This window comes from Pinus tabuliformis, chromosome 7, assembly GCF_031772625.1.
Source record: "Pinus tabuliformis cultivar Carrire ecotype Pingquan chromosome 7, CPIR1, whole genome shotgun sequence".
In the NCBI taxonomy this organism is placed as follows: domain Eukaryota; kingdom Viridiplantae; phylum Streptophyta; class Pinopsida; order Pinales; family Pinaceae; genus Pinus; species Pinus tabuliformis.
Genome location: NC_142293.1, coordinates 1996375009 through 1996447097, shown reverse-complemented (window position 1 = coordinate 1996447097; position 72089 = coordinate 1996375009). Strand labels below are relative to the sequence as shown.

General features: G+C 38.7%; 1 protein-coding gene across 1 annotated transcript in view; it reads left to right on the top strand.

The window, feature by feature from the left end:
* Positions 1–71253: 71253 nt before the first annotated feature.
* LOC149256474 (uncharacterized protein At4g15970-like) overlaps positions 71254–72089 on the top strand; it is a 3200-nt gene continuing 2364 nt past the window's right edge. Inside the window, exons 1-2 of the mRNA XM_089457435.1 lie at positions 71254–71798; positions 71891–72089. The exon at positions 71891–72089 is cut by the window's right edge and continues 209 nt beyond it. Coding sequence (XP_089313561.1) covers positions 71604–71798; positions 71891–72089 — 394 coding nt within the window. The 5' untranslated portion in view covers positions 71254–71603. The remainder of the gene's footprint in view (positions 71799–71890) is intronic.

The window sequence follows — 72089 nt, the reverse complement described above, 5'->3', positions numbered from 1 at the left end:
AATAAGGCTATTATGTCAACAAATCGCCCAAGCAGAACCTTTATGTGACTTAACAGCATCAATAAGTGATAAATCGACTGATGCTAGAACAGACTTGGAGCAGGCCGATGAGACCTTGACTAATTTTCTTGAGTGGCAAGACACTGATGAGGGACAGGCAGCTAATTTGCCAAAAATCCTAGATTCACATAAAGAGATATTATTTATGGAATGGCAGTCCCAGTTAATGAAAGCAAAGAGAGCTGTTTCCAGATGCAAATTAACCACAAGTAATTTGGTTGAATTGATTAATGATACTCTGTACTTATCTAACATGATCTCTCAATGTACCCCAGGTAAATTGCTATTGGCTAAAACATTGGAGCAGTCATGTTATCAAGAGCTGGAGAAAAATGGGAGATTAATCGCAGGTATTAACAGTTTGACATGGGACACCTATTGGTTGTTCCTAGTCAAACCATACAGCCAGAGAGCCACCCTCAAGTACCTTACAGATGCAATCGGGTGTATCATCCCTGATAGACAAGATGCCACCTATGCTGCCCAACTTAATTCTCGTCTCAACCGACCACCAAAAGTGGAACCAATGCTTGCAATATGCCAGCTCAGGTCTAAAGGCAAACAGCCTAAGTGATGAATCATGCTGCCAACTGTCAGATCGCCATGAGGAAAATATTCTGAATCAAGTTGTACCAATTAAGTATGATTTTAGTTTCATAGTTAGTTAGTTTTAATCAAGTATTTATAGACCCTTTCATGTGTTTAGAAAGGGTCGTAAGTTTTTGTATATGACTTAAACCTGAAGTTGCACTACTGTACTTCAGGCATATTATTTTATAAAGACTGGGCCAATTATTCCAATTTTGATAACGAAGCTTTTATGTGAATGTGCACTACTGCCTTTGTTTAAAAGTGTTTTTGCGTCATAATAAGGAATCCAAATAGTGATTGATATTGGGAGTGATTTGCAGCTCATATGGTACTACTATCTATGTCTGAGTTCATTCCTTTTATGTAAATTGTTGTTTGATCGCTCTTGCTATTATCAGATATATGCATGTGTTTTAACAGCATTCTTTACATTTTCCACTACTGGATGTTTACAACATGCTTTCCTTTTAATCATACATGTATCGGTAATATAAAAGGATAAGTGTAACAATGTGTTAATCACTTTGTTCAACAATTTGAACAAAGTAATCATTAAGTAAATGAATGTCTATGTTTATTGCTTAGAGTCGTCTATATGCCTATCGATGAACAAAGATCATCAAACGTTGCACTTTAAAGAATAGAAGCCTCCCGGGATAGAATAGTGCTGATAGATTAAGTGAAATCGGAAAACTGGTCCCATTATATCCAGTCGGAGCCACCATTCCATTGTATTAAGGTCTTATCCCCCAATGTTGATAAAATGATTTTCATCAACATTAAGGTATCTTCTTTGACTCCATTAGCCCTGTCATGCGGAAAGAGTCAATTTTGCGGACAAAATCGACCTCCCTAGAAGCAAAGGCTTTCTAGTGACAAACAAGACAAATAAACACTACCTTTCTCTAAACATGCATTTAGAATACAAGTAATCAGGTGATTATAACATACCTTTAGTCCAACGCTTTTTAGTAGTCCAGCCTCGCCGATCCGGATGAGCTAAACCTGCATTCACTAACAAGCCAAAAGATTAAATAGCACCTGATAAACTTATAAAATAACACATATCCATCATACAGACCAAGGAGTATATGAAACAAATCATGAATAACAATCTGTTGAGAAAAATGAGTTCATTTGTATTAAGTGGAAACAAAAGAAACCATTACAACCTGAGCCTTGGTGTTGTGCAGGTCCCTCCTAGGGTCCAGCGAGAGTTTTCCTTTACTTTGATCAGCTCACCCACTTCCAAATAAGGCTAGGAAAGGATGGGAATCTCTACTCTCAAGCTTTACATCCTAATTCCAGCAGCATCTACCCTTAGGAATGTTCAGCTTTCAGCCTCTAATGCCTGTATTTATAGTGCTCTAAAGGAAGTTAATCAGGTCCACCATCAATGGGATAAGCCCCTCTTTGGATGGGATAGCTCCCCTCTTGATGGGATAAGTTCCTCTTTCATAGGGATACATGAACCATCTGGAGGCGCTCCATACACATCAAACAAGCTTCTAGAATGCTCTAGAAATGACCACAAGTAACTTTTTTGGAGTGAAACTTGCGCCTTTTGACCTTTACAGGAGTACACACCTAGCCCTTTATAGACAGAGCGTACAAGTACGTAGGTATTGTGAACTTGAGGTGCGTACACGCAAGTAAGGCTAAGAGAAACTGCGTACCCAGAGATATATAGATTTTTAAAGACTTTCTCTTTTTCTTGGAGTTTGACATGGAGAGCAGAGGTATGAGACTTGCCAAGGAGGATAGTATGACAGTTGATGGAGCCATACTAACTGCAAATAGTCATGGTGACAAATTTTAGTGTAACAAGCCCAATGGCCTAAACTACTTAGTCCTACCCCTATGCTATTGAATTTCACCACCAAACACAATCAAAACTCCTAAACTTTCATATGTAGCCTAATATCCTTCAAAACAAAGCTAAAACTTAAAGGGAGAACCCTCTCTGGGTTCAGATTGGCTATATTCTGTACCTAAAAGTTGGTTTGTGGTTACCTCGGACCCCTTCCCTCTTCCCAACAACTTCAAGGAAAATCTGAGTGATAACATAGTGGCGACTCCACTCGAGACGAATAGTTTGTTTGTTACTATTGTTTACTTTATAAACTACAGACGGAGCCTAAAGTTAGCTGGGTAGCCTTTGAATTACTCTTGCTTTGCAATTGCATATTAAATGAATTCTGCTTCAGTCTATCTTCGGTCTAGTTTATGGATTGAACATCTGGTTTCAAACACTCGACCAGTTCCTCTTGTCAAATAAGTCTTTAAGAAAGTTCAAATCCCATATCTAAAACCTCTTAAAGAAATTGTTGAAGTTTTGTTGTTAATCCCATTTAGAGAATAACCAAAAATACACCTAGAAACCTGGCTTCCAAAAGGACTCATTACACCAGAGCTAATTCTGATCCAAATCCGCCACCTGTGTTTGAAAATCCTAATCTGATCCCCAGAATTTTTAGGAGATAGGAAAGCCAAGAAAGTTTTGCTAGTTCTCAGCCCATCTACATATCAAGATCCTTCCCTATAAAGTGGATCTACCTTGAGGACGAACCCTTTGATGAGCAATTTGTGACCTCTTTATTTGTAACATTTTCTGACTCTGAGTTGGTCCGCTTGGTTCAAGACCCAGTATTTATTGAATATTTACAACTTGAAGTTGTTACTTCACATCTTGATAGACATTTGCAGAACTCCATACAATCTGATCTTACCTCTGAAGGAACACCCAACCTTTCTGTGATCACTACTGCCTCTCCAAGTTCATCACCATTTCCTCAGACATCTCAACCTCAAACCACCCCTTCTACCCCTCCATCCACCACTCCAACATCCACTCCAACCCCAGTTGTTGTTTCATCACTACCTACTGCAATGGCAAACAGATATACTCCCTTGGTATTACCAGCCAATCTAGGGGCTATGCCCCAAGACTATCAAAGTAAAATCACTCTATTCGATGGTTCTGGTACTTACACTACACAAAAACATACCAAAAAAAAAACTGATTACTTTGAAATATATGAAATAGATGTAGATGATGTAAGAATGAGAATATTTGTTCAAAGTATGACTCCACAAGTTAGAACCTAGTTTAGAGCCCTTCCTGCAAATAGTATCAATGACCTAGAAGCTCTTTATAGCCAATTCTTGAACAGATGGGAAAAGAAGAAATATCATCTCCAAATCTTATCAGAATATGAAAACCTGAAGAGAGGAACACAAGAAACTGTGTAAGATTACTGCACTAGGTTCAATAATGTTTACAATGCTATCCCTCAAAACCTCAGACCTCCTCTAGATTTAGCATTAATCAAATTCCCTGATGGATTTGATTCTGACATGGCATACCAGCTTAGGGAAAGAGCTCCTCAAACTTTAGAAGATATGCAAAGTATAGCTGTCAGTGTTGAAGCCAACCTGATATCTAAACGAGCCAAGGCCAGAAGTGAAAGGAGGATACCATTGAAAGAAGAACCCTCAACCTTTGAACAGAAACTGGATGCTATTATTAAAGGGATGGATAGGCTAGGAGATAGAGTAGAAACAATTGAAAGGAAATCCCCTTGGGATGGTCAGTCAACCAATACTAGAAGAAATCCAAATTTCAGGAAAAATCAAAACCAGAACACTAGAAAGACTGGTCCTGACCAAAACATTAGGCCCCCATTCCAGGAAAATTATGTTGAAGCCTCAAATTCTGATGAACCAACAGAAGATACTCAAATAAAATTGATGGGACTTAATAATGAACAACAAGTTTTCTTGACCCAAGAGGATAAAGAAACTCACATTCTCAAACAATTCCAAACTCAATCAGGTGAATCATTTGACTTCAGGGAGGGATATGATACAACCATTTATGAAATCCACAAGCAATATACTCTGAGGAGCAGAAGAATTGATGTCCCTAAAACCAACAAACAGAAAACCACAAAACAACCCATCAAAGGTAAGACCAATACCACACCTGTACATATTCTTTCTAGATCATATCCTAATCCTACTAATCCAATTATTGAAGATGTGTCCGATAATCAACCTAGTAACAGACAACTCTCCACTTCTCTTCCTCCCAAAGGAAATGTGGAAGAACCTCCAGAAGTTGATTTGGAAACAACTTCAACTCATAACCTCACTCTTGAGAAGGAGAAAAACGCAGAAAATATAGAAGATAAAAAGAATCCAACTGTCCGAAATCCAAGAACTCAAACTGAAAAACCTTTTAATCTGGAGACTGAAGTAGGCAAATTAAAAATAGTTGTTCCATTGTCTGAGTTAGCTAAACATGATGTCTACCAAAGCCAAATCAATAAATCACTCAAAATCACTGGAAGTGAAAACTCAGTAAATGTTTTTGATGACCAACCTAAATTAATATTTAGCCCTGAAGTAAATGGAAAACCCATAGATGGGGGAATTCCTCCTTTCTATGTGAGTTTAAACATACATGACAAAATACTTCATAATGCCATGTTTGATTTTGGGGCATCTCACAACCTAATGCCCAAGTCTGTAATGGAAAAATTAGACCTAGACATCACCAGGCCATACAACGACCTCTTTTCTTTCGATTCGAGTCAGGTGAGATGTTTAGGATTAATAAAAGACTTGTGTGTTTCACTGGTTCAATATGCTACAAAAAAAATCTTAATGGACATAGTAGTAGCAGATATTCCACCAAAGTATGGCATGTTATTGTCCAAATCTTGGGGTGCAAAACTTCAAGGATCTCTTCAATTGGATATGTCATATGCTACTATTTCAGTTTTCAGCCAACCTAAGAAAATATACAAAGAAACTTTAACGAAATATGTAGTAAGTAGTCAGGAGAAACCCCAAAATTTCCCCATCTACTCAATACACTCTGATATGGATTCTTTCATTCTTTACAATGTTGAAATTGATCCCTCCAATGAATTAGAAGTTTTAGCAGCAGAACCAAAAGAAATTATAAGAAAAAAGTCTACTATTCAAATCCAGGAAATTTATGAGAAAAATGAAACATCAGATACCCAAGAGAGACCAAAAGAAAGTAAAAAACCAAATCTCATTGTTAAACAAATCCCTGATACTCATGATACCAATTGCGAACATGAAGTTCCTTGGCACTTAGAATTTGATGGTTCAGTCAAAAAATTAGGAGCAGGAGCAGGAGTTTAGGTGTACAATCTTGAAAATGACCATGCTAAAGGCCATGCCTACATATTAGACTTTAAGTGCACCAATAATATGGTAGAGTATGAAGCTCTCTTGCTAGGTCTTAAACTTGTCAAAAGATTAGGGGCAATTAGATTATCTGTCATAGGAGATTCTAATTTAATCATTCAACATATCAAAGGGAAGTATCTAACAAATGATCCCAAATTGAGATAATACAAAGGAAAAGTTATAGAGATTCTCAATACTTTTCTGGAAACTCAGCTTGCTAAAATCCCAAGAAAACACAACTTGCAAGCCCATAGTCTGGCAATGTTTGCCAACACCTACAAATTACCATTCGAACCTAATCATCAGTTCACAGCTGAGATTAGACACAGACCAGCCATACCTGACAATTTAAAGAATTGGCAAGTGTTTGATAGTGATGAGCAGATTAACAATTTCTTGACTTTAGATGAAGAATTTTCTAATAGTCACATAGATGTAGATACAGTTATTGAATTTGACCAAACAAATCAGGTAGAAACAGAAATTTCAGAAGAAGGTACAATTCAAATGCTTCATCCCACCAATTTCACCAACAAAGAAATGCAGGACCTTAAACAAACGGATATTGATGAGATTATTGAAGGAGAATCTGAAGTCATTAATTTAAAAGACAATCATTTGCCTAAATGATTAACTCCTCTAGAAGACCTCTTTGATTCTAATGACATTCCAAAGAAACCTAAGATGGAACCACTAAAATTAGATATTGAAGAATACAACTTGGGCACTGAAGAAAATCCAAAAATGATAAAGTTATCTAAATCTTTGCCCCCTAACCAAAAACTAAAATATGTTGAACTAATGAGAGAATTCCAATATGTCTGTGCCTGGAGCTATGAGGACTTGAAATCATATGACACCTCTATATTTCAGCATACTATACCTTTGAAAGAAAATCAAAAACCATTCAAACAAAAACTCAGAAGAATTAACCCTGTATTGCTACCATTAATTGAAAAAGAAATCAAACGTATGTATGAAGTAGGGATAATTACTCCTATTAGGTTTTCATAGTGGGTGTCTAATCTAGTACCTACTAGGAAGAAAACTGGGGAGATTAGATTATGTGTTGATTTAAGAAATGTAAATAAGGTTTCTTTGAAGGATAATTACCCTTTACCCAAGATGGATCATATTTTACAAAGGGTAGTAGGTGCTTCTAGGATTTCACTTTTAGATGGGTTCTCAGGGTATAACCAGATTCTGGTTCATCCTGACGACCAAGAAAAAACTACTTTTACAACACCATGGGGCACATTCATGTACATCAAAATGCCATTTGGACTTAAAAATGCAGGAGCAACCTTCCAAAGAGCAATGGACATAGCATTTGCAAAAGAAATTCATGATTTTCTTGTTATATATCTGGATGACTTAACTATTTTTTCTAAATCAAATCAGTAGCATTTGGACCATCTCAGACAAGTATTCCTAAAATGCAGAAAATATGGTATCTCTTTGAATCCAAAGAAGTCCTTGTTTGGTCTAGAGGAAGGTAAACTCTTGGGCCATATCATCTCCAAAGATGGTATTAGAATTGATCCTGCTAGAATAGAAGCTATTCTGCAAATACCTCACCCAAGAAATATCAAATAACTTCAAGCTTTCTTAGGAAAGATAAATTTTTTGAGAAGATTCATATCTAACTTAGCTGAACTAATTAGATTGCTTAATGATATGTTAAAAAAGGATTCAAGTATTAAATGGACAGTAGAAGCCAAACAAGCATTTGAAGAAATTAAAATGGCTTTAACTAGAACACCGGTCCTTACCAGCCCACAATTTGATAGAGACTTCATAATATTTTCATTTGTATTAGAACACACTATAGTAGCTATTTTACTACAAAAGGATTATCAAGGATGTGAGAAACCCATAGCCTTTTTTAGTAAAGCACTTAGAGATACATCATTAAAATACAAAATCATGGAGAAACAAGCTTTTGCACTTGTAAAATCCATTAAAGACTTCAGAGTCTATATATTGTACTCCCATGTGATAGCCTATGTACCAAATGTTGTTGTCAAAGACATCTTAACTCAGGATGGAATTGAGGGCAAAAGAGGTAAATGGATTGCTACCATATTAGAGTATGATATTGAAATAAAACCTACAAAGCTAATAAAAGGACAGGGATTGGCCAAACTCATGACAGAAACAAATTGTCAAGCCCTGGACATTAATGAACTGGATAACGAACAGGAGATGGCGACTCCACAAATCAGCTAGGCCTTCTTAGATTCACCTTGGTATGCTAATGTAATTTATGTACTATTAAACTTGTAGGCTCCTCAAGGGTTATCCAGAACAAAGAAAAGGTTTTTAAAGATGAAAGCTTCAAAGTTTTGTATTTTAGATAATGTTCTGTTTTGAAAAAATCATGAAGGAATTCTATTGAATTGTTTATTAAAAGAAGAAGCTAATAAGGCTCTCCAAGAATTTCATGCAGGAGACTGTGGTGGACACCTTTACTGGAAATCAACTACAGACAAGATCCTAGGGGCTGGATTTTATTGGCCAACTTTGTTCAGTAATGGAAAGAAATTTGTCACTGCTTGCCATAAATGTCAAATTTTTGAAGGCAAGAGAAAATTGTTACCTTTACCCCTGAGACCAATTTCCACTGGAAAAACCCTTCCAACAATGGGGCCTCGACTTCATTGGAGAAATCCATCCTCCCTCTTCTGGCCAACACAAATAGATTCTTACTGCCACATAGTATTTCACCAAATGGATAGAAGCCATTCCTTCCACACAAGACAATGACACAGTGATAATAGGATTCTTAGAAACCAACATATTGTCTAGATTTGGCTATCTTGATAAAATCATAACTGACAATGCTGCTGCCTTCAAATCCAAGAAGATGATAAGTTTCTGTAACAAGTACCATATTACCTTAGGAAATTCCATAGCCTATTACCTTCAAGGTAATGGACTAGCTGAGTCCTCCAATAAAAGGCTCATTAATATTATTAAAAAATTATTGGAGGAGAACAAGAAAAATTGGCACAAGAAACTGACAAATGCACTATGGGCAGACAGACTCACCACCAAAAAAACTATTGGAACTAGTCCTTATGAGTTAGTCTATGGCATGGAGGCTATATTCCCTTCATCGTTAGGAGTTCCTGTAATGAAATTACTTCAAGAAGCTCAAGTGGAACCTAATGATATTCAAAGGAGGATAAACCAGACCATCAATCTGCAACAGACCAGAGAGGAAGCGTATCAAAGATCCCAAGTGTTGCAAGATAAGCTTAAGAAGATATTTGATAAAAGAACCAAGGCAGATGATTTCTACCTTGGAGACAAAGTGTTAGGATGGGATTCCAAGAGAGAGGATAAGGGAAAACATGGGAAGTTTGACTTCCTATGGAAATGACCTTATATTATCTATGCTTTACAAGGAAACAGTACATATTATCTGAAAAACTTGGATGGCATAGAAACAGAAAAAGGACCAGTTAATGGTTGGATGTTGAAACATTACTTTGATCCTACTTATTAATGTATCCTAATTTTTAACATATACATACTATATCCTTTCTATTGTCACAGTTTTGATTGGATAGTAACTTGTTGGAGTTGAAGCACGAAGAGAAGGCCCTAATCTTCAGAAGTGTCATTGTCATACATACAATAAAGCAACAAGCAGAAGAAGATTCCATAGTTCAGTCAAAATCATTCGGAGGCCATCTGACCTGCTGTGCTTGACTTTCCACCAGGAAAAGCCATCCCCAAGTGGAGCCAGTGTTATGCTCCTATACCAATAGCTGTCATATTTCATGATTGACTTGATGAGATATGAATATGTTCATACCTTTCCTTGTTGCAAAGGTTTTCCATATTTTCAAAAATCAAAAAATTTAAAAAATGTAAAGAGGGTATAACTTAAAAGAAAAATCAAAGGGTGAAAAGAATAAGATGGTCAAAAAAAGTGAACGAAAATGAATCCCACCAAAAGAAAGACCAAGGAAAATGTGCAAGTCTAAATGCCACTAATTTTTACTCTTGTGCAATAAACAATTGTGTGCAGGTTGTAACTTATGCCACAATTGATGAACAGTCAAATAGCTTAAGCTTGGCTAATTCATATTTGAATTTTATGTTTTAGAGATAGAGAATAAAATCTGACCAAACTATTTAAACTTGGCAGATAAGTAGATAGGTAGAGTGAATAAAAGGAGCTCAACAGTTTAATCTGAGCCCTTGGATGTAATAAGGCTAGATTTAGATTTATTTCTACATGTAAAAGAAAAGAAAGTGTGATAAGGGTTTTCCAGTCTAAGTGCACCCAAATAAAGAAGAAAAAATGTTAGGTTAAAGTAGGTAGGGTAGGTAGATGATATTGCAGAATTACATGTGATGGATAATGACTCTAAATGTGTTAATTTTTACTTTCATCACGAGTGCAAGGCAGACATTACATTGGAAGCATTTCAAGCAAGGGAAGGTCAAATAATTAACTCCCCTTCTCATCTTTCCCTGAATTTTCACTAATCCCCCCAAGTACTAAGGCATTTGCTAAAATTGGAGGGGCTCAGAGCATTTCTCTAACTTCTGGAGGGACCGGACCCTCGGCCCAATAATTTAAAAGCCTAAGTACTTAAAACCATCCATAGATCATTCATTCACATTCATAAGTCTTTTCAAAAATACACAATTTCACATAAAAACCCCTTTTTCCATTTAAACCTAAGTTAAATGCACAATTCTAATGTTTTTACTTAACACTTTTTCATTACATTTTTCATATTAATTTCTAACTTATATTATATAAATCTCATATATATTCACCCTTTTCCCCGTATTATTTAAATATATTAAAAAACCCCAAAAGTCTATATATCCCACCCCTTTGGTTAATTATAATCATAAACACATGTTAACCAAGATTAACTAGTTAACAGCTTAATCTTCCCGCTGCATGAAAAGGGATTAATTAACCCTCACGGTTAATTAATAACCTCCCTGTCCATTCACAACAGCCCCAATACGATTAATTATTTCTTAATTTTGTTGGGCCCACCACTGTTAAACCCTGCCGCATCGCACCTCCCATCAGCCATCCGATCGCGCTCTCCACATCCGACGGTTATTAACAATATCACGCACCCATTCGTGATCGCGCGTTAGCGCACGATCACTAAGTGGTTTTCTCCCCGTACCTCCGCCACACGTCAAGCGATCTGTGGAATCACTAGCTCCCGGCTAAATACCTCCCGTCCCCAAAAGCGGTGTGATACAAAACCACTTACTGTTGTTCCATATATGGCAAAACATCATTTCATTCCTCACGCACGTCATCCACCCGAAAACCAAAAAACCCCCACCAACCTTGACTTTGTTAATAAAACAAATGAACGTCATTTTCATTGTTCTATACTGCAAACCTTTGCTCCCATGCAAAGAACATCGAGGTCAACTATCCAAGATTTCCAACCACCACCTTGCTAAGAAACTTGCAGCTGACGCAGCCCAGAACCTGTTAGCTATTGCCTGCACCTGTTTTTGCACTGTTCACTCCCCAAACACAGGTATTTATACAATTTCCATTGAAACCATGAAAGTTCATGTTTTACACTGCAATTCCACATAAAAGGTGAAAATTCATTACAAATTCAGTCTTTGTTTCACCATATAAGTTCTCAGACCTGTTAATTTGCCCATTTTTCACTAAAAACCCAAATTCCTTTCTGAATCCACAAGAACCAGAAATGGAAACCCCTGTGGCTTTGACTGTTGCACCCATGAATGCCCCTCATAAAGATTTAGACTATCTGCCTCTTGCGGATAAAGACTTTCAGATAAAAGACTTATCCACTGATAAAAACCACCTTAAAGTCTTTTTCCAAAGTAGAGATAACTATCTGAATGGCTCTGACATCCTAGGACTGTGGGAATCTAACCTTCCCATGTATTTTCTCCCCTCAGTCCATGTTTTCCCTAATATAATTCACCAATGCCAGGCCAATTATGACCCTAACCACAGAGCAGTTATGTCTCCAAGCCAAACAGTCCTCTTTCCAATAACTGCTCAATCCATCAATGAAATGTTGCAATTCCACTCCAGTCAAGCTCTCACTCCCATTTCCATGGGATATTTACTTGAGAAATCCACTCAATTATCTCAGTCAGAACTGAACCGCATCTATCAGACTTTCATGTCACCAAAGCATCAGCCTGATGGCCCACCTCCTTACATGAAAAATTTCTTCACAGTTATGGGACAACTCATAATTGACATGATATCATCAATAATGGGTTTCAATTCTAGTGAGTTTGTTGATGAGGTAACCCTAGTGTTGTTGTCAATTTTTACTCCTAGACAGCCCCCTACTGTTAAGTATGATTATGCCTCCTATATTGCTAATAAGATTCATGACCAGTTCTTAAGACTAAACAATGGAGTTTCCAAGTACACCACTTTCATATATCATCTTATGTTGTATTTTCAATCAGAGAACTTCCCTTTCCCTATCATGAAACTTGATACCAAAGGAAATCCAAGGTCTGTCATCTTTTAGAGTCCCATTTTCCATGCATCCTTAGAGTCCCCTTACTCATACAATGAGTTCATTGATCAATTTGTTCATCCAACAACCACCTTATTGACAGGTGTTTCCCCTCCTAGGATCAGTGGTGATATGAAGAAGATCCTTCAGCTCTCCAAGCAGTACAAAATAGGTGATTGGTACCTATACAAGAACCATACAGAAATCAAGATATATGGGTGTGAGCTCTGCCCTTTTAAGCTACCAAAGTATGTTCCAATGAGGCTCTTTGCATTGGAATATTTCAGGCAAATGATAAATTCAGACTTGGTCCATTTTTATAATGCCAAGAAGAAAGCTCAGCTTAGAATCAAGAATCAGTTAGGCCCTTTTGTCTATAACACTAGGGAGGCATGGAGAGAAGCAGAAATAATTTTAGAAGATCATCTTAAGTTACAAAAGAGTTTTGGGTGGATACCATATGACCCTAACAGCTTTATCTGTGATAGAAGAATGAAGAACAGATTGTCACCATACATTCACCATAGGATTCCAAAGATTGAACAATTTGCAAATATGGATGAATGGAGGGAAGGGACCCTATTAGAAAATGATAGTGAACAGGTCAATATTGAAAATGTTATGAGAGATCTTGAGAAAATACTTGACCTGGATTCTTTTGGGCAGGTACAAAGGTCAAGGATTGGTCCCTCTACAGCTGGAACCTTTCAGCGACATTCACAGGAAACCAACACACAAGCCACAGGAACATCCAAAGGCAAGGAACTAAAAGCTAGCATTCAAGCCACAGAGCAATCTACAATGTCTAAGCAGCCTGAAACTTCCAAGGAGCAGGCCCAAACGCATACTCCTCCCACTCAGGGCAATGTGGGAGAACTTCCAATCTTGCAAACTCCTCTAAATGAGGAAATAAATAAAAAGAGAGACAGGGAAACAGCTACCCCTACCAGTGGACCTTCATGACAGCCTGGTACCAAAAGGAAAAGGCTAAATTCCCTTTCAGAAGAAGAATTTGTTGAAGAGACTACTGATAGTTAGAGGAGAGAAGGAGTAGATGGCCAGCAAACTTTCCCAGTAGGTGGGACATCTACTAGCTCACAGAGAAAGGAGCTAGAGAGACAACAAAGTGTAGAGGTATCATCTTTCAGACCACCAGGAAATGACACTTCAAATATCAAAAAGTCATTTATAGAAATAAAAGCCAGAAATGATCCATTAAGGCTTCAGGTCTACAATCAATATTTGAAAATGGCTCCCACAAATCAAAACAGGTTGATGTCAGCCTATGACATCAAAGAAGGTAAAATGATAATGAGTTATTTCAAGCCTAAAGTCCAACAACCTCGATCAGCAGCAGACTATCTTAGAACCAATTTTGAAGTCATGGCAAAGGATATTCATCCTTTGGATCAAATTGAATTGCACAAACAAACTGGAGAGATGATTTATTCCACCTTGACTGGTAAGGCTATGATGGCCCAAAGGCTAAAAAATTCTTTGGATAACACAACTGCCCAACTACATTTGGAGAAAGCTTCCTCCAAGGCCAAAGATAATAGAATAAAGTCTTCAGAAGAAATAATTATTGGATTGGGTCATGATCCCAAAGATGTAAAGGCTACAGAAGCCTTAATCAAAAAGAAAGATGAAGATATTGCTACCTTAAGGAAGCAGCTAAAGCTACCTCCTTCAAGGCATCCATAGACTGCTAAGATCATAAAGCAAAAATCTGAAGAAGAGCTGATGGATTTTCTCTTAAAACTTAATGAACGATTGAATGAGACTGAGCAAGAACTAGAAAAAGCATTGAAGGACAAGTAGGGAGAGTCGACCTCTCAGCCTCCCAATGTGATACCAGTAGTCTCAACTGTAATCCCTTCAACCCTTGAAATAGCTATAGCACCAAACATTCCAGCAGCCACAGTAGAGGTGGTCATAGGTACAACAACAACAGGAACAGTAGGAACAACACAGGATAGTACTGCCAATTTGAGCACAGAGGAATTAGTAAAATCAATGGAGGACATGAAACTACAAGTTTCGGAACTAAAAAAGGTACAAGAATAGTATGCCAACTTAGAACAAAGGTATGATCTCTCAAAGATAAATATTGCAAAAAAGACAAGAGAGATTAAAGGGTTAGAAAACAAAGTGAAATCATTAGAAAAGGATCTCACATTTGAGAAACCTTTGACAGAAATTAGGAAAATTCTTTGGGCCAACATCACTCAGTCAATAAATGATGTTTGGCCATCAATCCAAATAATTTTTGAGCAAATTGATTTATTAAAGGCAGCTCAAGAAGAGATTCAAAAGGCAAGGGCAGAATTAGGAAATATGCCTAAGGAAGCCACCAGACTCATACAATTTTTGAATACGAAGAATAAGTACCAGCTTGAAGAACTAGGCATTCAAGACAGAACAGGAACAATTCTAGAAGTCAAAAGGGTTTTTACTAAAAGGACTCTGATGCAAAATTTAGAAAGAAGATGCCATGACATGTAGGAAGAAATCAATGCTTTTATGAAGAGATTTGATATTTTGCAGAGTAAGTGGTTGCCTAGTCCTTTAGTTATTAATGACAAATTGATGAGACATATAGACTATGTGGAGAAATTAAATCAATATGTAGGCAACCAGGCATGTCCATCAAAAAGTGCATCAGCATCAAAAGCATTGCCTACAGGCATAGTTCTCTATGATAGTCTAGAGAACTTATTCTATGTCAAGCATGAGATAAAGCACTTATTTCCAATTCAGCCTACCTTTTTCAGGTACACCAAAACAGATGAGACCCTGAGAAAACTTCAAAGAATCGGAATACCAGAAACACAATGGTGGGAAGAAATGTTAGAAATTTTGTAAATTATCCTTGGGTAAATTTTGGTTATTTACTACAGTAAGTAATGGTAAAAAGGACAAACAGAGATCAAACAGGTCGAAACGTATCAGAGCAGGTAAAGAGTATCAGTGAAAACAGGGCAGCCAGCACAAAGTTACCAAAAAGATAGCAGCATGCCAAATCATAGGGCCTGCCTCCAGCACACTCACAAGAATAGGAACAGCGCAACATCAGTTTTCCTTTTCTTCTATCTATGAGATCATCTGTCTCTATTTTTCTTGTAACTTATTCATAGTCACCCTAGAATATATCTCACTTTGTTGTGAGATATTTTTTGTAAAAATTTTGTATAAATACTCCCTCAATTGCAGTATTGAGGGTGGATTCTTAGACATTGCTGTAAAATTGATTATTTTGGAATAAAGTGTTGTTGGACAAAACTTTGTATGGCTAGCTGGATGAAGAATTGATGCAAAAGAATTTTCACAGGATTCTTGAGTCAAACACTGGATCAATAAGTCTTCTATATCTCATGTTTTAAAGTTTTCTTGTTTATTATATCAACTGTGTTTCATATCTGAATGATAAACGAAAAATAATAATTTAGAAAGTGCTTGAGTGCAATCTGTTTTCAATCGTTTTTGTTCTTAATGTTTTCCTCTAAACTGGCATAAACAGTGAATTCTTAATTGCTCATGTTTCCTAGTTTATTCACTTTGATTATTTAGTAAAGAATTCTTAACTTCTCTTTATTAGTAATCATCCAAGTTCCCTCTCTTAAAATATGATGAAGGATTCTTAATTGCCCTTCATCCCTTTTGAGTCCATTCCATCTTTTTTAAGTCTCTATTTGTTCCCTGTTTAACTATCTTGCCCTGTGAAACCATCCCTTGTTAAGAAACCAAATCCAGTTAAGCTATCTTCTTTGACTACATTAGCCCAATGGCCTAAACCACTCAGTCCTACCCCTATGCTATTGAATTTCACCACCAAACACAATCAAAACTCCTAAACTTTCATAACTAGCCTAATATCCTTCAAAACAAAGCTAAAACTTAAAGAGAGAGCCCTCTCTGGGTACAAATTGGCTAGATTCTATACCTAAAAGTTGGTTTGTGGTTACCTCAGACCCCTTTCCTCTTCCCAACAACTTCAAGGAAAATTTGAGTGATATCAGGTTGGAACCTACATATAGGAAGTTGGTGCTTCCATCTCTATTAGGTGTTTGAGAAGGATTTGGTGTTGGTACCTCCTGCAAGTTGGTTCTTGCAACAAATACATGAAGTTGGTGCTTTACATGGTGCTTCTGGTAAGTTGATCAGGTGTCTACAAAAGAAGGCAGTTGGTGCTTCCTGCTAGTGGGTGCTAAAAAATAACCAAAGGGAGTTGGTGCTTCCTACTAGTGGGTACTAAAAAATAACCAAAAGGAGTTGGTGCTTCCTATGAGTGGTGTCTCACAAACAAAATGATGTAATAGATTATGCACTCTTATTTTACATCTATAAAAAAACAAGCTTTGGTTCTTTTTCTCCCAGAATGGTTTCCATGTTAAACCTTTGTAACATGTATGTGCCGCTTATGATGTGTGTTCCTGTGTTGATTCATATGGTTTTTGTTACAATGTGTTAATGGTTGTTGATTTCCAAGTATAAATGTTAAATATAAGTTGGTAGAAAAGTTTGAATTAACCTTAATATTGATTCAAACCACCCCCCCCCCCCCCCACCCCTACCCCCCCCTCCCCCTCCCCTTCCCCTTTAATATTAACATTGTTTCCAACAGTTAATAGGGAGTTTTGAAGAATGTAACTAATGTTAGTCCTCATAATTATTTTTGAGTCATGATGTAATTTATTTTTCAAAAGAAAGAAGAAGAAAAAAATTATAATGAAAGGAAAATATAAGTGTGGGTTTCATTCTTTATTATTCTAGTTTAGACCAAAGCTTCCATTGTAGGCTTCTAGGGTTTATGTCATGAGTCTTAGTCCATGTCATTATGTAATATACTCTTCTTGGCCTTTATCTATCAAGAAAACAAATTATTTTGATGTATATTAATTCAATTAGGCCTCCTTTGTTGGAAATGGCCTCACTATTGAAGGGGGGGTGAATCAATAATGCAAGGTTTTATTAGTTTTTTTTAATTATTTTTACTAAAACAACCAAGAATTAATGACCCATCATCTAACATATGAAATAGACATACAATAAACATGTAAAATCACCATGAACAATATAAAAAAAATGCATATAAGAAGGCACAAGTGTTATGGTGGAAAACCCTCTCGAGGGAAAAACAACCACCCACTATTGTTATTGCTCAAATATTCTATTAAGTGTTGATTTTTTTTACATATAGTAGGTGGTACGCACTAGTTGGAAGACTGGACTCCTACAACAATTTGTTGACATCCATGAGCTGAGAAGTTCATACTCATATGACTCTGCACATAATCATCTACTAGAAGCCACCACAACCAACAAGCCTTGCCCAACATCCATAGGACTATCCAACTACTATTGGATTTAGAATCTCCTCCTCCAATCACTATATGCTCGTCTCCACAAGCATGAAGTCTCTATGCCTCCAACTCCTCCATGTGAACTACATTTCATGCATTTTGAAAACGGGCCCTCAATTCTACCCAACATGAGTAACCCAACAACTTCTCTCCGATATAAAATAAAATCTAATAAAAGCACCTAACTCAACATAGCTATAGATGTACAATATGCTATACAAGTCACTATACCTCAATCTCACACTCCAACCACACTCTCACTTGATCAATCCAACAACACAATACTCACACACAAGTATATGGAAAATTATCCTCAACAATCTCCAAATGAATACCACATAAAAATACCATGGTTATGCAAATTCCGAGGACACCTATATCATAGTAATATCAATACCATGGTAATATGAATACCAAGGACACCTATACCATCGTAACACTAATACCATGACCACCTATACCAAGGTAATACCAATACAACGTGTCAACCTACTCCACACACATACCAATACCAAGGTGATCCGGATTTAAACAGGAATGCAACAAATTACAGAGATAACCATATACACAAAGATGCAGCGGAAATAATTCTTCATTTCATTAATGGAAAATACTGAAATATGCTTACAACCAGAAATGGAAATAAACCAGCTAGGGCGATGGTAGCTTATCTCTGAGAAGAGATGTGGTGGCTACATGCCTCTGAACTGTTCCAAACTGTGTTACAATGAGGCTCGAAGGCCTATTTATTGTTGAGAAACAATGGAAAACCCTTCACATCCCAAAACCTAACCCTAGAAGATGAAACGCCAAATTGTGGGCCCCGTTTGGGTAAATTGGTACATCAATTTCCCGGGGTCGTAACTTTGGCATACGATCTCCGTTTGACGCGTACGATAGCTCATTAGAAAGATCTATCCGCGTACTACCACTTTGGGAGGCAACATCGGTCCATGGACCCATGTTGCCCCAGATTCCAAAAAAAAACGTCGTTTAGGGCCTCAAAACGGCTCCGGAAGTTCAGGACCCGAAAAACTGCTAAAAATAGTAAACTGTGCTGCAATTTAGGAAACTGAAAAGACTGAAAGAGACAGTTGTGGGGGTCCAAATGGGAAGGTGGGTGGCCACCAACATCTACCTGGATCATTCCTCCCCCCTTAGGAAGCAATGGTCCCCATTGCGTTGAGTTCCTCCCTGAGATGAGGAAGCTTCTGCTGAGCTGGTTCTCTGGTGAGCTGTTTTGCAATCTCTTATGTGTCCAGAAATGGTGGGAAGCATGGTTGACGACGGTCCACATTGAACACTCGGTGCAAGCGAAGGAATGGAGGAATGTTGTGCTTCAAAGCATTGTTTCCCTTAGCCTTGGTACTGATGTAAGGACCATGTCGGAGTGGTCTGAGTTTCTGATGGGTTCTGGTAAGGTGTTCTCTCTGCATATGCAACTAGACTTTGTCGCCCACTTGAAGCTTGTGTGGTACCCCTGTGCGTGAGAAGTTGTTCCTGTGTTCTGTCATGACCGTATTCCTTTGCTGCTGCTGCTGCGTAGAGGAACCCTTTGCAGGGGTCATGGATGTAGCAACAATCTTCCCCTTACTTTGGGAGTGGACCAGACAGATGAATTTCCTGGTCTGTGATATGAGCTTGCTGCCTTTCTTGGTAGTGATCAAAGATGTGGCGGTAGGTGGGGCTACCTATGGTATCCTGTATAATGAATTATTCAAAGAAATAATGACAGCACGAGGCCTGGACTCATACACAGCATGTCGCCTCCACAAGTATGGTTGGCCTAATAATACATCAAAAACATCCAGAGGTGTAACATCACACAATACCTCGTCTGTGAAGGGCTTGATGCTGTAGGGAAGGCGGCACTGCTGGTGAACTTTGAGATCTCGTCCTTCATGAAGCCACCCGATACTGTACGGCTGTGGGTGCGGTGTAGTCGGTAAGCCCAACCGCTTCACGACCTCTGCTGAAATGAGGTTCTTTTGGCTGCCACTGTCGACAATGAATTGTAGCGGCGAACCCTTCACCCACATCTATGAGTGGAAAAGACGCTCCCCTTCCTCTGGATTTTCGAGCTCATCTGTCTGGATCTTGGTGGTGGCAACAGTGGCGCTGGGATCCGCATCAATGATTTGCTTCCCTTTGCCATTCCCCTTGTCGGGTTTTGGCTCAGGGTCAGAACATGCATCTGATTCGGAAGCCTTCAACTCGGCCACAAGCGACTGCTTGGTCAGACACTCACTTGTGTTATGAGTGGGACTCTTGTGGAACTCACACCACTTTCCTGTGTCCTTCTTCGACTTCGTGGTGTTGTTCTTTTCTTGCGGCTTCGACGGGTTGTCTTGGGTCACTCCGCCTTGGCTTTGTCCTTTGGGCTTCGGATTTGCAGATCCAAAGTCTCGCTTCTTCTGTTTGAAATTTTGCTCGATTTTGACAGTGTATCGGTATGCTGTGCCAAGTGAGGAGATGTTCAAGAACACCATCTCTTCCTGGATGTACCTGTGCAGGCAGCCACAGTATTTGAGTACCAGATGCAGCTCAGAATCTTTGATACCCAACTGTGTGCGAAGGGTATGAAAAATGTTTGTGAACTCCGGCACATCTTGGTCTCGTCCCTGCCGCAGTGTGGTCCATTTGATGTATTTGTCCTCATAACTTCCGACAGGGTAGTACTGCTCCTTGATGGCATCCCGGAAGTCATTCCAAGTGGGTGCGGCTGAAAATAGTGAGCCTGTACTTTCATCCTTCTGCTCGCAGTAGGTTTCCCACCAGTCCTTGACGTGGGGGGCTGCTTTGAGAAGAGCGAAAACAATCTGTTCCCGACTCGAAAATTCATGAACAGAAAAATAACCCTCTAGCAGATTTAACCATTTATCTACGGCATCTGCGTCTATCTGACCCTCGAATATGGGGATTTCAAAATTAACTTGTACCTTAAAGGGTGTGGCGTTTCCAGAGTAGCTGCTGGAAGCCGATGCGTTGCTTCTGGGTAGCCGCTGAAGGATCTGGGCAAAGCTGTCCATCATCGCGTTCCGTTGTCGCTCGAGGGCTTCTTCGAGCAAGATTTTGATGGGATCTCCTGCCCCCTCGTCTTTCTTCTCATCTGCCATGGGAGGTCGTCGGGATTTGCGAGGCTGGTCTTGCAAAGGTTCAACCAGTTCAAGCCCTAACTCCTTATATCCCAACCTTGTTGGGGACATGCAAAGAAAAACAGAGACAAAGCAGACCGCTCTGATACCACTGATCCGGATTTAAACAGGAACGCAACAAATTACAGAGACAACCATATACACAAAGATGCAGCGGAAATAATTCTTCATTTCATTAATGGAAAATACTGAAATATGCTTACAGCCAGAAATGGAAATAAACCAGCTAGGGCGATGGTAGCTTATCTTTGAGAAGAGATGTGGTGGCTACATGCCTCTGAACTGTTCCAAACTGTGTTACAATGAGGCTCGAAGGCCTATTTATTGTTGAGAAACAATGGAAAACCCTTCACATCCCAAAACCTAACCCTAGAAGATGAAACGCCAAATTGTGGGCCTCGTTTGGGTAAATTGGTACATCAATTTCCCGGGGTCGTAACTTTGGCATACGATCTCCGTTTGACGCGTACGATAGCTCGTTAGAAAGATCTATCCGAGTACTACCACTTTGGGAGGCAACATCGGTCCATGGACCCATGTTGCCCCAGATTCCCAAAAAAACGTCGTTTAGGGCCTCAAAACGGCTCCGGAAGTTCAGGACCCGAAAAACTGCTAAAAATAGTAAACTGTGCTGCAATTTAGGAAACTGAAAAGACTGAAAGAGACAGTTGTGGGGGTCCAAAGAAGGTGGGTGGCCACCAACATCCACCTGGATCACAAGGTAATGATCTACTCATAATTAAACCTACAACCACACACACAAAACATGGAAAAATCAACTTCAACTTCACTCGTAAGATTGCATCAGTGTGGTTAAGAGCCTACAACTGCACGCATAAGACTGACTCCATGCAGTTTTCGCAAAGTATAGGGAAAAACAAAGCCTTCTCAACGATGGCAAAGTATAGGGAAAAACAAAGCCTTCTTAGCCCAGACCTCTGCCAACCTGCTCCACAACTCTCTCATCACCAAAAAAACTGTCAAAACACTAGTGGCATACCCTACAATGCATCTACCATAGGATCCACACACAAGCCAATGATACCAAAAACCAAGCATAGTCAATAATAGTTGCACCAATCAAGCATATACAAACAATTGCAACTCATGCTACCATAAGGAACTCATGCTACAATTAGTTTGCTAGGTTGACATCAATGCCAACTAACAACATTGCTTCCAACAATCACACCAAAAACTACATCATCAATACTAACAATCTCCTCCTTTGGAATTGATGGAAAAATTGATTTGTATAGACACTCCCCCTTTGAAATAAAGGGAAAAGGGGTAAATTCATCAATGGTAGAGATAAATGAATAATCAATAGCTCACCCTGGACAGTAGTCGAATTTGACCACAATACATCTCTAAGCAACAAATATTGTCTCTCCTCTATGAGTCCATATAACTCAATCTTTCCTAAAACAACAACAAGAAAGCAAATCTCATCACCAACATAAAGAGGCATCTCCCAAATCAACATCGGAAAACTCATAAATGTAGCTTAGCAACAACAACAACTCCATCTAACCAACCACACTATCAAGCATATGATGACAATCAACATTAGCAAAAATAACTAGCAACTCCATCCAAATCAACATCATTCTCATCTAAAGAAACAACAAAAAACATATAACCATCAGCGATAACATACAATGCAGCAATCATTATCATCCATATACATCAAGCAGTAACCATTATCATGCATATCTTTAGGCTTACTGTTATAGACATTTTTGGGCACTGCAACCCCAATCATAAATGTCCATAAACCAAGGGCTCCTAAGTCCCTAAAAGTGTTGTTCCAACCCCTAAAAGAACAAGGTCAACTGATTACAGCATCTCCCAGAAGTTCTCCATGAAAAACTACTCAGAACTAGTCAAAACTGGACCATCTCACCTGCTCCATGGTCAAAGTGCATTGCATCCCACCTAAATGCACACGGGAGGTGTGATGCATACTGAAAAGCCCTTCTATGGGGTGTGATGGGCGAGAGTGGACAAATGGCAGGGTCAATCTGTGAGGTGGAGGATCATGGAATCTTCCAGAAACTTCTCCTGTGACACTTGCCTCTCTGCATTCGCCCAGGGATGAGTAAGAGATCATCAATCTCCAAGTGGAATCAAGAACTATCAGAGAGAGGACACTAATCAAATCTCAAAATCTGACTCACCCCCCTTGCAAACATCTATATATGGATCCCTCATCCCAGAGATCTAGAGGCGGGAATTTTGTATCTTGTAAGGAAGTGCTACTGGTTTCTTGGTGTAACATCATAGTGTTGGGTGATCTAAGCTTTTCATGAGGTGAAGAAGGGCTTTCTTGCTGAGAGGATGACGCTGGGTCAGAACAATTGGTTGTAATCCTCTTTGCTATTCTTGATTATTAATAAAGCTATTCAAGTTTTCCTCCACATTCTTGTATAATTGATGATATATGCATTTGTGTGGTCAATATATATCTGGTTCTATATTGTTTATGATTGTAGATCTCTGTTCTTGGATAGTGTTATGCTGCTTTGATTCCACAGGTGCTCTTTGAAGCTGGGTAGACGAGGAAGCGAGTAGAAAAGACCTATCAGAAGGGAGAGGAATCAAACAAGGAACCAAGCGCAAGACAGAGGTTGGTCTCCTTTTTCCCCTCTTATCTACTTCTCATAAAGGAAAACAAAAGTGGTTTTGGTTTGTTTGTTTCTAAGGTAGCTACCAGCCTTAGTGGGACTAGCAGCTCTACATAGACACTAGATTTCCTGATAACAAAATGGTGACTCCACTGGGGAGCGAATAGATTGTTTGTTTGTCTATATTTGTTTGCTTTATAAACTTACAGACGGAGCCTGAAGTCAAGCCAGCTAGCCTTCGAACTGCATTTGCTATGCAAGTGCAAAGTAGATCAATGCTGCTTCAGTCTATCTCCAGGTTTTGTTTATAAACTGAACAATTGATTTACAAGCTCTCTAATTTCCCTTGTGGTGGCTCTAGTAACCTCCTTAGATCTACCCCTGTGATTTATTTACTGATTACCACTTGCTCGACCTAAATCCCTGAACTGTGTTGCAAACTGTGATCAAGAACTGGATCAAAAGTCTCGCACTGTACCATCGCACCCTCTCTTCAAGGATATCAGTATGCATCGCACTTCCCGTATGCTGTAGGTGGGATGCATACTGGAATCCTTGTGTAACAGGTGCGCTGATCAGAAAGGGCTAATTTTGCCTTCAGACTTTGGTTTTTTCACTCTTTTCATCTCTATTCAGGAGTTTTGCTGTCTGTAATTAGTATACCTTTATTGGAAACCCCCTTCCTTGCCATTATTCTGCCTCCATTGTGCAAAGAACTGTAAATGTTTTTATGTATTGTGAGCCATTTTCAGTTCTCTTTTACAAAGAAGTAGCATAATCGAACTGTCATTTCTTGATCTGGAAGTGTCGCAAGTGTCATTTTCAGTCATAGAAGAGAATCTGATTGTTCTTGATAGTCGATTACACTATTACTCTTGTATTTGATTTGAATTAATAGTTTTTCAAGTGTCGAAAGCAAGTTTTCAATCCCAAATAACAAAGTGTCGTCATTGTCTTCATTTTGTCTTGAAAAGAAACTTGTTAGTAATGTCGCTTTGAAAAATAATTCAGATTTGTGCTTAGCTTTCTTTTTATCATTCACACATTAAGAAGGCTGAAAACAAATACATGCATGTGCATTTGCAGTTAGATTGTTTGGTGGTTTGATTTAGGACAGTGCATATAGTGTGTGCTCTCTGCTCTATGTTGAAAGAATATCATCTCTCTTTCTTTAGTAGCTAGGATTTTCATTGCAAAAAGAAGATTAAACGATTGTTTATCATCTTAGATTGCATTTTAGGAATTGTATATCTACATCATGCGGTGTAGCTAAAAGGAAAATTTCTTAAGCAAGATCAATTGTAAAATAAATTTAATGAATCTAAAAACGCTTTGGAACCTAACGCACAACATTTAGAAGTCTAGGCTAGAGACGTATTCTAGCGTCGTAAAGCCTGGTAACTGTTGTTTTCATTGCTGGTTGGGTGATTTCTCCACTTTGGGACGATAAGTGCCGGTACGAACTTGTGCTCCCACGTACCGTCAAGTATATATTGGGAGACCACAATAGGATTTATCCTTTATCCATAGGAAGCTGTGTCTGCCGCCCTATCGATCGCAATGCACTGAACACAGCATTCGGGAAGATTGACTGCCGTACCGTAAAAAGTATTCTGTAGTTTTGCAATTGGTTTGGTAATCCCTCTGTCTAGATTTCCAGAGTAGTCTCTTTTGTTCCTTTTCAGACTCCTTAAAGGAAAAGGTCCATATGAGCACTTGTCACTTCGAGCTCATTAAAAATCGAAGGCGACTAGAGTCATCTTTTGTTTTTTCTCGACTCTTAAAAATTGAAAAAACAAGTTGTGTCAAAGCGTCTAAAATTTATTTTAATCGGAATAAACATCACCTTTCCTACGTTGGTCTTAGGTTGAGAAAAATGGAGTCCACCAACCAAGGATTTTCCCTTGGAGGAAATCCTAGTCCTTTCTCCTCTTGGGGAGATGTTGGTGCACCCCATATGGCCACATTGTCACTTCCAGGATTGACAATCAGCTTGCCCGTATGGCTCTTCTCGACCTCTGTCATTCAGAACACCGTGATTCCTGAACAATCAAGTCAGCAACTAAATGATACCAAGGTTACCCCCCAACCTTCTACTTCGTCCAATTCTCCCTCTCCTCCTTCCTCTTCGCTTGATGAAGCTGGTAAAGCTAAAAGTCAAGTAACTGAGAAGAAGAAGGAAAAAAAGAAGAAATAGAAGAAGAAGAAGGAGCCAAAGGTGAAAAGGGGCAACCAGGCGTCATCTAGCGAAAATCCACACATTGCACCGTCCAAGCCTAAATCGCCATGTGTCATTTGAAAACGAGACCACTATCATCGAGATTTTCCTTGCATCCCTCGGATCCTAAGGGACTGGTCTCCTCGTTTGCACAATCCAATGTCATCAACCTCTGACGATCATGTTGAGAATACACCGTCAACTAGTGAAAGTGAAGGCCCTGGACAAAAAGGAAAATGTAAATTTCCTTGTAAACTATGTGAAGGCGATCACACCGTCCACCGTTGTCCCTTCTTAGACGAGGCTAAAAGAGTTTTGGACGACCATCCGGTTTCACCGTTACGGCTTCCTCCTGGATATAAGAAACTCTTGCCGAGTCCGTCACTAGTTGAAAAGCAAGCTGACATTCCATTGTGGTCAGCTGAAGCATCTATCATTGAAGATGAACCCTCTGAATCCACACCAGACGAAAGTCAAAAGGTCGAGGCGGCAGTTGACCCGGTCTTGCCTTCAGAAGGTCCATCTTCAGATGATACAATCACCGAAGAGAACAAGAATGACACCATTCAAATTCTCTTCGTAAGCACAGACTCCAATGAACATGGGGGCAGTCTACCCGTTCCTTTACCGCAGGAAGGAAGTTCGTCAGAGCCATATCTGGCCATCTATTCGATCCCACCTCCAAGCAACCTAGTTGTTTCCTTCGATTGGAATCTACTAGGCAAACCCCGTTTACCGGCCAGTGTACCATTTCGAATCATTGCTCAAATATATAGAATGGTCATGGCCGGTACCATCATAGATGAAGGGGCTTCTGTGAGTATCCTTTCCTCAACTGCTTGGAAAGCGCTTGGTTCACCATCGCTTTTGCCTGAAATGAAAAATCTAATAGGCTTTGACAAAGGAACCAGTCAACCATTAGGGATCCTTCCCAATGTGCCGATAACATTGAGAAGGAAAACCGTTCACATGAACGTAATGGTAGTCCAAGGACCCCTGGATTATAATCTACTCCTTGGACGTGACTATATTTATTGCATGGGAGCCATTGTCTCCTCACTCTTTAGAGTAATGTGTTTTCCGCATAAAGGAAGAGTGGTCAAGCTCGTAGACCAGCTTTCATTCCCCGGTTCACACATAGCAAATAGTCAAATACCATCCCTAAATGGTCTTTTCACGCAAGGAATCTCATCAATCCCGAGTCCGTCCACCTGATGAGCGCAAGTGATTCGGAGGACATGACTGAAACCCAGGGGGCATGCACCCTAGTCTATTTCGATAGGAAAACCTTAGGTATAGGGTAGGTTTCCCCGAAGGATATATGACTGGTTTATGAGATTAGAATGGAATCAGATTCCTTCATCAAAGTTATGTGAGTGGAGCCAGTTGCGCCACTCGCCTTTGTTTATTTCGGTAGACATCGCCGAGGAAGTGTTTTGTCCGCAGTGTGGATAGAACAATCTTTGGTAACTTGGAAATTTTTCGCTATACCCGGGGGCATGCAAACCTTTTGGCATGCAAGCAAAGAGCGACCATTTATTTTTTAAATTTGTAGGTCCTCTAACCCTTTAAACTCGTAGGATTGGTCGTTTCCTAACTTGCATAAAGAAAGGATGCGGGGCAAAGCTTTGAAAAAATGCCATTTTAAATGAGACATCCTTATTATACGACTGGATCGAGCAGTTTTAACGTGGAATTCAAGCTCGTTAAAAAATAAACATAAGCAATGAGCAAACGTTCCCCTAGAGTTTAAGATCATTAAAAAATGAACCAATTTCCGGTAAATAGCCATTGAGAATGCATTATCATCAGCCTTTTAAGCCTTGGTCGTGTTCTCATCATCACCTCCAATTTGTATTGGCTGATCATTCACCTCCATTTGATTGTTTACCCTTTTGAGGAACAGCTGCGAAGAGTGATCCTGTTAGCCATCCTTGTGACACTTCCGTGATTGGAAAATTCCAAACCTTACCTGGAATTAGTTGCTACCCGAATTTATCACTCGTTCCTCAAAAAACGAGTCTCCTTTAAGCTCTTTTCATCTAACTTGTAAAATATGAAAAGATTGCCGAGCAATTGGCCTCTCCAACTCATTAAAGTGACCAGAAGTGCCATCCCTCCTTTAGATTTTAATCTTTTTGGACTTGAGGGATTATTACACAAAAAGATCGAGAGCTTGTTTTGTTCGGCTCGTTAAAATTACCGAAAATCCATCCATTTTGTATTATTTTATACTTTTTCAGACTTAAGGGATTATATGATGAAAAAGGATTATTGGATTTTTCTTTACGTCCCTTTTCAGACTCTCTAAAATTGAAAAGGACCGAGTTATCTTTGTCGTTAAACTCGTTAAAACCGAATAGTGACAAACTTATCCATACAGACAAGAACGAGTTTCACTATCACTAGGATCGTTAAAACATAGCGATGGGTTTGCCTGAAGGGAAAATTATAGAACAAGCATATGTTATCCTCCTCAAGCTTGACAAAAATAAAGAGGTACTGATCAGCAATGACTGGGGAAAAATTGGGAAGAAAACTTGAAGAAACTTTATTGGTAGCAAGTTGCTCTTGAACATGACACTTTCACTCCGCATCCGAGTCGGGTTGGGTTGTTCCGTTCACTGGTCATATCACCATTGGTCCGTCACACCATCCATATTTGGGGTCAACGCTACCAATCCATCATGTCAGTGTCGCCGATATGTTCAAGAGAAGTCGCTCAGAGAATTCGCCTGTGTCTCATCCGTTGCAATACATTTACGCTCCGTTCTTTCGTGACCGCCACCCTGAACCTTATGTCATCAGATTGTTTTCACCTCCATTAAAATCATTTGCTCTGTTCCATGTCATTGATGTGGGATTCGCTAATGCCCTCCTATGATGGATTGCTTCTTGTCGACATCATCTCATTATCTAAGAAGTCGATCTAGGAACAACCCTTTCAGTACTTTGAAGCTTGGATACCTCAATGGCAAGTTTCTCACTTCCGGCGACAGATTTACATCAATGACCTTCGACCGAAAGATTTTGCGTGGTGTTCGACGCCAAGTCCCTTATTCACACCACGTGAATTGTACTGTAGTGCCTTGAGGGTCATCATCATTATCGGTGATTCCTCTCACGCCTGTTAACAGCTTACATCATTGGCTGGTAATCAGGCGATGTCTTTCCATGTTCGACTCCAGAATATCTCTCACATGGATCAACTTGTACTTTGAGTGAAGATCGAACGAGATTGAAGACCCCGGATCTAGTTTCATCCATTCGGGCTGCGATATATATTCAGGAAAATAAAGACATCGAATGTACATCATTGCTGCATAGATAATCATCCAATCTGAGGGATGATGGCTCTACCAGAATCATCAGTCTGCACTCAGACGATTGTCTGTCTTATGTACATGAAAATGAATTTATAAAGTTGAGCATGGGAATGCCTGCCTCAGCTAGATCATGAAAATATTATGAAGATAATGTGTTGTATTGTATCTTATTACAGGTCGTCTTCCAGCTCGAAAAAACTTCGGATCCTCATGATAAAGCATTTCACCCGACATCAAAAGATTAACAACCTCATGCTTTAGGGGGCAACTGTTATAGATATTTTTGGGCACTGCAACCCCAATCATAAATTTCCATAAACCAAGGGCTCCTAAGTCCCTAAAAGTGTTGTTCCAACCCCTAAAAGAACAAGGTCAACTGATTACAGCATCTCCCAGAAGTTCTCCATGAAAAACTACTCAGAACTGGTCAAAACTGGACCATCTCACCTGCTCCATGGTCAAAGTGCACTACATCCCACCTAAATGCACACGGGAGGTGCGATGCATACTGAAAATCCCTTCTATGGGGTGCGATGGGCGAGAGTGGACAAATGGCAGGGTCAATCTGTGAGGTGGAGGATCATGGAATCTTCCAGAAACTTCTCCTGTGACACTTGCCTCTCTGCATTCGCCCAGGGATGAGTAAGAGATCATCAATCTCCAAGTGGAATCAAGAACTATCAGAGAGAGGACACTAATCAAATCTCAAAAGCTGACTCACCCCCCTTGCAAACATCTATATATGGATCCCTCATCCCAGAAATCCAAAGGCGGAAATTTTGTATCTTGTAAGGAAGTGTTGTTGGTTTCTTGGTGTAACATCATAGTGTTGGGTGATCTAAGCTTTTCATGAGGTGAAGAAGAGCTTTCTTGCTGAGAGGATGACGCTGGGTTAGAACAATTGGTTGTAATCCTCTCTGCTATTCTTAATTATTAATAAAGCTATTCAAGTTTTCCTCCACATTCTTGTATAATTGATGATATATGCATTTGTGTGGTCAATATATATCTGGTCCTATATTGTTTATGATTGTAGATCTCTGTTCTTGGATAGTGTTATGCTGCTTTGATTCCATAGGTGCTCTTTGAAACTGGGTAGACGAGCAAGCGAGTAGCAAAGACCTATCAGAAGGGAGAGGAATCAAACAAGGAACCAAGCGCAAGACAGAGGTTTGTCTCCTTTTGCCCCTCTTATCTACTTGTCATAAAGGAAAACGAAAGTGGTTTTGGTTTGTTTGTTTCTAAGGTAGCTACCAGCCTTAGTGGGACTAGCAGCTCTGCATAGACACTAGATTTCCCGATAACACTTACTCCCCCATGAGCCTCGTCATCATCCTACAAAGAATGCCTTCTTGCTAAAGGATACACTGCATGAACCATAAGATCGACTCCATACAACATGACCGATACATAGGACATACATCAACTCATATATGACTATAAAAATCAACTTACATCAATGACTCTATAGCCCTAACCTATTCAACCAATGACTTTAGGTGACATAACTAGAAAATTTTGTACATTTGTTTCAAGGCCTTATAAATAAGATACATGACTTAATATAAAAGTGGCTAAAACAACACTCACTTTTATAAGACCTTCATTTCAAAAAGAAGACAACGACATCCATACCCACATATCACTAAAACATAAATGAATGCCTTCTTAATATGCAAGGACTCATGACTCTCTTTACACTCATGCACTGCCAAAATCAACGCAGTGATATCATCAACCCATCAAAAGAGACTTCATTGCGAATACATGAATGCCTTCAACCATGTACATTTTAGCACTCCTGCACTAATAATAACTTTCTATCCAACAAAACCAATACACTATTGAGCCATCGTTTTCATCACTTGAGTTGATATGTCACTTCATCACATTTTGTCTATTACAATTCTATTTTTCAGAGCTCTAAAAAACGTCGATAGGTAGATGATGGAACTATCTTGATCTCATAGAAGAAGAAGAAAGCATTAAACGCGCTATGAAAAACCATGAAGCTATGAAATTAAAACAAATTTGACGTGTAGAACCACCACAATAATCACAATTGTTTTAATTTTTAAATATGGCAAAAATCCGAAGGCGCAATAAAAGGCGGAAACCTGCTTTCTGAGAAATCCGCCAACCTTTTCTTGGTATGCCCAGAATGCAACATGCACTCCTCCTCGTCTGCTCATAGCAACATTCTTCATCAATGCCACTTATGACTATCAATGCGCACAAGCTTAACCATCGCATTATGTAAATAAATTAGATGTCCCATGATCAGATCCAAGAACTATTGAGCTGATCGAATTCATCTCTATTCTTGCTTCATGCAACAAATGGAGTTCACATATAACTAATCAAGTGCACATAAGCATAACTAATTTAACGAGATCATCATTTAATGACAACTACCACATTCTACAAAATGCTCTGACCAAATCACCAACAACTGGAGGATCTCGATACTAGATCAAACCCTTAACTTATGCGCACAATTCCCCCTTTTTTAATCACCAATTATTTTTTTGAGTTGAGCAAGTATTTCTTCATCATACGCAGGGCAAAAAAAACATTGAACCAGATGCGCAATTTTTATATATTTAATTACCAAGATCTAAATATTGATTTCTTGTTTGGTGTAGGTAATTGGAATTTCAATTAGATCATGCTCTTCATTACAACAATGCGTTCAGACCCTTGATATCTAGGTCATTGACCAGATCAATCACCATTTGTTTTTTGCGCATATTTTACACACCTAGACATGGCTTTTCTTTGCCTCGTGCTCCGAAACTGCTCTATCTCATCACTTAGCAATGGAGCTGACCTGATTAACCACCATTGTTTTTGCAGGAAAAATTGTGAAGATATGAGGTCGAAAATAGTTCTTACATTCAAATTTAATGTCATTTGGAAAAAACACAGAGATAACTTAAAAAATTGGAGAGGCTCCCCCTAAATTTCTGCATTTTTTTCTTCAAGCTCCCCTAGGCCGAGCTAGCCTCAATTTTATTTTTTCTCCTCCTTTCTCCAAACCCTTACCACTTCTTGCTTGGATATTCTTTTGATTCATCTTTTCTCTTGTAGTTCCTCCTTTGTTGATTATATCCCTGAAGAGCATGCAATAAGCAATCTTTGGCTGTATGGCCTAAGTTATCACAAATATAACATTATTATGTCTAAGAAAAGGAGGAAATTACTCAAATATTTTGTTGGTATGTTTTATACTTATTGTGCTATGAACCCTACACTCAACAGATTTATGTCTGAAACCATTACAAAAGTAACAATACCCATAAAAGAAATTGTGTAGGTTGCTTGAAAATTATCCTCATTCAACTGCTTCTTTTGCTGGGAATAGTTTGTATTTTTTCTTCTGCAGTTTGTTGAAGTGTGTCCAAATTTCTTACAGCTAAAACACCTTACATTTCTCATATTTTTATTTGACACATTCTTAGGCTCTTGATTTTGATGTCGGTTTCCCTCATTTCTGCTACAATTTTTTGCTTTGGGGTCTCTAACGGTTGCCTTATTTTATTTCTGTAGACTAGATTTGCTTTCTTCTATTTCCATTTCTAATTTCTTACAATGGTTGATCTGACTCTCAACCTTATCCTCATTCTTCCTTGCCTTCTCCAGCTGATTTTTCAGATCTGAAATTTCTTCCTTGAATGCATGCTCTCTCTCCTCAAGAATCCGAAGCAATTTTTTCAAATCTTTATTCTTCAATGTGAGCTTCTCTATCGATCTTACTTGATCTTTGTTTTTTGCTTCAAGGATGACTAGTCCCTGAAGCTCTTCATCTTAGTTTCCTGCACTGGAAATACACCTTCCTCACCTCTTGAGGAATCAACTGATTATTATCTTCTTCAATGACTCCAACATCATCATCACTAGATTGGCAACGAGGAATACAATGCTCATGACTGAAAAATATTTCCTGCCATACTTTTTACTAGGAGGAGAGGTGTTTTTTATTTTGCAGCATTCATAGTTTTTTTGTAGCCCCATTTCTGATATGATTGTTTCCTCTTGTTCTTGGCCATAATCTCGTGATCTTCTCTCAAGTAATTAAGCTTCACCTAGAGAACCTTGCTCTTATACCAATTGTTGGAAATAGCCTCACTACTGAGAGAGGGGGTGAATCAGTAGTGCAAGAGTTTATTAGTTTTTTTTAATTCTTTTTACCAAAACAGAAAAGAATTAGTAACCCGTTGGCTAACATATAAAACAGATATACAATCAACATATAAAAACACCATGAACAGTATCAAAAACATGCACATAAGAAGACACAATTTTTCTAGTGGAAAACCCTCTCTAGGGAAAAAAATCACCTCCTGTTGTTGTTGCTGCTCAAATCTTCTATTAAGTTTTGAATGAAATTTACATATAATAGCTAGCACCCACTAGCTGGAAGACTCAACTCCTACAACAGTGTGTTGACATCCACCAGCTCAGAAGTTCCTACTCATATGAATCTGCAAATAATCATCTACTGGAATCCACCACAACCAATGAGCATCCATAGGACTATCCAATTTCCATTGGATTGATATTCTCCTCCTCCAATCACCACTTGCTTGTCTCCACAATCATGAATTATCTACGCCTCCAAGTCCTCCATGTGAACCATGGTTCATGCATTCTCAAAATAGCCAATCTGCTAAACACGAGAAACCCAACAACTTCTCTTTGATTTGAATAAAAGAACCTAACTCAACATAGCTACATATATACAATATTAAATAAAAGTCACTGTAGTTGAATATCACCCTCCATCCACACTCTCACTTAATCAATCCAACAACACAATACTCACACACAATTATATGGAAAATTATCCCCAACAATCTCCAAATCAATACCATGGGAAAATACCATGGTTATGCCAATACCCATGACACCGATGCCATAGTAATACCAATATAATGGCAATACCAATACTAAGGACACCTGTACCATGGTAACACCAATACCATGACCACCTGTACCAAGGAAATACCAATACCATGTGCCAACCCGCTCCACACACATACCAATACCAAGATAATGATCTACTCACAATTGAACCTCCAACTGCACGCTCAAAACATGGAAAACTCGGCTACAACCACACCCACAAGACTGCATTAGTGCGGTTAAGAGCCTACAATTGCATCCATAATACTGACTCCATGTGATTGAGGTAGAGTATAGAGAAAAACAAAGAATTCTTTGCCCAAACCTCTGCCAACTTGCTCCACAACTCTCCGAGCACCAACACAACTATCAAAACACCAAGGACATACCTTGTAATGCATCTGCCATAGGATCCACACACAAGCCAATGATACCAACAATCAAGAATAGTCAATAATACGTGCACCAATCAAGCACATACAAACAAATTCAACTCATGCTACCATAGAAAATTTTAGGGGCGAATGTTCGCCCTTTGGCGAAATTAAGGGGTTTTAAATTTTTAGTGGGCGAATATTTTGTATCATAGTACATTTTTACAAATCACCTTAAATAGCCCACCTTATTTTAAGGGAGAGGGTAAAAAAGGTAAATTTAGCCCTTGAAATTAGGAGTTACAACCTTCCATTCGCCCATTTTCAAGAATAGGTTTTATTTAAGTGAATCCTATGGGCCAAAGGCCCAAATACCATATTTATAAAAGAGGTATGGTAAATTAATAAAAATATAAATAAATGAGAGGTATGGTAAATAAATAAAACATTTTTTATATTTACTCCATAAGTCACCTTATATACATGCAAGGGTGTAAACAAATAAAAATATAAGTAAAGTGGAGGTATGGTAAATAAATAAAACGTCTTTTTATACTTACTCAAAAGGCATGGTAAATAAATAAAAATATAAATAAACTAGATGCATGGTAAATAAATAAAACCTCTTTTTATATTTAGTCCATAACCCTCGTTCTATTTATGAAGGCTCAAGAAAAAGGTTTTATTTAAGTGAATCCTATGGGCCAAATACCATATTTGTAAAAGAGGTATGGTAAACAAATAAAACATTTTTTTATATTTACTCCATAAGTCACCTTATATTTACACGAACACTCAAAAAATGCATTATATTTAGGTGAAACCTATGGGCAAAATATTATGGGACAAATACCATGGACTAGATTGTTATTAATACCATGCAAAAAAACATTATTAACCCTAATATTAGTATTAATATAAATAAAAATGGCACATGGTATTGACCCATGGTATTCACCAAAATGGCACATGGTATTGACCCATGGTATTCACCTGGAATGTAACCTATTTAAATGGGGGAATTAAACCAACATAGATCCATCTTTACTATGGATCTACTAACCCCTGAGAGGTATCAAATATCGTGATATGCAAACTAGCATAGAGTGAAAAAATATTTGATCCGATCAAGATTAAAAATGGATGTTGTAATTTAATGTATGTTAAACATTTTAGCTTCGTTAAAATAAAAAATAAAATAAAAATCAACTATTAATTTTATTAATTTTTATAAATTACTAATAGTAATTTTTAAGCTCCAGGTTTATGATATCCCATGGTATTGACCCATGGTAATACCATGGTATTCATGTGAACATAGACTATTTAAAGGGGAAATTATATCATCTTAGATCCATCTTAATTCTAGGTCTACCAAGTGCTCAGAGGGATAAATAGATTTCATCCCCCTAAGAGTGGTAAATGTGGAGTTAAGATGGATATAGGTTGGTTTTTATGATAATGAAGATATTAAATAGACTTAGGAAATTATATTGTAAAAACATCTTAAGGTGAATGGTTAAAGTATAGACATTGGACAAGTATATTTGTATACTTCCGTTTTAAACTGAAACAAATCCAAGGCTAAAAGGAATGGATTGATTGCATTAGTCATCCTTCTATAACTTTCCAACATATGCTGGAGTAAACAGATTGTAATTTGGGTAATTTTTCTAATTGCAAACAGTGACATACTTGTGTATTGGTAGGGTGGTTACGAGGTCCCTAAAAGTGATGAATTTGAATTTTTATTGGTTTTATATATAGTATTAGGTTTTTTCTCATGCTTTCTGTGAATGGTACGGGTGAATTTTATCCTACACCCACTAGGTTATCAATATGTAATTTCGGTAATTTTGATTTCAAAAGATATTTTAAAGAAATGCAATGATTTCATTTGTGTATTCAATAAACACAAGATTTTATAATTGAGTAAAATATTCGCCATGCCTGGAGATAGATTCACCAAAAAATTATATATACATATTATATTATTGATAAAATCGCCTTCCATTTTTCCTATATACCATGGAGATTCGCCCATTTATTATACATGTAAATTTAGGGGAGGTTCTTAAAATTTTCCCTGCATGTTACCATTAGGAACACATGATACCATGAGGCTACTAAGTTGACATCAATGCCAACTAACTGAAATCGAGAGACATGCCAAAAACTTTAATAGGGATGATGGCTGGAAATTAAGCAAAAGTTGGATTCCAACTCTCGCTTCTTAACTCCACCGCCCTCTCCTCCCCCTTATCTTTTTTGGCTTCAGATGTTTTCCTTCTTGGTCTTATCTTCTCTCCCCTTGTTGGTGGTTATTCCTTTCTTGGATTTCCTCCTTTCAATGAGGTGGACTATCCTCTAGCTTATGGTATCTTTTATTAGAGATTTCCTTTAAAATTGTCCTTATTAAAGTTTTGGTAAAAAAAAATAAAAAATATAAAAAACGATTCTATGATACTTAATTATAAAATATATCGATCTGAAATTGAGAGTTAACCATACATTCTATAATTAGTTTTTCTCCCAAGTATTCTAAACAATTATTTTATGTCATAATTTATTTTATCACATTTCAAATCTTTCAACCTATGATTATTATATAATTTAACTAGTTTTACAATATTAGGTCCTTTACCTAATATTGTAAATTATTCTTGGATGCTAGTATTAATTGACTTGTTTAATATAAAAATTATGTTTTAATATTATTACCAACTAATCCATGACTTAATAACTAAATTTTTTTACCAAATATTATTAATTTTATTCTATACTTTATCATAGTAACGACTAGTTTTCCTCCTACTTCACATTGACTAGGTCAACCCTAGCTAATAATATTATTTTTCTTAAATTATGTTAATATTCATATTAATCTTCTTTGAAATTTTCGATAATTAATAATTAATTATTACATAACGGCTAATTTCTAAGTTTACTTCACCAACGGCTAACACTAAACAATGATGCATCCATGCTATTTTTTCTCTCAAATCATCTAATTTCTCACCGTGTCCTGAGGATGAACCACATTATTTGGTTTGAAACGTCGACCCAATCCTTACAATGTGATTAATCCGAAAGATTTTTTTCTAAAAAAACACTACATCCAACAACTGCACCAAAAATTCCATCATCAATGCCAACATCTTCCACCAAGTCAGCCTCATTAGGGGAATTATATCATCTATAAAGACTATATATTGGAAGTTACTCGACCTCATATGGACATATACTCAAGCAAGTTCGATCCGTAGTTGCAAGATGAGAAAAAGGAAGAAAAATACCTAGAAGAAATAGGAAATCCTAGAGAGGAAGAAGGAGACCTTTGTCAAGCCAAAAGGAAGTCGAAATTCTTGCTCTATTGCCACCTTTATGAAATTTCTCAGTTGCAGGAAGGCTGAAAATTTCAGATCTGTAGTAGGGCCGAAATTTTGGGTTGTAATTGAGTTGAAGTTGTTTGACTCGAAGAAGACTACTGAAGTTTGATAATCATTTTGGAAGGTTGACTTGGTGGAGTGAGGGAGGTCTTTTGTTCTAGTCTAAGTTCTTGGTTCGTCTCAATTTAATTTGAATCTATTAATGGAAGAGTTTGACTGGGTTTTCCCCTGAAAAGGGGTTTCAGCCCCGGCTGAGTGCCTACTTATGGTGTCACCGATCTTCGTGTTTTGATTTGATGATTTCTCAATTAGAAGACAAGGGAGAACATAAAGAAAGCTAATAAGAATATAAGAATATCACAAGTAATTGTCAACATAAGAAAATATTTTTACCTTTCTAGTTTTCTAACAATGGGGACATGGTTCCAAAGCTAATGGAAAGACACTTTTAAATTATAAAGTGAGAAAACCCACTAAAATTATTTTATGAAAATAAAATGGTAAAAAAAGGAGGAAAAAGTGGCAAATGAGTTATACAAGAGGGAAAATGAGGAGCCTCTCCTCATTCTTGCATTTGCTCACTTGATAAAATGAAATTTGGAGAACTTTTGAGGAAGATTCTAAGGTTTTTAGAAACCCTCATTCTAGTTTGCAAGTTTTGATGTTCAAAATATACAGCCTAGCTAGTTTGGGAGCGGGATCACTCAAATTTCACCTTTATTCTTCGAAGGAGAAAATACGGTAAAGTTGAAGTAAGTTTCCAAAGTGTTATCAAGTGATTTTAAGTTTCGATCTTGTGTATTCTATAAATATTCCTTTAGGCTGAGTTGTCAAGCCAAATCTAGAGCTGAGTTATTGAGGAAAGGGGTCAAGCTCCCATTTTTGAAGTGGTCGAGTTTATCTCTACTGAGGGATGAGTTGCTGGCCAAGGGACTAAGTTTTCTCATTGTTGAAAGAGGTCAAGTCTATTATCTAAAGGAGGGTTGAGATACATCCATTCTCAGGGATTGAGATGACTATCATTAGAGGCTTGTGCGTGGGATGAAATTATTTGGCCAAGAGTAGATGAGTTCTATGCTGAAGGGAAGTGTTTATATCACCAAAGGAGGACAAGTTCAATCTTGAGTTTATGAACCTAAAAGAGGGTCGAGTTCTGAAGCTATTTTTGGGCCATGGGGCGTCTCCTCAAGCTATTTATTATTCCTATTTATTGGCTAGGTATTTTCCATAATTGTACCTTACTTTCAGTGGGTCTTAAAGGACATGTTTCTCAGGTATATTAGTTGGAACGGGATGTTGTGTGAGTTGAGGTATATCCTAATTTTTATATACCATATTTGAAGTTCATTCCTATTTTTATCGTGACAAGGGAGCCAGTGTCATACTCTAGCTTGAACATTACCCAATTTCTCTACATTTGTTGTTCGTATATATCTTCCTATCCGGCCTTGAATTAAATGTATTATGTTGTTGGGTTTGACTTATTTTCAAGGAAGATAAAGTGTTTACTTTGTTTTTTCTAAAAGTATATCAAGGATATGAATTAATATAAATATTATACCTTATGTGGAGTGTTTCTTTGGTATACATTTTCTACTCTGTAACACTATTTGGAATTTGAAATATAAAAGTGCACCTATAGCCATGTCTTAACCAACTGTGTGATGAAATGACACATTGAAAAACTCAAACAAAACTCAGAAATTTTAGTGAAATCCTTAGATATTCCAAGGGGGAACCTTACAGTAGTAGAAGAATCATGGAAACCTTCTTGTGATTCTACTCTTTTGAGAGTGTGGAAGACAATTAAGGATTAACTGAAGCACCCAACCTTGATAACCTAGCCCATTCTTGTGAAGAAGCTGAAAATTTTGTAGAACATCCATTGCTCAAGACCATGACAAACGATGGCAGGGTTACCAAGCCAAAATGGTGTTTTCACTTAAAGAAACCTACTCTCTCCAAGTTTGTCACAAGGGTCTTCATAAGGAATCTCGATTGTGAAAAGTTTAGATCAATAACCATTGACCTAAGGTTGCACAATTTTTGTGGCTGATCGGAAAACAAAAGATCCTCTCACGGGATCAAATTAGAAAGAAGGGATTCAAAATCCCTTCAATATGTCCCTTATGTTGGAACTAGGAAGATGTTATAAATTAACTAATGAAGCAATGAAACACATACAATATTGTTGAAACACAAATATATAAACGCATAAAATAAGAGAGACACAGATATACGTGGTTCACCCAATTTGGGCTACGTCCACAGAGAAACAACCAGTCCTTCCTTTTATATTATCCAGTAAACTGAAGACATACAACCAACAACAGATCTGTTCTAATTTCCTCTTTGGTCTCACATAACCTCCTCTCTCTCTAGCTCAGAATAATGATACACATTAGCAATACAATTCCCTCATATAAACTAAGGGAGTTCCTTTTAGGGAAAAAAACCTAAATTAACATAACTTCTACCATCAGATCATCTACCTAATAAACAACCTAGATTGACTACGAAATTACAATATTTTACAAGGAAATTTATCATCTATTTTTATCTTTGGGGGCGCTGCACTTGAACCCCCACCGGGGGAGGGGGGATCATAAAAGTCGCCATCGCCCCCCTAGACCTCCATGATGATGATTAGGAACAAAGATCCAACACGAATGAAACAAAAACCTCTCAACAATAAAGAAGATAACCAAGCTCCACACCCAACAATCTCCCACTTGGATATTGATTATAGAAACTCCATCGTTGCTTCACTTGCTAGACAATGCTTCTGCTTTGGACTTGGTTGTTTCTCATCTTCATCATCATACTTGAAGACCAATTGAAATTGAGTAGGATCTCAGTTTCTCTCTGGTTATAATTTTTTTAACGTGTCTGCAAGATTCTGGCTAGTGTATATTTTCCAGCTTCAATTATCCATCTTCCAACACTGACCGTATGAAATGGTACTTGAGTTGTATATGTTTATTCTTGGAATGAAATGATAAGTTATTTGCAAGATGAATGGAACTTTGGTTTTCATTGTATAACCTTCCCATCTCGTGCTTATTTCTCAACTCATCCATAAACCTTTGTAACCAAATCATTTCTTTACTAACCTCCATAACAACAACATACTCTACTTCCATTGTTTAAAGTGAAATAATGTTTTGCAACTTTGAAACCCAACTGACAGTTGTTCCACCTACAGTAAACACATATCCTGTGGTTCTCCTCATGTTATCTTTATAACCTACCATATCTACATCAAAATATCCCTGTAGATTAATGTTTGAACCAACAAAGCATAATGTTTGATTTGTGGTACCTCTCAAATACTTGGGAATTCACTTCACTGTCATCCAGTACTCTTTTCTTGGATTTTTAATATACCTGCTTACAACTCCCACTACATGTGCAATATCAGGCATTGTGTAGACCATTGCATACATTAAGCTTCCATCTGTTGATGCATATGAAACTTTACACATATAATCAGTCTCTTCCTAAGTCTTGGGACACATCTCCTTACTTAGTTTGAAATGGCTAGCCAAAGATATACTAAATGGTTTTGTATTCTACATATTAAATCGTTCCAAAACCTTTTATATGTACTCACTCTCAGATAATGTTAATCTTTATTTTTCCCATCTCTAGTTATTCTCATACGAAGGATTTGTTTTGCAGCACCCAAACCCTTCATTGCAAATGAATTTGCCAATTTTCCTTTGAGCACATTTGTTTCATGTATGTTAGACCTTGCAACAAGCATTTCATCTACATACAATAGCAATATAATATAGTTTCATCATGTTGTTTCTTAAGATAAACACAATGATAAGAATGATGTCTAGTATAACCTTGTTCAGACATAAACCTATCAAATTTAAGATAACATTGGCTTGGAGCCTATCTTAGGTCATAAAATCTCTTCTTCATCCTGCACACTATTTTATCCTTCCCTTTGACCTCATACCCTTGTGGTTGATGCATATATATTTATTCCTCCAAATGCCCATGGAGAAAGGTTGTCTTTACATCTAACTGCTCAAGATGCAAATTTATTACTTCCACTAGACTTAATTAAAATACTTATGATTGAAGCCATTTTAACAAAGTATATACCTTTCTTTTGTGCAAACCCCTTCACCACAAGCCTAGCCTTATACATGTGTTTACCTCCATATTCTTCCTTCAACCTGAAAACCCATTATTTTGCAATGTTGTTTTAGCTACAAACAACTTGACTAAGTCTCAATTTTGGTTATGCATCAAGGAGTCCATCTTCTCTTCCATGGATTTCTCCCACTTCTTCCTGGTTTCTACCTACATTGATTCTTCATATCTTTCTGACTTACCAGAATCAATCAACAACACAAAACATAATGAAGGAGAGTATCATTCAGGGGGTCCACTTATCCTGCTAGATCTTTTAACACCACTTTTAGGTGTTTGAGGTGCTTGTTACAGTTGTGGTTTCTGTTGTTGTTATAGCTGCCGATCATTATGATTTTTAGGCACCTTTACTTTTTCTGTGATCTCATCAAGCACTATGTATTCCTTGTTTTCTTTTTGTCATTTCTTTCTCTGCATCTTATCCTTATACAATGCATTTTCAATTAATATGACATATATGCTCCTAATGATTTTGTGATTTTCATAATCATATAAGTGATAACCAAAATCATTAACACCATATCCAATAAAGGTACATTTCTTTGATTTTTTCTCAAGCTTTGTTTTATTTTCTTTATTAATGTGAACAAAGAATTCACAAATGAAAGTATTTAAAAATGAGTAGTTTACCTTTTTACCTATCCATGCCTCCTTTGGAATACCACCATCCAAGGAACTTGAAGGCCCTCTGTTTATTAGATAAACACCAATATACACAACATCTACCTAAAATTATAAGGGAAATCCTGCATGCAATCTCATGCACCTTGCATGCTCCATGATTGTCGTGTTCATCCTTTCTGACACCATTTTCCTGTGGTGTTCTTGGATATGCCTTCTCTCTATGAATTCAATGCTTTGAATAGTAGTTATAAAACGCTTTTCTGTAGTATTCACCTCCATTGTCTGATCTGAGACACTTCAACTTATTTCCTGTCTCATTCTCAACCAAAGCTTTCCATTTCTTGAAAGTATCAAATACATCAGGTTTATTTTGAACACAATAATTCCAGGTTTTCCTAGTTGCATCATCAATAAAAGTAACATAATAGTGAGAGCCACCGAGAGATGATACCTGAGCACATCCCCATACATTTGTATGCATAAGCTCTAATTTTTCACTATTCTTTTCTTTCCCAACTCTGATAAATCTGTCTCTCTTCTATTTTCCATAAACACAATTTTCACATAAATTCAAATCAACGTGCTTCAAACCTGGAAACAAATTTCTTGAGTGAAGAATGCGCATCCCCTTCTCACTCATGTGCCCAAGCTTATGATGTCAGAGTGTTGTGTCTATCTTGATTTGGGGTGGCATCGAATGTGCTCTAGCCATGAAAATTGGTGGAGAGGCTAAAGCACATGAGATCTCAAAGACCCAAAAATTATTTGGGCAAATTCTAACCGGTTTGGGAGATATTAAAATAATTAATATTTTTAATGGAGTTACTAAGTCTAAACTTAGGAAAAATAAAATATTAATGGGTATTAATATAAAACTGGGTTAGAAGGTTCCAAAAGTCATGGATCAAGCCAAATCTAATCTTAGCTGTTGATTAGAGATTTAATCTCGGTCGTTGAGGACCAACAGGAAAAGTATAGGATGAGGCTTGAGGGTCAGTTGGAGAACACATTGAGGAAGACCAGTTAGTTCGATTTATGGAACAGGATTAGCTGATAAATTCTAACTAGTGGTATGGAGAGCAACAGGAGTGTTGTAGGGAAAAGTATCCGATTCGGATGACCCTATCCCACTCTAAGGGTGATAGTACCTCAGCAACAACTGTAAAGAAAACTACTTAAGGTTTACTTCTTTATGAAAGCAAGAGAGAATGAAGAAATGCACTAACCGTTGCCTTGCGCTTAATGTCGAATCCAAACTCTTCTCTTTGCTTGCTTGCTCCCAGCTCCTTGCTCTTTTGCTGGCCCAGCTACAATGAGATCCTGCAAAATAACAAAGAAGGAAACTACAAGAAGCATGCAATCATAACTGATTCAAGGATTAGCATAAATCAAATATACAATTATCACAACACATCATTGAAACAAGTGCATATAGAAGAACCTCAATAGCTTTTATTAATAGAAGAAGTAAAGTTCTGAGAGTGTTACAACCATTGAAGGCCCCAATCCAGCAACACCTCCCAGCAGAAAGAATTTCTCCTCTTCACCTCCTTCAAGCAATCACCCAATAGCTTTATAGTGAAACCAACAGCATATCATTACTTTGCACAAAATTCCAGCCTCCTGAGCTCATAGGAGAGAGCTCAATATATAGATGAATTGAGAAAGGATGAGTCAGCTTGCAACTGATGTGTAGCTGCCTTGTGTCCTCTCTCTCTTCAGTTGATCTTCAGTTCTTGAGTCCACTTGGAGAACCTTGCTTCCACTTGGAGAAACAGAGCCTCTGACTCATCACAAGGCGAAATCCCTGATCCAAGTGTCATTTTTGGAAGATTCCAGAGCAATGACTCATTGTGCCACTTGTCCCATCTCGCTCAGCACAGGTGGCCTTTGTTCTACCTGCTTTGCAACGCAGGTACACCATGGAGGAGTTGAGTTTCAGCGCAGAAGCCTAGTGGAGCACCTGCTTTGATTTCAGGATTGCTTGTTTTTGAGTGTTTTCAGGTGGAGAACTGATCTGAGAGCTGTTGGTTTGCTGACCTTGTTCCTCTAGGGGTAGGAACATCATGTTTAGGGACTTTGGATCCCTTGGATTATTGACAATTCATGCCTGATGCTGCAAGGCACGAAATTGTCTATAACAGATGCCCCCTAAAGTATGAGGTCGTTTATCGGGTGAAATGCTTTATTAGGAGGATCCGAAGTTCATTCAATCTGCTGAGAAGTGTCCTGTAATAAGATACAATACAATACATTATTTTTCATACTTTTTCATGATCTAGCTGAGGCGGGCATTCCCATGCTTAGCTTTATAAATTCATTTTGGTACATAGAACAGACGATCGTCTGATGGTAGACTGATAATTCTCTGCTGAAATTATCATCCTTTGAGAAGGATGATCATCTGCTGCAATGATGTACACATCAAATGTCTTTATATCCTGAATATATATCGCAGCCCGGATGGATGAAACTAGATCCGGGGTCTTCAATCTCTTCCGATCTTCACTCGATGTACAAGTCGATCCATGTGAGAATTTCTTGAAGTCGAACATGGAAAGACATCGCTTGATTACCGGTCAATGATGTAAACTGTTAACAAGCGCGAGAGGAATCACCGATAAGGATGATGACCCTCAAGGTACAGCAGTACAATTCACATGGTGGGAATAAAGGACTTGGCGTCGACCACCATGCAAAATCCTCTGGTCGAAGGTCATTGATGTATACCTGTCGCCGGAAGTGAGAAACTTGCCATTGAGGCATGCAAGCTTCAAAGTACTGAAGGGGGTGTTCCTAGATCGACTCCTTGGATAATGAGTTGATGTCGACAAGGAGCGATCCGTCAAAGGAGGGCCTTAATGAATCCCACATCATTGACACGGAATGGAGCTAGTGATTGTGATGAGGTGAAAACAAACTGTGATGTATGATTCAGGGTGGCGGTCATGAAATGGATGAAGGACAATGTATGGCAGTGGATGGGACACGGTTGACTCTTTGCAGAACAACATCTCTTGAACATATAACGACACTGATGTGATGGATCGGTAGCATTACCCCAACTGTGGATGGTGTGGCGAGGACCATGGTGATGAGACCGGTGAATGAAACAACCCAACCCGATGTGATACGGAGGACAAAGTGTCATGTTCAAGAGCGACTTGCTACCATTAAAGCTGTGAGGTTCTCCCAATTTTTCCCCAATCATTGCTGACCAGTACCTCTTTATTTTTGTCAAGCTTGAGGAGGATAACATATGCTTGTTCTATAACCTGCCCTTCGGGCAAGCCCATCGCTATGTTTTAACGAGCCTAGCGATAGGGAAACTCGTTCTCGTCTAAAGACAAGTTTGTCGCTATTTAATGAATTTAACGAGTCTAACGACAAGGATAACTCGGTCCTTTTCATTTTTAGAGAGTCTGAAAAGGTACATAAAGTCAACTCCAGAATTCCTTTTTCGTCATCTAATCCCTTAAGTCCGAAAAAGTATAAAACAATACAGAAGGGATGAGTTTTCGGTACTTTTAACGAGCCGAACAAAACAAGCGCTCGATCTTTTTGTGCAATAATCCCTCAGGTCCAAAAAGATTAAAATCTAGAGGAGGGATAGCTTTCCGGTCGCTTTAACGAGCTGGAAGGCCAAAACTCGGCAAACTTTTCATATTTTACGAGTCAGTGAAAAGAGCTCAAAGAAGACTCGTCTTTTGAGGAACGAGTGATAAACAGGGATAGCAGCAGATTCCAGGTACAGGTTGGAATTTTCCAATCACGGCAGTGTCACAAGGATGGCTAAGTGAAATCACTCTTCGCAGCTGTTCCTCAAAATGGGTAAACAAACATATGGAGATGAACGATTGGCCAAATGAACGGATGGAGGTGAGACTGCAAGAACACGACCAAGGGCTTTTAAATGGCTGTCAAAGGTTACATTTACCAAGGTTATTTACCGGGATGGGTTCGTTTTTTAACGAGCTTGAACACTGCTCAACCTTATGTTTATTTTTTAACGAGCATGAACTATGTGCTAAAACTGCTCGGATCTTGCGTTTATTTTTTAACGAGCATGAACTGTGTGCTAAAACTGCTCGATTATACCAGTCATAATACAAGAAACGCCTCAGGTGAGATAGCTATTTTTTAAGGAGCTTTATCTCACGAAGCTATGCTCCTATTTGGCAAGTCTTGACTTTTGCCCCACATCCTTTCTTTATGCAAGCTGGAAACGGCTAATCCTACGAGTTTAACGGGTTAGACCTACAGGTTTAAAGGGAGGACCTAAAAATTTAAAAAATAAATAGTCGTCCCGTGCTTGCACTCCAAAAGGTTTGCATGCCCCCAGGTATAAAGTATAATTTCAAGGCTACCCCTCCTCTGTCTCACCTCTGTTTTTCTACTTGTCGTCTTGCTATATTTTTAACGATACTTGTCTTCTCGTTATTTTTCGGTGCCGAAGGTACTTGTCTTCCCATCAGTTCACTTTTTGATTTTTGCAAGATCGCAACAGATAAAACATTGGCGTTACGGAGGAAGGTTTGACTCTTACTTATTATCCGAAAAATGGTTTTATTTGCTGCCGCAAACTAAACTCTCTTTTCGGCGATGTCTATCATTAGGTTGCTAAGGATGGTGACTACTTGTTGCAGCAATTTCATCTCTTTCTTTGGAGGCTGCCCCTACTTATCCTTCAAAACATATGTTTTAATGGGTGAGGCTTGCCTTCAAAGATGGTGGCTACTTGCCGCCACAAATGGATCTCCTCCCTCAGGAGAGCCTACTTTTTTAGACAAAGGGAGCGAGAAGCTGATTATCTCACTCACATAACTTTGACAAAAGAATCTTATTCTAGAACAACCCTCTCTTCCTTCTTTCGGATGGGGTACGGACTAGTCATATTCTTCTGCGGAAATCAACTTTATACCCAAGGTTTCCTCTGCCCAAGGCAGGCCAGGGTGCATGCCCCCTGGGTCCCAATTCTTTCTTCCGAATCACTCGCATTCATCGGGAAGTAGAACCGAGGGTGGAGGCATTCCTTGAGTGAATAAACCGTTAAGGGATGGTATTTGACTATTTGCGATGCGTGATCCTGGAAATGAAAGTTGGTCTACGAGCTTGACCATTCTTCCTTCGTGCGGAAAACACATAACTCTGAAGAGTGAGGACACTATTGCCTCCATGCAATATATATAGTCTCGTCCAAGGAGTAAGTTATAAACCAAGGGTCCCTGGACGACCATGACGTTCACATGAACTGTCTTCCCCTTCAATGTAATGGGAACATTGGGGAGAATCCCTAACGGGCGACTGGTTCCTTTATCAAAACCTGATAGATTTCTCATCTCAGGTAAAAGCGCCGGGGAACCCAGTGCTTTCCAAGCAATAGAGGAAAGGATACTCATAGATGCCCCTTCATCAATGATGGTTCCAGCCATTACCATTCTATAGATTTGGACAATGATTCTGAATGGTATACTGGCTGGTAACCGGGGTCTGCCTAGTTGATTCCAATCAAAGGATACAACTAGGTTGCTTGGTGGTGGGACCGAATACACGGCCGGATACGACCCTGACGATGTTCCTTCCTGCGACAAAGGAATGGGCGCATTGCCCTGATGCTCATCAGAGTCTGTGTTGATGAAAAGAATCTGGATGGTGTCATCCTTATTCTCTTCAGTGAGGGTGTCATTTGAAGATGAATCTTCAACGACGGTGTCATTTGAGGATGAAACCTCTGAAGGAAGAACCGGGTCAACTGCCGTTTCGACCTTTAGACTTTCGTCTGGTCTGGATTCAGCAGGTTCATTCTCAATGACGGACACTTCAGCTGACCATTTGAGCGGGCCAGCTGGATTTTCAACTATCGAGGGATTAGGCATGAGTTTTTGGTATCTAGGAGGAAGTCGTAACGATGATACCGGACGATCTTCCAAAACTCTCTTCGCCTCATCTAAGAATGGACATCGGTGGATGGCGTGATCGCCTTCACACAACATACAGGGTGATCTTGGTCTCCCTTTTCGTCCTTCACTCTCGCTAGTTGATGGACTGCAATCAACATGACTACCAGAGGTTGATGCTACCGGATTGTGCAACCTGGGGGACCAGTCCTTTAGTATCCGGGGAATACAAGGACAATCACGATGGAAGTGGGTCCCTTTGCAAATGACACATGGCGATTTAGGCCCGGTCGGTGCAGTGTGTGGATTTTTGTCAGATGTCTTTTGCTTGCCCCCAGTTGCCTTCGCCATAGGCCCCTTCTGCTTCTTTTCTCTCTTCTTCTTTTCCTTCTTCTCTATGGGGGGCTGACTTTTGCCGGCTCTACCCTGCGAAGATGAAGGATCGGAGGAAGAATTGTAAGAGGTGGAAGGCTGGTGGGTAGCTCTAGACTGGTCTGACTGTTGATTCGACTACTCAGGATTAGTGGCGATTTGAACTACATTAGTTGAAAAGAGCCATACAGGTAGGCCAATTGTCAATCCTGGAAGTGACAATGTGGCCATATGAGGCGCACCAACATCTCCCCAAGAGGAGAAGGGATTGGGACTTCCGCCAAGGTGACTTCCTTGGTTGGTGGGCTCCATACTTTTCAACTGAAAGATCAACGTGGGAATAACAGGTGATTATGTTCCGATTAAAATAAATTTTATTAACGACGCTTTAGACACAACTTTGCTTTTTCATGTTTTAAGAGTCGAGAAAAAGCTAAAGATGACTCTAGTCTCCTTCGATGTTTTAACGAGCCCGAAGTGACAAATGCTCGGATGGACTTTTTCAGTTATAGAGTTTGAAAAAGGCCAAAAGAAACTGCTCTGGAGTTCTAGGCAGAGGGTGTGCCAAACTTTTCGCGAAACCACAGAATACGTTTTACGGTACGGGTGGTCGATCTTCGTGAATGCTGTGTTCACTGCATCGCGATCAGTAGGGCGGCCGACACGGCTTCCTATGGATAAAGGCTTTGTTCCTATAGGGGTCTCCCAATATATACGTGACGGTACGTGGGAGCACAAGTCCGTATTAGTGCCGCCGACTCTCAGGAGGAATCACCCACCTTCGTAGAGATCGACAGTCACTACGTTTAACGACGCCGGAACACGTCTCTACCTAGACCTCTATGTGTTTGCGTTATGTTTCAAAGCGTTGTTATGTAAATTGAATTTATTTTAATGTTGATCTTGCTTAGCAGTTTGCCTTTAAGGATCACCACGAGATGTATATGACAAATTCCTGATGCAGTCTAAGATGAGAAGCAAACTTTTCAATCTTTCAACTTTGAAAATCTTAACTACTGAGGGAGAAGAAAGGAAAATCTTTTCACACAGATCATAGAGCACACACTAATGCAAAATTTCCTAAATCGTCATGCAAGCAGTCAAATGCAAAATGCACAATGCATGTATTTTCTTTTCCCTTTCTTAATGTTGATGTATTACAAAAAGAAAGTTGTTATATAACTTTGATTTCGATTTAAAGCGAAAGTAAACAAGCTAGTCCAAAATCAAAAGACACCTTAAGATTTACTTGTTTAATCACTGGAAATACATGAAATCAAACCATAATGACGAAAGTAAAAAGACTAATCAGCTATGGACAGCAAACAAGCTAACTCTTTAGACCAGCAAAATGCCTAACACAGGTTCAGATCTAAGAGGCCAAAGCAAGACTAGTTCACTTTCGTTATGGGAAATTGTAAATGATGGAAGAAATACAAAAGAACAAGTACAATTTCGTTATATAACAGAGGCGGAATGATGGCAAGTAAGGTTGGTTTCAGAATAGGTGCAAGACTGGTAACTGGCTGCAAAATCTATAGTGAAAACAGGCAAGAAAAAGGGAGGAAACCCCAAATGCACAAGGCAAAATTGGGCCAACGCAGGTGCTGCACAGCCAGTCTGGCTCTCAGCGCAGGTAGCCCCTTCGGGACCTGCGTTGCAAAGCAGGTAGCCTGTGTACTACCTTCTTTGGAAAACGAAAGTTGCGTTTTCACAGTTTCCGGGTCACAATTTTCTCAAAAATTCACAGTTTTTGCTCAAATCAGAAGCTATCAGTCAAGCACACACTAAGGGATGACAAGGAAGATGAAGAGCTATCACTAATATCTTACAAGGATCCTTGTAGATCAGCTCTTCAAATCATGAACATGCTCAGAAATGAGCTAGAGTAGCTGCCCTCTACTTCGCTTTTGATATAGTCAAAAGCTTTTCGATTTGGTACTCTTTTGTTCAGGAAATGAATAGCAAAATACTACAAACAATCAAACTGATACGGTCCCCAGCGGAGTCGCCAGTTTGTTGTAGGGAAAAGTATCCGATTCGGATGACCCTATCCCACTCTAAGGGTGATAGTACCTCAGCAACAACTGTAAAGAAAACTACTTAAGGTTTACTTCTTTATGAAAGCAAGAGAGAATGAAGAAATGCACTAATCGTTGCCTTGCGCTTAATGTCGAATCCAAACTCTTCTCTTTGCTTGCTTGCTCCCAGCTCCTTGCTCTTTTGTTGGCCAAGCTACAATGAGATCCTGCAAAATAACAAAGAAGGAAACTACAAGAAGCATGCAATCATAACTGATTCAAGGATTAGCATAAATCAAATATACAATTATCACAACACATCATTGAAACCAGTGCATATAGAAGAACCTCAATAGCTTTTATTAATAGAAGAAGTAAAGTTCTGAGAGTGTTACAACCATTGAAGGCCCCAATCCAGCAACACCTCCCAGCAAAAAGAATTTCTCCTCTTCACCTCCTTCAAGCAATCACCCAATAGCTCTATAGTGAAACCAACAGCATATCATTACTTTGCACAAAATTCCAGCCTCCTGAGCTCATAGGAGAGAGCTCAATATATAGATGAATTGAGAAAGGATGAGTCAGCTTGCAACTGATGTGTAGCTGCCTTGTGTCCTCTCTCTCTTCAGTTGATCTTCAGTTCTTGAGTCCACTTGGAGAACCTTGCTTCCACTTGGAGAAACAGAGCCTCTGACTCATCACAAGGCGAAATCCCTGATCCAAGTGTCATTTTTGGAAGATTCCAGAGCAATGACTCAGTGTGCCACTTGTCCCATCTCGCTCAGCGCAGGTGGCCTTTGTTCTACCTGCTTTGCAACGCAGGTACACCATGGAGGAGTTGAGTTTCAGCGCAGAAGCCTAGTGGAGCACCTGCTTTGATTTCAGGATTGCTTGTTTTTGAGTGCTTTCAGGTGGAGAACTGATCTGAGAGATATTGGTTTGCTGACCTTGTTCCTCTAGGGGTAGGAACATCATGTTTAGGGACTTTGGATCCCTTGGATTATTGACAATTCATGCCTGATGCTGCAAGGCACAAAATTGTCTATAACAAGGAGGCAGCAAATACAAAACACAAAGTCATGATCAGCACTAGAAGACCAGCGCAGAGGTAGACGCAGAGCCTCTCAGGCAGACACAGAGGCAGCAAGAGACTATGCAGTCACTAGAGGGTCTGCGTGGGTGACGTAGAGAGGCCCAGGGCTGACACAGAAAGAAGGGGCTGACACAAAGTGTCTGGGAGCTACGCAGAGGTCAGCTAGGTTAACGCTGGGACTGGGAGAAGTGTTGGAGAATTTTTCTCTCTTTTGGGTAAGCCAGTTTGGCACCCTATTGTATGAAAGAATTGTTGGATAATAAAATCCTCCCTTTCTACATCGGTTTTCCCACATTGGATTTTTCCAGAGACTGTTGTCCAAAATAACTGTGTCGATGTGTTGATTCTTGTGCATGTGTTTGTTTCTGAATTATGGTGTGATATCTACAGCAGAATTTATTTTAATGTTTATTGAAGGAATTTCATAAATAACGTTTTGGAAATAAGTAGGCAAAGTAAGTCAGATGTTGCAGTGATAGAATTTTCACATGGTATCGGAGCTAGGTTATCAAAGACAAGAGGGGAAAATTAGTTATGGGTGGAGACCATGATGTGGAGGCATCCACGTCAAGAGACTCACAAAGATTTCTAGAAATCTGCACAAGAGAAAGTGATTTCGATTTCTCTATGTTGGCTTCCAAGCTGGAAGAAGAAGTGGCTTGTATGACTAGTTCTGCATCATCATAAGTATGGTATATAGACAGTGGAGCCTCTTGGCATATGACAGGAATCAAGGAATACTTCTCAAATTATTGAGAAGAGAAGATGAACTTTTAAATCACCATGGGGAACAAGGCAAAGTGTACTCCAGTAGGGAGGGGTACCATAGTTTTTCAAACAGAATCAAGAGAATGGTTTCATGCTACCAATGTGTTGCATGTACCAGGATTGGGGATGAACTTACTTTCTATGTCACAACTTCAAGGCAAGGGCTATGACGTCTTCTTCATCGAAGAGAAAGAATATTTCAAACACCCTAGCTGGAAAATGAAAGTGCAGATCAGGATCAAAAGTAACAGGTTGTACATATTACAACTAGAATCACCAATGGTACTAATAGGTAGTCATGGAGATAAGGACTTGAACAAACTATGGCACAGAATAATGGGACATTTGCACCATTGGGCTCTAAGAATTCTCAGGGGCACTATAACAGGAGTTTTGAATCTTAGTACGGAATGAGATGATGTATGCAGAGGACGTGCTCTAGGAAAGTATGCCAAGGCAACATTTCCTAGAAGTAAAAACAGGGCCAAGAGTGTACTAGGATTGATACGCTCAGATATTTGTGGACCTATATCCACTAAAGCTTTGAGTGGTGCTGAGTAATTCCTTACCTTAATTGATGATCACTCAAGGAAAACTTGGATTTATTTTCTGAAAACCAAGGATGAGGCTTTCTGTCGATTCAAAGAGTTCAAGACTCTGGTGGAGAATCTGACTGTGAAAAAATAAAAGTTTTGTGCTCAGATAATGGTGGAGAGTATGTCGGTAAGCAATTCACTGATTTTTGCACTAAGGAGGGCATCAAAAGAGAGTGGACAACTCCTTACAATCTGGAGCAGAATGGAATCGCAGAAAGGAAGAACAAGACTATTTTAGAAGTAGCTAGGGCCATGATTTATGATCAGGATATGCCAAAATTCCTGTCGGTAGAAGCACGCAACATAGCAGTCTATGTTTAGAACATGACTTCTCATTAGGCATTGGGAAATATTTCTCCAGAGAAAGTTTTCACAGGGAAGACACTTGAAGCCAGCCATTTCAGGATATTTGGGAGCTTAGCATATTGCCGCGTACCCGAGGAAAAGAGGAAAAAAGCTCGATCAAACTGCGGAAAAAGGATATCTAGTGGGATATAGCGAGAATGCTAAGGCATACAAAATCTATCTTCTAGGGAGCAGGAAGATAGTATTTCGATGAGATGTGAAGTTCATGGAGGACAGGGTTTTTAGAAAATCATGTGAGATGCCTTCTATGGAGCCATCAAAAGAGGAGCCGTTGGTTAAACCTCTTCAACGAACAAAAGTAAATAATTCTTCCTCAGATTAGGATGATTCACAGAATGAGGAGGAGCTATTTAGTCAATTTAGTGTGTCCTAAATTGCTACATAAGTTATCAATCCGGGAGTCGTAAACTGATGAAGTGTAGTGCACTGTATGTGCTAGACAACCCTTTTCTTACCTCACTGTTTTCAGTTTTTATCTTGTTTTGGGGTTTTGTTCTTGTTGGTCTCCTAAAGTGTTAAAAGCAAGTGGAAATCCTAGTCTAAAGTTTTAAGAATACTTTTAAAGATCAAGTGTGGATGTAGAATTGAAGACAAGGTTTATGCTTCTTATGGTAATTTCCAAACTTAGAACTTCAAAGATTTCAAAACATGATGTCTACAAAAATTAGAACTTTGAACAAGAGTGTAAACATGCAGCTACATAAATCAAGCTAAAAATGAAGTATTGAAAATGAGGTTACTATCTCTGCTGTCCATCCTAATTACAGAATTGAAATCTAATAAACTGCTAAACCAAAAAGTAAAGAAGCTAGAAACTAGTCAATGATTTTACCCATAATCACAATATTTCATCAATTAACTTATAAAACAGGGTTAAGCTAAAGACTCTAGAAATATCATCATATGGCATGAAAGAATGACATTTAAATTATCTAATTTGCACTCTAATGAAAGCAAATTCAACTAGTTCATCTATAATCACAATATTTCGTCAATTAACTTCTAAAATGGGGTTAAGCTAAAGACTCCAGAAATATCATCATATAGAATAAAAGAACTGACATCTAAACTATCTACTTGTAGACTAATGAAAGAAAAATCAATTACTTCACCTATAATCACAATAGCTCTCCAATTAACTTCTAAAACGGGGTTAAGATAAAGGCTCTAGAGATATCATCATATAGCATGAAGAACTGATATCTAAACTATCTTAAGCAGTAAACAAATCTCACTAAATAAAAACATAACAAATGGAATTGAAAACTAAAGTTCAGCAAAGGAAGCAAGTCTCAAATCACCACTTGATGCAAAAACTACATTAAAAAGCTCGAGCATAACCTATTCTGAAATGCACTGATCAGTGTTAGTAGAAAATATAACAAGCTGCAAAAACATGTACAGGATTAGAATGATTAAAACCATAAGAAAAACATGAGAAATGTACAGCTCAAATAAGAGAAAATATACATGAAAAACTATACAAAACAAAAGAAGAACCTCAGCCATGCAGGGGCCCTCTACACAGCTTTGGATTAACACACTGTCACTTCAAACCATGCTTAAACAACCATGTGAAAAACAGAATTTTTGTATTATGAAACAGAGGATATGTCTCTCGATTACACAACAACAAAGTAACGCTAAAACAACAGTATCAAGAACTAACTATTTGCGTTGCAAACACATATATTTATAGAGGAAATAGATAATTGTTTCTAAAAGGAAATTCTTTAGCAATGGACACGTGAACAGGCCAGAATCTGAAGATTCAGCCTCTCAGTTGCCATGAGCAGTAAATCTATGCAAGGTGGATGTTGGATTGCATTATGGAGATGGCCTGCAGGTGGCAAAAATGGATCCATGAGTTCAGGAATGGCTTCGGGCTTCTTTTACGTGCAGGAACAGAGTCCTAGTTGACGTAGGACTCTCTGTTGACCACCCTTTGACCAGTACCTTTCTTCACGAATTCGGCTAAGAAAATAGGACCTCATCCATGTGTGGATCATTTCTGAGCTACCCATGTGTCCCGTTTCTCCTACCGACACCTGTAACCTATATAACAATGGAAACGGCTGCAGAATTGCGAGTTAGCTACGGAAAGTGGCTACATTCCGTAGCTGAAAAACAAAACCTAGCTCAAATAGAACACACAATGATATAATTTGAAAATCACTAAAATGCACACCTGAAATCAACATGTAACAACTTTTGATAGCTTATGAGGCACTGATATGGGAAAATAGAAGAGAAAATGTTTAGGAAAATGTGTAGAAGAGAGGTAGTTCTGGGGCTCAACAGGAGCTAATAGAAGCACCTACTGGCAGAGGAAGAACTAGCAGGAAACTTCGTTAGATTCTGTGAGATGCAGAGGACTTCATTGGTGCGCCAAGAAACAATAAGAGGGAGCGAAAACAACTAGATAGATATCAGGCATTAGTAGCTCGGGATGGGGAGCCCTCTAGTTTCCACGAGGCAGCTCAACATCAGGTTTGGCTAGATGCAATGGTAGAGGAGTACGACTTTGTAATAGTGAACGACGTCTGGGAGGTAGTGCCAAGGCCTCAAGATAGATTAGTGGTAGGTTCAAGATGGATCTACAAGATCAAATACATTGCAGACGGCAATGTTGAGAAATATAAGGCTAGGTTTGTGGCTAAGGGGTATGCTCAGAAGTAACGAATTGACTACGAGGAAACCTTCGCCCTGGTAGCTAGGTATACATCTATTAGGACTGTGATATCTCTTGCAACACAGATGGGGTGGGAGATTCATCAGATGGAAGTAAAAATGGATTTTCTAAATGAGGCAATAGAAGAAGAGGTATACATTGAACAACCAGAGGGCTTTGAGAAACATGAGAAGAAGTCTCATGTATGCAGGTTTAAGAAAGCCCTGTATGGGCTAAAACAGGCACCTAGATCATGGTATGGTCGAATCGATGGCTACTTGCAGAAGATGGGATTTATCAAGAGTGATGCGGATCCAAATCTCTACTATCTGGTTGTAGAGAATGAGATGCTAATCTTAGTATTGTATGTGGATGATCTCTTTCTGACAGGATCATCCAGGTTCATTGGGGACTGCAAGAAGAATCTAGCCACGGAATTCAATATGAAGGATTTGGTATGAATGCATTATTTCCTAGGGTTGGAAGTTTGGCAGTAGAAGGGAGAGATCTTCCTTAGTAAAGGAAGGTATGCTACAGAAATCCTGAAAAGATTTAGGATGGAGGACTGTAGACCCATGGGTACTCCAATGGTGACCAACTGGAAAAAGATTGATGCATCAGAAGACAAGGATGTTGATCCCACCTTATACAGGTAGCTCATAGGGTCCCTGATGTATTTGGTCAATACCAGGCTAGACATTTGCTACGCTGTCAACACCCTCAGTCAGTTCATGGTCGAACGAAAGAGGGTGCATTAGGAATCAGCCAAACATGTTCTTAGTTATTTACAGGGAATGGTCGATTATGGACTCTTGTACACCAGAGGAAAGGATATCAGATTGATTGGATTTATTGATGCAGATTGGGCAGGAAGTTTAGTGGATCGGAAAAGTACCTCTGGGTATTGTTTCAACATTAGATCAGGAATGACTTCCTGGTGCAATAGGAAATAGAAGTCTGTGGCTCTAAGCTCATATGAGGAAGAATATATGGTGGTGAGCACAGCTTCATGTGAGGCCATATGGCTTAGAAAACTACTTGTGAACCTATTCAGAAGAAAAATGGAGGTGACCAAGATCATGTGTGATAATCAGAGTTGCATCAAGCTCTCTGAGAATCCAATGTTTCATGATCGGTCAAAGCATATTGATATCCGATGTCACTTTGTCAGAGACTGTGTCCAACGAGGAGCTATACAATTAAGCTGCACTCCTACAGGAGAATAGGTGGCAGAAATCCTTACCAAGGCCCTTGGAAGAACCAAGTTTGATTATTTCAGGGAGAAGATGGGGATGATAAAGAATCCATTTCAGTAGCAGAAATGGGTATGATGTCACAATGCAGTCGCAGTGAATAGTAGCACGATGCAACATGATGAGTAGGAGTTTTCAGTGCAGATGCAGTGTTGGGAAGAAGGACCAGCAACTACATGGATGCAGAGGGAGTTGCAGTGCAGATGCAGTGTTAGGAAGATGGACCAGTAGCAACACGGATGTAGAGGGAGCTGCAATATAGATGTAGCAGTGGCAGTGATAGAGCCATGGGCAGCAATATAGGATGCAGCAGTGCAGAGGATGTTAGGCAGGGAGGCTTAGCATCAGCACAGGTACCGATGCCGTATGATCAGAGTAATGCTCAGTGTGGAGTATTACTAGAGCACAGTCCTTGCTAAGAGGGAGTGTTGATTTGGGGTAGCATCGGATGTGATCTAGCCATGAAAATTGGTGGAGAGGCTAAATCACATGAGATCTCCAAGACTCAGAAATGATTTGGGCAGATTCTAACTGATTTGGGAGATATTAAAATAATTAATATTTTTAATGGAGTTCCTAAGTCTAAACTCATGAAAAATAAAATATTAACAGATATTAATATTAAATTGGGTTAGAAGGTTCCAAAATTCATGGATCAAGCCAAATATAATCTTAGTCATTGATTAGAGATTTAATCTCGGTCGTTGAAGGAACAACAAGAAAAGTATAAGATGAGGCTTGAGGGTCAATTGGAGAACACACTGAGGGAGACCAGTCAGTTCGATTTCTGGAGCGGGGTTAGCTGAAAATTCGAACTAGTAGTTTGGAGAGCAGTAGGAGGTAGAAAGTACAGAACAAAGAGTCGGGATCAGCACTAGAAGAACAACACAAAGGAAAAATAGGCAGACACATAGGCAGTAAGAGACTGTGCAGTCACGAGAATGCTTGCGTGGGTGATCAGAGTGGCCCAGGGCTGATGCAGACAAGCAGGGGCTGACGCAAAGGTCAACCAGGCTGACACTGGGACTAGGAGAAGTGTTGAAGAGTTTTATCTCTGTTGGGTAAGCTAGTTTGGCACCCTGTTTTACTGAATAATTGTTGAGTAATAAAATCCTCCCTTGCTGCATCGGTTTTCCCACATTGGGTGTTTCCGTGGACTGTTGTCCAAAATAATTGTGTCAATGTGTTGATTCTTGTGCATGTTTTTGTTTATGAATTATGATATGATATCTGTAGCAGAATTTATTTTATTTTTTATTGAAGGAATTTCATAAATAACTTTTTGGAAATAAGTAGGCAAAGTAAATCAGATGTTGCAGTGATAGACTTTTCACAGTATACTCTTGTGGAGGTTAAATCATTAACACAATTATAAATACTATTGCATAAATACAATGTACCAATATTTTCACCTTTTTCTATTACCAGGGCTCCTTTAGTGACCTTCTAGGTTTTGCTTGTAAAAGTAGTTACATAGCCTTCACCTCCCAACTACCCTTTTGAAATTAGATTTTTCTTTAGATCTGGAACATTCCTTATCTCCTTTAACAACTAATGGTTTCCATTCTGTTGTTTTATAAAAACCTTACCCATTCCAATGATTTTACAGGGTTTATCATCACCGAAACAAACCTGTCCAAAATATCCTTGAACATAGTCATGAAAATGTTTCCTATCAGGTGTGACATCGAATGAGGCCCCTTAATCTACCACCCAGGCATCAATAATTTTTTCTAATGAAGGAATCAAAGCATATTGCAACACATCACTTGTCACATTCACTTCATGATTGTTCTCTTATTGTCCATCTCCTTCTTTTCCTTTCTGAGATTTGCAGGCTTTCTTTAGGTGTCCTTTGTTCCCACATTTCCAGCATACTATCCCTGATCTGGATTTGGATCTGCCTTTTCTTGACTTACTGTGATTTCTTGGGCTCCTTCCTCTTTTCATTTTTCTTCCCCTAGCCTCTGCAGTCAAATCATTACCTAACATCTCACTGGAGCTTTTCCATCACATTCCCTCACTAAGGATGGCACCAACAACATAATCAAACTTTAAAGTACTAGATCTAGAGATAGAGTTACTAATAGCCATAACTAAGCCATTCCAACTTTCTAGCAATGAGCAAAGAAATAACAAAGCCATAACTTCATCATCAAAATTTACCCCTACAGAACTTAATTGACTGGTAACTTTGTTAAATTCATTTAAATGATCAACGCCATATCCACCTTTTGACATATTCATATTAAATAGACGCTTCATAAGAAATACCTTATCTGAGGCCGAGGGGTTTTCACATAGCTTGGCAAGTGTCGTCATTAAACCTTCTATTTTTGTTTCTTTTGAAATATTAAATGCTACTGACATTGCTAGACACAACCGTATGGTTCTTAGTGCCTTTCTGTTGAGAATATCCCATTCTGCATCCATCATACTCGTCAGCTTCTTTGATTTTCCACTCAATGGTAGGTACATATATTTTTTTATATAGGTAATCTTCCATCTGCATCTTCCATAACTGGTAGTTTTGGCCGTTAAATTTCTCAACCCTAAACCTACCATCTTCTGCCATTTCTCTCACTCGAACCAAGAACCCTTCTCTCCTGTGAGTTTATCAGCCAAATAAGTGTTCGACTCTGATACCAGTTGTTAGAAATTAATTAACGACACAATGAAACACATACAATATTTCTGAAACACAAATACAAAAACACATAAAACAAGAGAGACACATATATACGTGGTTCACCCAATTTGGGCTACATCCACAGAGAAACAACAAGTCCTTCCTTTTATATTATCCAACAAAATGAATAGATACAACCTACCATAGATCCATTGCAATTTCTTCTTCGCTCTCAAACAACCTACTCTCTCTCTCGCTCAGAATAATGATACACAACCGTAATACAACTCTCTCATATAAACCGAGGGGGTGCCTTATAGGGGAAAAAAACCCTAAATTAATATAACTTCTACCGTCAAATCATCCGCCTAATGAATGACCCAGATTGACTATGAAATTACAATATTTTACAACGCAAATTTTCATATATTTTTAGCTTTAAGGGCACTGCCCCAAACACCCGATAGGGGGGGTTCATAAAGTCACCATCACTCCCCTTGGACCCCCTGACGGAAATTAAACGGGCGGCAAGGAACATGGATCCAACGTGATTGGAACAAGAACCTCTAAACAATTAGGAAGATAATCAGGTTCCACACCCAATAGAAGAGACTATGGAGCACCTCTTAAATGTTTATCCTTTTGTCAATCATCTTTGGGAATAGGTCTTACACCTCTTTGGATACTCGGACTACAATTAAAATATCTTGGTGAAAACTTTGGAGCAATGGAGAACCAACATATTTACTAACCCAATTTTGAATCGAGCATGGACTCCACTTTCAAGATTTATTATGTGGGTGACGTGGAAAGAAAGAAAAAAAAGTGAATATGGGAAGATCTGGAAAATTATTAAGAAAAATGTTAGGGATACCATCCTATCAAAAGCCTAGACTCAAGAGGACTGGAAAGATAATCAACTTGTATCATATATATTGACAAAACTAGAGCTTTCACCTTTAATGTTCTCAAACAATTCCTCCAAGAATTCCACCCCTTCAAATGATTTTCCTACAGTCTACACCCCCCAATGGATTTTGTGAACTTAAATTTTAATGTTGCTTCCAAAGGAAATCCTTGACAAGCAAGTTATGTAAGGATCTTTTGCGGCTGGGAAGGTCGAGCCTCAAAGTTGTATACTAAAGGTTGTGTCATCACAAGTAATATTGTGGCACAATTCCTCATTTTGGAGAGAGTTTTGAGCTTAGCAATTAATGAAGGGTGCTTAAATATGCATATTAATGGTGATTCCCACTTGGTTAATCTAACTATCAGGAAAGTAATTAATGAGACCCTAATAAAAAATATGTCCACAAGTTGGCGACTACAATACATTATTTTATGCATTCAAAATTTGCTCCAATCCATTTCTTATGTCATAACCTCACACTCTCAATGAATTGGAAACAAAGCAGTTGAATTCTTGACTAACTTTGGGTGCCAAGATCGAATCATCTATTTGGTAGAGGCATGGTCTGATGAGGTGTGGTCCAACTGGAAGGAACCAATCCAACTCATCTTAGATGCAAATAAAAGTTCCCTAATTGGGGTATTGGAAGTCGAGAAATTGGAGGAGTTGGGGCAAGCATGCCTCCCATCACATTTAAGAGGGTTCGTGGCATGGCCAACCCACCCCATGCAACACACATGTGAACAACATATATCACCCCTCATTCTTATGATAGACAACACTATGCTCGAATGCTTTGGGATGAGAGACCTTACTCTTCAACTTTTATGGTATGTCTAGGGTTCACCTCAGTAATAGGTAGGATAATTACTTTGGGCGACCAATAGTGGGGGCTTGAATTTGGTGGAGAAGATGCATAATTGTGGCATAGATTGTGGGATTCCTCTTTGGTTAGAGAATTTTATTTTTTCCATGGCTATGAATTGACATGCACTAATTGTTGGGTTGTGTTATATTCTTTTCACAACTAGCCCATGTAGTTAACCAGGGGGTTAGGAGGGGGGCGAAGCCCCCCCTTCATTGCGCCGATTGCGTAGCAAGGGGAGTCACAGGGGGTTTGAGGGGTGCAGGTAACCCAACTCTATGGGGTCCAAGGCAGCGCCCCAGAAAATTTTGGTTTTGGACCCTATTTTAGGTTGGGCAGACCTACCTATGGTTTTGTGCATGTTTTTGCGCACATGGTTTTGGATGCGATGGTTTTCGATCCATGGTTTTGGAAGCGATGGTTTTCGGTCCATGGTATTGGATGATTTTGCATGTATAAATATGTATTGTAACATTGAAAGGAACATAATGAAAAATCAAGCTGGTAGTCCTGGTTTTGGGATCCAGGGGAAAATCTCTGTGTATGTATGTGTTATGTTCTCGCATTGTTTATTTTCTATGTTTAGAATTCGTATGTAGGTAATTTCTGTATGGGGTTAAAACCTACATTTGGTATCAGAGTTTTTTTGGCTTCAAGGGGACGCCTTTGTTGCTGAGGGGTTTTGGTCAGGCCTGTGGTAGACCCTGTTCAGTGGGAGATCTGTGGGATCAATTCTGGTAGTGAAAGAAGATGGCGAGCAATGGAAAGATAGAGATCGAGAAATTTAATGGTTAGAGTTTTGAGTTGTGGAAACTCAAGATGGAGGATTTGTTGGTAGATAAAGATCAGTGGATCATGGTAGATCCGGGTACTAAATGAACGAGAGTGTCTGATGAAGAATGGAAGAAGTTGGATCAGAAGGCAAAGAACACAATACGATTGTGTGTCTCAGATTCAATATTGTTGAATGTATTAGGGGAAGCTACGACGAAGGCTTTGTGGGACAAGTTAGGAACTTTGTACCAATCTAAGTCTCTAGTGAATAAACTGTTCCTACGAAAAAAGTTGTATAACCTGAGGATGAAAGATGGAGACTCGGTGACAGAGCATCTGAATGCGTTTAATACTACGGTAAGCCAGTTATCGTCTATTGATATCAAAATTTCAGATGAAGATAAGTGCATTAGTTTGTTGTGTTCTCTACCATATTCGTGGGATACTCTGGTTATTGCAATAGGTAGCAATGCAACTGCCTTGCAGTTTGATGAAATAGTCTCATCCTTGCTGACCGAGGAGATGAGACAGAAAAATATGGAGAGCTAGAATGGTGATGCCTTGTCTGTATGAGGATGGTCCCAGAACAGAAACAAAAATAAGTCATCGAGTGGGAGATCTAAATCTCCAGGAAAACTTGTAAAGGTGGTGTGCTAGAAATGCAGAAAGGAAGGGCACTACAAAAGGGACTGTAAATCTAAAGCTCCTGACAAAGGAAAGGGATTTGATTATGCTCCCTCTGCAGAGGCAAAAACCACCACAGATAAAGGTGGGGATGTGTACTTGGCTTCCTCAAGTACACATGTAGATCATGAGGCATGGGTGATTGACTTAGGTGCATCCTTTCACTTCACTCCCCATAGAGAGTGGTTCTATGAGTATGAGAAATACGATGGTGGTGATGTCTTCTTAGGGGATGATAGGAAGGCTAGAATTGTTGGTTGCAAAAAAGTAAAGTTGAAATTGCAAGGTGGAAGGGTTAGAACACTTCCGGGTGTTCTACATATTCCTGCATTGGCCAGAAATCTGATTTCTATAAGCAAGCTAGATGATGCAGGTGTAAAAACAGTGTTCAAGAAGGATACCTGCAAGATGGTTCGGGGAGCACTGGTATTGATGCGGGGAGTTCGGATTGGAACTCTGTACAAACTGCAAGGTAGCACTGTTGTTGATGGGTGCAACAGTTCTGTGGTTCCTGAAAGTGGAGCAGAAAATCTAGTGGTCTCTGCAGAGAATACCATGTTGTGGCATCAAAGGCTTGGACATATTGGAGAGAAGGGCCTTTAAATACTTCATGGTAAAGGTATGGTAGAAGGTATGATTAATAGCTCTCTAGATTCTGATTTCTATGAAAATTGTGTATATGGGAAGCAGAATTGGGTGAGGTTCCCCTCTGGTGGTAAGAGGGCAAAATATATATTAGAGCTTGTGCACAGTGATGTGTTTGGACCTGTGAAAGTTCCATCACTGGATAAGTCTGTGTACTATGTATCATTTATAAATGACTTCTCAAGGAATACATGGATATATTTCCTTAAGAATAAATCTGAAGTCTTTGACAGGTTTAAAGAATTTAAGGCTCTGGTGGAAAACCAGACAAAGAAGAAGATAAAGGTGCTGAGGATAGATAACGGTGGAGAGTTTTGCAGTAAGGAATTTGAAGAATTCTGTAAGAAGTGTGGTATAGCACGGCAGAAGACTACTTCATATACACCTTAGCCAAATGGAGTTGCAGAAAGAATGAACAAGACGTTGATGGAAAGGGCAAGAAGCATGCTCAGTGGTGCCGGGTTAGGACAAGAATTATGGGCAGAGGCGGTGGAGACAACATGTTACCTGGTCAATAGATCACCTTCATCAGCGTTGGAGAATAAGACACCACAAGAGGTATGGACTGGTAAGAAACCCTATCTTTCACATCTGAGGGTATTTGGATGTGATGCATATGTACATGTTCCAAAGGAGAAACGAACCAAGTTGGGTAGTAAATCTGAAAAGTGCATCTTTATTGGGTATAAGGATGGTTTAAAGGGTTATAATCTTTGGAACCCAATAACAAGGAAGGTTGTGTACAGTCGAGATGTGGTGTTTAGAGAGGTGAAAGATGTTATTGAACATGAAGTTCAACCAAAGGAACCTGAGAAGATAGAGTTTGAGCTAAAGGAGGAAGAATCGGACTCTACAATAGAGGAGGAATCAGAAGATGAAGAGCCAAAAACTCCAGGTGTGAGAAGGTCAGTTCGAGAAAGAAGGCATCCATAAAGGTATAGTCCATCTGCTTTCTATTCAAATTTTTCTTTATCTATTACTGATGATGATCCCAAAACTGTGAAGGAAGCAGTAGATTCAGAGGATGGAAAACTCTGGAAAGAGGCCACGGTTGATGAAATGGCATCTTTGCACAAAAATGAGGCTTGGGATCTAGTGGAGTTGCCGGCTGGAAGGAAACCCATTGGCAACAAATGGGTGTTCAAGAAGAAGACAAATGTAGAAGGAAAGGTGGAGAAATACAAAGCTCGGTTGGTAGCAAAAGGTTATTTCCAGGTGCCAGGAATTGATTTTGGTGATATTTTTTCTCCTGTTGCCAACGTAACTTCTATTAGATTACTTTTATTTGTTGCTGCTGCTTTTGATTTTGAGGTAGAACAGATGGATGTGAAGACAACATTTCTTCATGGGGATCTGGAAGAGGAGATCTACATGAAGCAACCTGAAGGCTTTGTGGTGAAGGGTAAGAAAGAATTGGTATGCAAGTTAAAGAAGTCTCTGTAAGGGTTAAAACAGTCACCAAGGATGTGGAATCAGAAATTTGATACATTTATATGGGGACTTGGCTTCACCAGAAGCAAAGCAGATCACTGTGTGTATTTTAAATTAATTGGTGAACGTGTTATTTATCTGGTCTTGTATGTGGATGATATGTTGCTGGTTGGAAATGACAAAGAAATTATCTAGGATTTGAAGACCCAATTGTCCTCCAAATTCGACATGAAAGATTTTGGTGCTGCAAACTATATTTTGGGCATGGAAATTAAAAGAGATCGGGCAAAGAGGAAGATTTGGTTAAACTAGAGGAAGTATGTCGAGACAATATTGCAAAGGTTTAATATGTAGGACAGTAAACCAGTGAAGGTTCCTATTCCTGTAGGTGTAAAATTATCTGCTAAATAGTGTCCCTAGACATAAGAAGAGGAAGAGGATATGTCCCGTGTTCCATATGCAAGTGTAGTCGATAGCCTGATGTATGCGATGGTCTGTACTAGACTAGACATTGCACATGTAGTGGGAGTATTGAGCAGGTTTATGTCAAAACCAGGGAAGGAGCATTGGACAGTACTGAAGCAGGTTTTCAGGTATTTGCGTGGCACTAGTGATTATGGTTTGTGCTACCAAGGAAGACTAGGATTGGACAGAGTTTTGGATATCCATGGCTTTGTTGATGCTGACTAGGCTGGAGATCTGGATCAGAGAAGATCTACAAGTGGGTATGTGTTTTACCTATTTGGGGGTGCAGTCAGTTGGATGAGTAAGAAACAATCTGTAGTGGCATTATCAACTACAGAGGCAGAATACATGGCAGCCACTAATGCAAGCAAGGAAGCAATTTGGTTGCAGAGATTGTGTTCAAGTATGGGGTTAGTACAGGGAGCTATAAGGATAAACTGTGACAGCCAAAGTGCAATTTTCTTGGCAAAGAACCCTGCTTACCATTCAAAGACAAAGCACATTGATGTTCAGTATCACTTTGTGAGGGATATGATAGAGACAGAAAGGTGTTGCTGATAAAGGTGGACACTTTGAAGAATACTGCAGATGCATTGAAAAAATTTGTGAGCTCTGAGAAGTTCTCTTGGTGTAGAGAAACAATGGGCATTGCAGGGCTAGATAAATGACTAAGCTCTCTTGTGGCCCCCTGTGGAAAGAAAAAAAGTGGGAGAGTATTGGGTTGTGTTATATTCTTTCCACGACTAGCCCACGTAGTTAACTAGGGGGTTAGGAGGGGGGCAGAGCCCCCCCTTTGTTACATCGATTGCTTAGCGGGGGGAGTCACAGGGGGTTTGAGGGGTGCAGGTAACCCCATTCTATGGGGTTCGGGGTAGCACCCTGGAAAATTTTGGTTTTGGACCCTATGTTAGGTTGGGCGGACCTACCTATGGTTTTATGCATGTTTTTACGCACATGGTTTTAGATGCGATGGTTTTCGGTCCATGGTATTGGATGCTTTAGCATGCATAAATATGTATTGTAACATTGAAAGGAACATAATGAAAAATCAAGCTGGTAGTCCCGGTTTTGGGATCCAGGGGAAAATCTATGTGTATATGTGTTTTATGTGTTATGTTCTCGCATTGTTTATTTTCTGTGTTTTAAAATTCGTATGCAGGTAATTTCTGTATGGGGTTAAAACCTACACTAATATTTTAGGTAACCTAGCTTCATGGATTGAGTTTCTCCAACTCATCCACTAGTCTGTGAGCAATGGCAAGGGGAAAGGCCTAGGGCAAGCAGTGGATGCATCACCTGGGACACTAACAGAAACCATGGAGCTCAACATTGTAGGAGCGAAAGGCAACATCCATCAACTGACTCTCACGTCTAGGCAGGTTCAAGTCTAGTGGGTCAGTCAACATTGGACAATTATCTAGACATCCAATTCCTCTGGTTTTGCTAATTCCTTCTCTCATTTTGCTTTTATTTGGTTGGTGTTGGCCTATAATGTTTTGAGCTCAACAAGGGTGTGTTGTGCATTGAATGTTGTTGACTCACAACGGTTGTTGGATCTTGGTCTACCATGAGTCTATTATCTACCCTCCCTCATAAGTTGTTTTCCTTTGGAAGTCGTCACAAACCTCTCTCGTAACCCATAGTTCTTTGGGTTTTACTTTTATTTGGTCTTCTCATTGCCAATCCCTTGGGTTTTTGGGTATTATGGGAAATAACTTCATCCTTTCCATTGTTTATTCGGTGCAATATCCCCTGACAATGTATGTGTTTCCATCGAGGGTTTGGGGGTAGCGATCCTCAAGGCTAACTGTGAGCCCAAGCCCAAGTCTAGGATGCTGCAACCATTTTCCACTCTATCGCTCCCCCTAAAATTCAAGAGGAAATATGCCAACTTGAAGCCTTGACTACCAGTGACCAACAAGCTTATTTTGATTAAGAAATTCAAGCTGAGGTAGCCAATTGAGTTCTTGACCTTGGAAACACTAGGGGAAGATGAAGCCAATACCTGAAAGCCATCACCCATCATTGGAAGATGAAGACATTCTTGGGTAGGGTCCTGTAGGAGAAACATGAAGATCACAATCATATAATCTCTTCTCTAAATGAATTCAAGTGAGTGCAACATTATCAACACTCTTATCTTGCTATTTTAGATGCTCAACTTGCTCACATTGAAAGCCATGTACATTGTTAATTGAAACCTCCTGCACTAGCTGGAACAAGTGCCCAAGTGCCAACCCCAAGTACTTCATCCAACTCTTGATGTTATGCTTTGCCACTCGGTAGTTGTTTTTTACTTTCTATAGTCCAGTCTATGGTAGTTGTCATAAGTTTCTCAGTATTAGTTTTTATCATCTGAACTCTTGTCACTGGCCAACAAATTTGGTTTCCTTGGAGGTAGAGTGAGACGGAACATAGCTTGAACAATGATATTTTTACTAGTGTATGAAGAAATTTTGAGGCTATATAATTTAAATTCACAAAAAAAATAAAAAAATAAAAAAATAAAAAATAAAAAATAAATAATATATATATATATATATATATATATATATATATATATATATATATATGTGGTTTTAAATTCTTATCTTAGATGTATACTTTAATCAATCAAATTTGCAATACATAGGCTAGATATAGAATTAGTTTAGCCTCTCTATGAATTTTGTATGGCCTAGCTTCCCTAAGTCATTGTTATGAGTGAAAATGTATGAGATTTCAACAATCAAGAGAAAGGGCATCTACTAAGGGGATGGCGTAGACTCCATGCCCAATGGTAGCATCGAGTTTCTCTTTTTTTCTCAAACATCTCCTTGAACTTTTTCTCCTTTATTTTTGTTTATATGCAACTTAGATTTTAATGTTTTTAATTTTCAGATCCATGCTATTTATTTCAAGTTCTTATTATACTACTCTCCAAATTTGCAAGACTTGGAATTGGAATTATTTGCAAATGGATATTATGAGACATCCTGATGTCTAGGGAAAATTTTAGGGGCTAATATTTGCACGTGGGCTAATTTTCCATGCTCTTTCCAAAAAAAAGTTTGCTAATTTTCATTTTTTTAATTTTAAGGGCTAATATTTGTAGGTTGGCTAATTTTCCATACTCTTTCCAAAAAAAAAAGTTCGCTAATTTCCATTTTTTCAAAAAATGATTTGCCCAAATTCTATAATATATAATTATTTCACCTTAAAAATCGCCAAAATTTTATATAGACACTGTATAAAATTATTATAAATTTGAATACTTTTACAAAAATATTGCCAAATATTTTACAAATTGCATATTATGGACTAATGAGATTTGTCAAAATTTCTAAACTTTAAAATAAATTTCCATTCCTTACTATATCAAATTAATTTAATTTTTTAAACAAATTCTTGCCTAGATTCAATACCATGCCTTATTAGATAGCAAGTAATAGTGTCCTAAAGCTTGAATGCTTGAAGTCTAAATATGCAGACAACATTGAATTATTGCCTCCTATAAATCTTAAACATATGGCATAAATATCATTTAAATAAAAGGTCGAATACATAAACGATCACCTCATCTGTGATGGGCTCAAGGGGCTTAAACGATGTACTTTTCAAGCTTAAACGATCCAGTAAACTATGTAACCGATTCATGGGTTGTTAGCTTTATGTTTTATGAGGGTTTTAATGGACTTTTTGAATGACTATTTGATCTACGTTTTAGAGTGATGACAGGGATATGGTTAAGAGAATCAGAAACTAAATCATAATTTCATCTCTGCTATAACAATGTCACAAATTTGGATTATTTTGTTTAAATATAATCTGCAAGTAATAAACCTGGTGGGTGTGAATTATTTCTTATACTATATGCTTTGGTAGTATTTCATATTGTTGACTGTTATTGCAGTGACTTACTTGCCTCTCTTTCATTTACAAGTTGGCATTGCTCACACCCTTTGAAATCCTGAGAGGACATCATTCTTATTGCATGAAATTGAATTGGGAAAAATATTATGCAGAATTTACAATCTGATATTTGTGTGACAATAAATTAAATTCATTATATTTCTACTTGTTATCTCCCTTGGGATTCTGGATATGTTTGGTCGTGGCTGCAACATTTACATTGTGAAAGGGAGTTGGTGACGAATCTGGTACATACATGACAATCCCAATTCTGGTCCAAATTTGATTTGATGATTTGACATTCACCCATAGCGTTACAAAGCATCACAATGTTATTTAATGCTGACTGGTTTGTTTCCAAACTTACACCTATGAATTTCATTGTCAGCACATGGATGTATACCTAAAAGAAATCTGAGGTATTAATCAAATACTTATCTATCACTTGCTATCCTTGAATTTTTAATAACTCTCGCTATCCTTGAACTTTAATAATTGAGTCATGGTGGAAATGGCATTGCCAAATGATTTAATTTGTTTAAGGTTTGTGTGATGTACCATTTTGGAAAATATCTAATTGATTCAAAACACATGAACATGGAACCAGAGGTAATATTTCAAATCTAATTGTGTTGGTTGGCAAGTCTAATCTCAGTAATCAAACAATCTGCTTATTGGTCCGATGTATTGAATGTTGATTTGGTCTTCATTTGTTATTCAAGATTGTTGCAATCAACCCTTATAAAACTTACAGGACTCACTTCAATTCACATGTTTGAATAAATCAGGATGGTTGCAACCAACCCTTATAAAACTTACAGGTCTCACTTCAATTCACATGTTTGAAAAAATCAAGATTGTTGCAATCAACCCTTTTAAAACTTGCAGGACTCACTTCAATTCACATGCTTGAATAATTCAAGATTGTTGCAGTCAACCCTTGTAAAACTTACAGGACTCACTTCAATTCACATGTTTGAATAAGTCTGATAAACTTGTGTCATGTCTTAATCAAGTAAGCAGTAAACTCAATTTAATTTACATGTGGAGCAAGATTACTTAGGTGCTGGTAATTGGTAGCTTGTCTTTTGTTTCTCTGGATTCTTTTGTATCTTTAGGACTCTCCTGTCTTTAGGACTTTTCTTCGTTGGGTAGAGTTTGAGAAATAACGACCCCAAAAACTAATTTTTGAAAAAAAGAAAGCAAAGAAAAGTCATCACTTTTTATAGTCCTGATTAATTATAATATTATAGGCCTTAAATTAACTATAATTGTATTAAAATATAAATTCAAATTTAACGAAATGACTAACCATCGAGGTAATAGTTTTCCCTAATTTTAGTTGTGGAAAGCAAAAGCAGTAACAGAGCGAGTTGCTGAGGGAGGATTTAAGCAGAAAAATGGCGCGAGCTGTGAGGAGTGGTCACCCTCTGTGTGAGTTCGATCACCAAAATTGAATATCCTCACCTAACTACAACCATAGTGTAGAAATCTGTAATTCCCGTGCTTGGGTGTTCAATTTCAACCATCGTGACGTGAACAGGATGTTATCTATCCCATTTGCGAAGGTCGTGAATGTCGCGAGTTGGAGTCTCTATTAACATGGAAATTAATTGGAAATCTGTGCATACAGAGATTACTTGTCAATCGTGTCTGGAAAGTTATCGCTTGAACATAAATCAAGGGGTGAGTGAATTCCTGCATAAGTGAGAGAGCAGAAGCCACGATGGCCCCTAAGCATGTAATCAGGAAGGTGTTCCTCATCCTGCTTTGCCTTGCAGGGGTCGCATTAGCATTATCGACTCTCTTGCAGAACGCTACAAACGCCGATAGCCCCTTCTCTGCTCTTTCCAATTTCTTTTCGCGCACACTTACAGGAGACTCGGAGATTTACATGGGATCCGCTAAAAGAACGCCTCTGGTAATTAATTACTACTTCTTGTCTGATATTTCAGCACATAACAAATTCAGTGCATCATGTTTTTAAACTTTTGTGTTTGTTGCGTACACAAGATTTTAATGGCGCCTGCCCCAGCTCCTGCCCCTGCCCCTTCGCGTCCCCCTCAAGATGAATTGGACACAGTTTTGGCGAAAACAGCTAATGCGAACAGGACACTAATAATCACGGCATTGAATGGGGCCTGGGCTGAACCGAATACCATGATTGATCTCTTCCTGGAGAGCTTCCATGTGGGTGAAGGAACACAGGATT